We start from the raw sequence: 72089 nt of genomic DNA on the forward strand, positions 1-72089 counted from the left end.
ATCCTGGTAAAAGATAACTGCCATTCAAATAACCATGTGCAGTCAAACTATCAATTTATTAAGACAATACAGGTTTTTTGGCTTAAAAATTTTATCATGAAAGCTTTAAAGTTTTGGCTTAGAAGATTCATCATCTGTCTTGAGCTGTCTCAGTAAAGGTGTGCACAACTGTGTTTGCACTGGAAAGTAATTAAGTATATTAATATAATGTCCATGGAAATGTTTTCTTAACTATTCCTGAAATATGGATGTAGCTGCTGCAAAAGTGTGCTTGTTTTGCAGAACTGCAAACCATATTTTATGCAGAATAACACCTGGTGATAACCTAGTGGTTTTGACAACTGGGTTKTGATTACCTGAGGGCATTAACCATTGCAGCTGGTTGGAGGTGTCTTTTTCATGCTCCAGAAAGAAAGACCTACACCTGTAGGTCTGTAGCTTGAGCTTTGAGTAAGTGACCTGTCCACAGGCTCGAGACAAGTCAAGAGATAAAGCGAAATCCTTATCCCTACCYAAAATTTCCCTACTCTCTGGTAGTCCCTTAACATCTCTTGCCCTTACATTTATTTACATCCCTTTGTCAGAGATCAGGTTTCATTCCAGAAATGTTTGTGRGTTACACATTGAAACTAAACTGGAAGAGTCATAACATGAATTAGTTCTGCTTGAGTATGTCACCATCTGACTGTTAAGATTTAAGACTGCACGTTTTTCTCCAAGAGGGTCCTGCACTATGACAGAACTAATCAAACATGGAAGAGAAGAACTGAATGTATSAATGGCTTATTTCCTGGCTTTWTACAATTTCAATCAGTTRATATGCAATGAAGAACCTCAATATCAACCTATGTGAATGTTTGGAATATATAAAAGGCATTAATTCCAATGATTCGCTAGGAAAAAAAGTCAAACTCTGTGAAACATAAAGATTTGTTAACAGTAAAAGCTATATTAACATGGTATTTGGGGAAGTAAAGCAACAAGGTGCATGGGAATGAGAGAAAATAATATAATTTTTGCAAAAAAGTCAGTGATAATACATAGATCTAAGAAGCAGAAGCAGTACACTGTGCATATGTGTGTTACACATATTGCTGGTTAAAAAATAATTTTTTTACATTGAATGTAAAATGACTGTTTTACATAAAATAGTTTGGCAGTAAGGTATAAGAATGCMTGTGTCACACTGTGATAAAAGGAAATCTTGGCCATGTAGCAGCTAAACTATAAACAGAAAAATTAAGGGCATGGATTGGGACATTTTTTACCCAGATAAAGGAGTACTCTGGACCACCCTTGATGACTTGTCATAGAACTTCCTTCTAATACATGGAATCAGAAAATATCTAAACCTGCTGTGGTTTGTGTGTGTGTTTCTGACATTCCATTCATTATTGCAAATAAGTGTGACGCAGAGGACAGAGAAACTCAGTCAGATGAGACCTATTTGTCTTTTGTTTATAGTCAGTGGCCAATCATTTTCCTCAGATATTTGCTTAGGGTGGAGAGCAGCAAATTAAAAAATAGTTGTGAATGAAGTTAAGGGTTATGTAGATATTAAAACAGGTTTCTTGTGAAATGTAATGGAGCTGAGTTTTAGGTTAAAACATCTCCTTTTTTTGGCTGGAGATGAGTCATGATTTAGCAGCTCAGATAGTCAATATATTTTATTTAGCAAAAAAATTTCCCACTGTAATTTTTTGGGGGGAATCTTGGGAGGAAATGCTGCTCTCTGACTGTATTTTAATGAGGATTACATTCAACTGCTTCAGAACAKCCTCAGTATACAACAAGGATAAATGAACTGAAATTCAGTCATGAATTCCAGTCTTGAGTCCAGCACCTGCCTGACTTCAGGGGACTGAAAAATTCTCTGATGGTGCTGGGAAGAGGGTGAAAATACTAGTGAAGGACAGTCTTGTGAGTTGCCTGATGCTGCTGTTGAAGTCACTGCCRGCTAAACTGATGATTTCTGCTTGTTTTCCACAGGATTTGCAGATCTGGGATCTGTACAGGAATATGGGGCATATCAGGCCTCCTTCTTTGGGCCACCTCTTCCTGCTGAAGGGGCATGTCAGTCTGTTTCTGTGCAAACTGATGATAGACAACCATTTTTAAACTCAGGCATCAGCCAACCAGCTGTCATATCTTACAGAATCACAGAACCAGTTAGATTGGAAAAGACCTCTGAGATCATCGAGTCCAACCTTTGATCAGACACCACCTTGTCAAGTAGACCATGGCACTGAGTGCCACAGCCAATCTTCCCTTAAACAGCTCAGGGATGGTGACTTCACCTCCTCCCTGGGCACACTGACTCATATGACTTAGTTGTGTAAGTCTTTTTTGTTCATATCTTCTTGGCAGCATTTTTTAAATCCTGTTTGCTTTCCAGGATTGTGGGAACTGCCTTTTTTTGGTTAGTTTTTGGTGGGTTTTTTTTTAGTTTTTGTTTGTTTTTGCTTTTGTTTTTTTTTAGGTGTGCTTTTGTGGATACAGTAAGTACAGATTGACTCCACGTTTATTAACTACATAAAAGATCAGTAGTACACAAATGATMCTCTTAATATAAGTATTTTCAAGTGAAGTCCTGTAATGAAATTTYTTTCTTATACTCATGGAATGGTTCCACTTTTGTTAATGTTAGTGTAAAATCACAATCTTTTACCCCAATATATACAAACATATACGTAAATATAAATGAATAYACATTGAAAGAACTGCATTATCTTAAATCCAAAAGGTAGCTCATCATAAAATTATTATTTTTAACTAATGCTAATAAGTAGTACATTTTACTCACTCGAGTATGTTAATTGATAGGGTGAGACTGTAAGCTACCTGTATTTCCCTCAAGAAATACTGGACGTGTGCACAGACACTCCGTAGTGGTCAGCACAATAGGTATTAAGTGGAACAAGATTTGAACCTGATGTGTCAGCTGTACTGACAGAGCACAACAGATGTAAGGCCCAGTGCATGGAAGATGAGCAGGCTCACAGCATTTGCCACTTCTRTATTTGCAGAAGCCTGGGATGTCCCAAAGTCTGGTAGCCACAAAAAGCAGTTGCTGTGATTAGGCTGCCAGGAATCTGCAAAAGCCTGTACAAATATGAATTTTCTGTGAAGAAAAGATCTGTTGGTGAAGATGATGTGTGGATTACATGTGGTGATCCCCTACTAAGCATTACCTTCTTCTTTTTAAGACTTGATACTTTGAAATACACAGGAGAGTGGCAACTTGTATGTCTCATGGATTTGAAAAGCAGTTTTCTGTGTAAAAAGGGGGAAATAGCTGCTTTTTCTTAGGGGTGGGTAATTCATAGCTCCTAAAGGCTGCATTTTGTAAATGTCTTTTTGAATTTCATGGTAGTATCAGTTGTTTTCAGCTAAATTAATTGCAAAAAATTAAGCAATGTGAACCAATTTTCATCTGTTTGAAGCAGTTAATACCTAAGAATTTGGTTTGTGCATTATTTATTGCTAGATATGACATACTTCAGATATTGTAATAATATTTTTCAGTAAAAACCGTTACCACTTCTGCTACACTTTCCAGGGAAGGATTTTTTTTGTTCATAATTTGATAGGTTTTTCTGTATGGCACATTCATTAAAATAAATTACACTAGCAAAACAAGAGGAGAGTAATAGTAATCAGCACTYTCTTCAGTATTCTGTGCAAATAATGTGTGTTATAGATTAGGATGATGAAAACAAAACCTTGCACATCTGTCAAATTTTCTTCAACAAAGAAATCATGCATGTTTTGAAAACTTTGAGGATGTTGAAATGTTTGCTGCTAAGCATCTGACTGAGTTATTTACTTAGACTGACATGATTCTTTGATTTTATGACACAAAATATTCTTTATATGATGAACTGCTGACCCTTCATCTGATCTTCCCATATCATATGTATTATCTATGATCATAAATTAAGGTATATCAAAGTTTAGGGCAGGACCCTGCTCYTCACAGCAAATTGGAATTGTGTGTGATGGACTAGACACCTGACTAGTTTCAAGGAAACCCAGTAGCATACAAGCCCTTGTCACAGGAGCATCTAACTCTTCAGACTGCCTCTCAGGAGTCTGTCGGATATGTTTGTGTGTATAGTTTTTGTTTGTSTGTGTAGTTTTGACAGTAGGAAACACAGTTATTGGTTAAATAATACTTTAGTATTATTGTACTGAGTATAGTAAGATCTTTCTAACATAACAAAAATAGTACCTTTGTATGTAATTATGACACAATCTTTAGTGTATGTTTCCTCTTCCAAGGGTAGACATCTAAAATTAGTTACCTGCAGAACAACTTTAAAGATTGGCCTGATTTCCACAGCCAGTGAATGCAATCTGTGTAAGCACTGTACGTTTCACAGGGCTACCTGAATTGCACAAGCAGACGGAAGCACTGAGTTGATTTTGGAGTGGCCTGCAGTGACGTTGGCAGGTGCCTGTGGCAGTGTGACGGCTGGAGTGGAACAGGAGCACAGGGGCCCTGCAGGCAGCCCTAGGCAGGCCAGCGCAGGGCAAACTTCTTTCCTGCTCTGGGTCACTCAGTTATCCCAGCAAACTTTTCATCACAGTTGGTTATACGTCCTTTAGGGATATCTAGCTTTAAACTAGCTTGTTTAAGCACTGGGATTATATGCCAAGTATTGACTATTGAATTCTTCAGTTTCCTATATGTCTMCATGTAGCCATATGTATGGCATGACAGGTGGTTGCCAAGTGCAACAAAACATAAACAAACCTGACAGGATCCATATCCTGTAATTAAACTTTTGATGTCACTCCTGGCAGTTCCTATCTGACTTCTCTTTTATCACTTTCAAACACCAGTTCCTCTGCTTATATGTAGGTCTTGTATTAAATACAAATCTCCCTAACTTCTGTCCCTCACATTTTGTGAGGTAGAAATGACTCTAGTCATCTGCAGAATAGGAAGACAGATGGAAGTAGTTATGCAATGCATGGAGAGGGGAACTCTCCTTGTTATTAAAATAGTAAAAATGGCATTAGAGGCAGAGAATATGAAATAACTGATTTTGTCTCTGCTCTTCTTCAGATGGRATGAAAATATTTGGAAGAGGCAAAAAAGTATGCTTATTTAATTTTTTTCTTTTAATCAGAGACAAGGAAAAATGTTAAAGGAAACTGGCAATAAGAACAAAGTTTGAAATAATGTAAGAAGTATATGTAAGATAAAATTCAATTCAAGAGAAATGTTCTCTTTTGTATGCTGCTAGATTCAGGAAATAAAAACGTTGTAAAGTTTCCAGCACATTGCTGGTTCAAGCTTATGACAATAAATTTAAACAGGGATTTTCTTGTCTGGGTATATACTTGTCATGTGAAAACAGCTATAAAACCTACCACCTTGTCCTGTGTGACTCTTTTGGGACTAATGAAGTTTAAGTTGCAGTTTGTTACAGAATACAGGAGGTGTACAGGGAATAATTCTACTTAGTCCTCAACCATAATCTGTATTTTCGAGGCAGTTTGATCCTTATGRGGCTTGAGTTGCAAGTTCAGCTGCRAGTGAGATCTCTGGTGGCTCTGGCTGCACAGCAATAGCTTTAATGGTAAACCACTAGAGAAGCAAGTAAAGACTTGAAACCAAAGCAATGTCTTTGGCCTTCTCTTTTTATTATAGATACTCTGACCTCTGGCAAGTCACCTTTTCTTGAGCAAAAGTAAAATAATATAAGATGGCATTATTTCTCAGAAGATTTGTAAAGGGACTGTAGTTTTCAACTCCTCTTCACAAGTGACAGAYACAAGGCTAGTGGACTTCAGCACAAACTTCTGAATGATCAGGTACAAATTGTAATGCTGARAGGAAAATGTTCATCCTTACGTGACAGTTTGTCTTTATGAGAGACTTGTAAATTTGAAATACTTCAGACATTTGAAAAATCATGTGGGTCTATTTGAAAAGTAGAGGCTGTGGTTTCTCTACTGGCGATGTCACTGTGTTGGTTTGTAAGTCCTCAAATAACAGTTAGTCTTCCTGGTTCTAGTCCTTGGAAGCATGGATCTTTTGAATGATGTCCTATTTGGCAGAAGCTGGGGTCATCTGGATAAATCCCCTCTTTTAAGCAAATTTAATGTAGAGAAAGATGGAGACAATTTTTCCTTGTGTATCCCAGCAGGCTAAGATAGAAACTGGAGAAATATTTGTCTTGCTATGAACAATCAAAATGTTATATTATTAATCTGTAAAGATATTTCCATGACAATATCATTATACTTTGTTGCATGACTGCAACATTTTGAATTAAATTCCTGCAGAATTATGTAATTATTTTCTATGTAAATACTGAAAGCATTTCACTGTTTATAACAATAAAAGGTGCACTTTTCCTTCTTTTGACTTTTCTAAAGCAGGAAAAATTAAAAATTCATCAACATTACCAGTATTCTGCATTTAATATTTATTTATGAATTTYTAAACGTAAAGCTGACATCCTTTAAATGGTGTTATGGGTAGGTGTCTGTGCCCGTAGAACCTATGAAGGTATTCTAAAAGATATCTGGAACAATATTGGGTTAGCTTTTTTTTCTTGGTAGGTCTCAGTGCTGTTGGCCAGCTTTTTATTGGTCAGTCTGGAACACATGAACCTCAGTTTCTGTAGAGGTGTCAGATTAGATGCCATTAAAATACATTATCATAACTGCAGAAGACAAGTGAAGGCTTTCTATAAAAAATATCCTTCAGTCTTTGACTACACTGCAACATTTCCTGTCATATCATGAGGATTTAATTCAACTATGAAATTATTATTGCCATTAAATGCAGAATATATTTTAAAAGCCATTCACAGCTAACTTTAAAAATGCAGTCAGATTGTGTTACTCTTACAGGAATTTGCCTGTACTTCGGGATGTCATATTCATGTCATACTAATTCATACTGACTGCTCTTATTCACTACTATATGCTGTGCATTGCTTTTTCAAAATTTCAGCTCTCATGGATAGAAGTTTTTACAGCATTATGATGTAGTTATTTTAAGTAGTATATTTAATGCTACATAGTACAGAAACTCATGAAGAGTAGTTTTTTAAAATAAAATATTGTGTTCTATTGAAAGTTCACTTTTTAGAAARCTTTATCGTGAAAGTATGAACAATTATAAAAATCTATGCACTGCTATAATGGATCATTTAAAAATAGTTTGTTAAGGGCAAAACTTTCTGTTGCTGTGGATTGCCTGTGAATAGTTTATGTATTTTTCCTTTTTTTGTTTTWTCTCTCCCCCCAAATTCCTTCATCCAAAGTTATCCTTAACTTTAGTTTGAAAGTTATCGGTTCAAAATGATGATTAGAAATTAGAGCTGTCCTCACTTCTGCTGAATACAAAGTTATATGASATGATTTTCCTCCCTTATCAGGTGGGAGAACACAATGGCCTATTTGTGCTCAGAAAAACCCTGGGAGTCWGCAAAGCACATTCAACTGTCATGTAGCTATAAAGTGGTACAAAATATGATAGGGATATCCCACAGCTTTAGTCCTGCAGCATAGTCAGCTAAAGCACTTAGACCTCATCACAGCAAAAGCCTAATTCAATGTAGCTGAGTGTGCATTAACTCTTATTCTTGGGTTTCAGAAATCAGGTGCTTTAGGAGGGCCAGTCTGCCATCAAAAGCACTTATGTTGCAAACAGAGAATTAACCTTTTACAGGTGTTCTTGAGTATTTACTTGGAGGAGGTTTCCCTTGTAGAAAAATAACACATTGGATTATTTATTTTTGTAGTCTCCTCCAGTTGTGTAAATATTGAGGGAACTGTATATSAAGTCTATCAATGGATTTTGGCTCATAAGAACATATTATTTTTCTTTATGCTTTGGGGGCAGATGAGAGGCAACCCTTTTTTAGTAACCTTTCAGTAGAAGAAATGTTCAATAAAATTAATTTTCTTTTTTTCTCTATGATTTTATAGTGTRTTGCTGAGAAGAATTGGATTTTTTGCAGTTTGCACACTGAGAAAAGAAGATCCTTTAAATTGGTGGGACTCTGGCAAGTCTTTTTTAAAACTTATGACAAGATTTCACTACTCTTTGAGATTAGTAAGCCCAGTATTTTATTTTCCATTCCAGAAAAAATAGTGTGGTTTTATAACCTGTGATTCTTTTACGGTTTGTTAATCTCCTTTGGTTTAAATCCCCCATTAATTTCCTTTAATGCTATCCTATTTAGAAGATCCTTTCCAGATGCTTTACTACATCCCCATTTTTGTCCACCTCTCCAATATTTTATAGCAATATTTTTTGGTCATACATTGCAATAAGTAATTACCTACGATTTTTGAATGCATTTATTTCATATCTCTTATGACACAGAATTAACCCTGCACAGGTGAAGAAAAGTCAAATCAGTTCTGTTGACAATAATTCAGCATTTAAACTTGAACTTTTGTCAAAGTATGATAAATTCAGGAAGTAAACTCTAATAGGATTATAATTTCAAATRTTATTCTGACCTTTTTAAAATAAAAAGGTCTACACAGGTTATTTTCCTACCCTTGCAAATTAAAGACACCAGAACTGTTCTCTGGTGCTGAGGTCAGTGGACATGGCAGTGTCTACTTTTTTTTATTATTGAACTGGATTTACCTTCCAAAACAGAGTGGCCACATTGGATTTATAAATCCACAACTGGATTTATCCCATCTCCCAAAACAGTGTTCATTAAGGCAGAGAATCACAGGAGATGCTAGTTGTGCTGCAACCAATGCCAGGGATTGTTCTAAGCAATTGAACAGTGTAGGGGGTTGAGTTTCAGTGTTTTTGTCTGAGAACTGGCACTTACAGAGTCATTAGTTGCTGTCAAGGGGACTGAGAGAAACCTTCTGGTTTTGGCTGGGGCAGAGTTAATTTTCTTTATCGTGGCTGGTACAGGGCTGTGTTTTGGATTTGTGCTGAACACAGAGTTGATAACACAGAAAKTGTTATTGCTGAGCAGGGCTTACACAGGGCCAAGGCCTTCTCTGCTTTTTGTCCTGCCACACTGGGGAGGAAGTTGGAGGTRCCTGGGAACTTGGGAGGGCAAACAGACAGGACAGGTGACCCCAACTGACCAAAGACTTATTCCAGACCATCGGACATCATGCTCAGTATATAATGTGCAAGGAAGAAGAAGGGAYATTTTGAGTAAATGGCTTTTGTCTTCCCATGTGTGATGGGGCCCTGCTCTCCTGGAGATTGAACACCGACCTGCCCAAGAAAAGCAGTGAATTAATTCCTTGTTTTGATTTGCTTGTGTGTGTGGCTTCTGTTTTCCCTATTAAGCTATCTTGTCTCAACCCATGAGTTTTCTTATTTTTACCCTTCTTATTGTGTCCCTGATCCTGCTGGTGGAGAAAGTGAAAAAGTTGCGGTGTGGGGCTTGGCTGCTGGCTGGGGTTAAACCTTGTCACCATCCAAAACTACTTTGACATTGATCAGTGATGTTTTCCCCAGGAATGTTGTCCAGAASCCTGAAACTGTAGCAATGTCCAATGGCCCTGTGGGCACTTGGACAGCAGCTCAATAGCAAAAAAAAACTCTCTTGGGATCCCCAAGTGAGACATTCTTCCCTCACTCTTTAAAGCCCTGTCATGTTTACAGYACACAGAATTTAACTAACATGAACAGCAGAACGTTTCACAAAGTGAAACAGTGGCAGTCAGTTTTGCCCAGGATAAAGCAGGAAGAAGTACTGAATATGTATGTCTCTATTATGGAGCAACCTGAAGGTAAGAGCATTACACACAAGATTTGAAATGAATTCAGTCTTCCTCTCTGTCTGAACAGATTTAAGTAATTTTTGGTCCAGGTAAGCAATTACCTTTCAGACTACCTTGCAGCTGCTCAAGTGGTTGAATAGGTACCATTTAATCAGAATCTGTGAAAATAATGTAAGATTTTTTTTGACAGGACAGTGAGAAATGAAAGACGGATTGGTGATCCTCTGGCATATGGAAAATTGTCATCTAACATTTCACCAAAGGCTTCTTTTGTCTAGTTATAAGGCAGTGTAAAACACATGCTTGGAACAGTCTCTTTGAGCAGCTGTGTGCTTCTCAATCCAGTACCTTTGTGGTTYGGACACTTGCATGAGGAAAAAGAAAGGTAACCTTAATTTGCTTCAGGCAAAGGCASTGAATTAAACTTGATTCTTCTGTTTTTGTGGAAATGTTCCAACACATTGAACAAGAAAGGGAGATAGGAAGATGGTGAAAGAGTGACCATTGCGCTCGCAAGGAAGCCTGGACCTTGATGTATTTTGGAAGCAGCTTTGGCASCATTCTGCAGAAAAAGGTCAAAGCTAATCTAACTGGAAGGAGGCATGTCTGTTTGACCTAACACTATTTGTCTCTGTCCTGAAAAGGGCACTTTTATCCTCTCTCTTCAGCAGTGATCATTGTTAACAGGATTTGCACACAGAGAATTGCATTTTGAGATGTCCATTTCTTCAAGAACAAAGARGTTTCATCAATAAATGTGATTTGGTTTTGACTACTAGAACTGAAAAAAATATGCAGACTTCCAAAAACAAGGAAAGCTTCMTGTAAAAGATGAAATTCATAAGTATTTATTGCTAGCTGCTTATGTTATTCAAAAGCACTACAGATTTTGAGAAYTGGCAGTGTAATAACATCCCTTTAGAACAGTCTTTTTATGTTATTTTGGGGGCTGGAGTATTCGTTAGAGCAGCGTGAGGGTGACAGCTAACACAACTAAATTAGGCCTAGCAGTCATTATCACTCATTTCAGCATCTCCCTGGCTATTCGGTTGATTCAGACAAGCTTTTAAAAAGACTGCCAATGCTTAATAATTTCTACAAAAGCACCTTGCGTACTTTGATATTTCAATATCAACAGTCTCTTTCGTCTTTTGCARGTTAAAGATGCTTCAGATGTAATGTTTCTACCTCAGTCATGATCTGGAGTTTGTTTAAGGAAGGTCTTTCATAAATTCATTGTCTGAACTGCTAAATTTTTAGGAGAATAAAAATAATTAAATCTTTCTATCCTGAGATTTTTGGCTTTTAAATGTACCTCTTCTTAGACAAAGAACTTTTATTGTCACKTTTTTGTCTCATTTTTTCACAAAGTCAAAGCACAAAATTGTGCTCTTTCAAAATATTATTTTTTAATTTCCTGGACTAAGTTTCTTAAGACATAGATTATGCCTTTTCCCCTTAAGTCATCATAATTATGCAGTCTATCTGAGAAATACAATCTACATGATGTCTGCTACCAAATWACCCTTAGTTTTCAATTGCAGTGAGTAGGGGTGAGTCATACTTAATAGCACTAAAAATTATGTAGCAGGGAATGCGACCATGCAGCAGTGTTCTATGATCTGTCCAGATTTGGCATTTAATAAGTGCACCTATCTATATGTTTCACACAAAGTGCATGCCAGGATAGAATTGGGTAAACAGCTAGTTTAATACCATGAAAACATAGTTTAATGCATCAWAGCAAAGGAAAGGCCATCTGAGTAATAAAAAGTGCAAATGAAGACACTGTAAGAGAAAGGCAAAGAATGGAAATCAGCAGGAAGGAAAAACCACTGCCACAGCCCACCTGCTGGAGGCCTCCATTCTGCACATCACCCTTTCTCCTTGCCCTGCATGTGCTGGCACTTCCCAATGTCGGGGGTGATGAAGGAGTCATGGGCAGGTATAGATACAAAAGGAAGAGATACGGTGCCACACTGGGATTGTGATGCTTGGAGATGTAGAGTGGTTTGTAGAGAAGGTAAAATTTGCATCAGTGGGGAAAGAAATTGGAGTTTTATATGATTTGTTTTCATAGTGTTGTGGCCATAAGATACTTGTGTGTAATATGAATGGTTTTCAATATCACTGGTTGATTCTATTTTACTTATGCTCTACTTTCCAAGTAAATTGCATAGTTTGTGCTAAATTGCTTAAATTGTCCAAATGTAAAACAGAAAAGGGTGAATATAGTTATTGCAACTATAGAAGGATCCATTTTCTTTTTCAGTCTACTGTAATGCTGGGAAGTTTAGTTCATGTATACAGGAACTATCCAAAGGATATATTCCATCCTCAGTGGAAGCTCTGAATAGTATGCATGATATTGTAAATAATGCCCAGGGCTAAAAATAATAATGATGAAAAGTAAATCAGTGAATAATTGTTCCAATTTRTGTTCCATTTCCTAACTTTAAAATGTCTGATGTTCCAAGACAGAAATCTTCCTTTAATGTGTATGTAAGACTCCTAGGACAATACATAGAGAGGGATGGGAAGAGAGCTGCTATTTCAAGCATAAAATCTGCCTGGAACATGGCACTCCATCTTTTTTGGGCTTTCACAGACCACATATATTCAAATAGCATCCAGAGATTCTGCAGTTTATCCCACTGATCAGCTCAGCTCCTCTGCTCTTTTGCTTCCTGGACAATACATCTTGACGCCAGGTGTAGCCACACCTTCCTTTTTTTTGGTTTACCTGTCTCTTCTGATCTGCAACATTTAACCTCTGACTCTATAACAGTGTCAAAATCCACCTTTTTCTACTCAATACAATAGGACACTTCAATAGCGATACAATTAATCCTTTTTTGTTCACCTGTTGCCTTAGGTCTCTCCAAAATTCCTGAGCATGATTTAATTTTCTCTTCTGCCTCTTCAGTCAAATAGATGCTTGGCCTAGCTTGCGACTTTCATGGCACCCTGACACAAAACAAATGATGCACTGAAAAGTGCTTGCAGGGTACATCTGTATCTTCAGTATCTTATGTATGAATTTAAAACTTCTTTTATGAACTTAGAACTACTATGCCCCACAAAGAGTGCTTYGCATTTGCATATTTATTTAAGTTACAGCTGGATTTGAAGAGCGGGTTGTTCTAAGAACAGGGACATGGTTTCAGAGGAAAACACTGCTTTTCCATTTCCTGCTGGGAATCCTGGTCTCACCATTCATTCTTCAGTTCTAACAAACAAATTGTTTGTTATCTCTGTGCTGTTGTGCCAGAACTATTCAACTAAACCATGGCGTGCCAAGCAAGAATGGGCTGTGTGGTATCGTGCAACACTGCGTGATCTGTTTTGCAGAACATACCTATGGCATAGCAGAGCCAAATGATATGCTGTACTTCATGGTAACGCCTGAGATTTGTGTGACAAAACCTCTCTAACCGAGAAAAAAAAAAAAAAAAAAAAAGAAGCTGACAGAGACTGCATGCCCAAAGTCTATGCCTTATGCTCAGCAGCCCAGGGTAGTGACTACCACTACAGATACACACAAGAGTGCGTAAAAGAGTGGGTAGGATAAGGATAACTGACCAATRTCACCTCATGAATCTGCAGCCACAAAAGCAAATAAGGTGTGCAGAGTGATTTGAGTGGGAACTCCCTCTCTGGCTAGTCAGATACATTCAGCCCTGGATGAGGCTGTTCCTGTTTACCTCATGAGCTTGTCCACTCCGAAAATAAAATGTACAAGCAAGAAAACTTTGTCTCTTGATGGCTGAACAACATTTCATCAACCCCTTGAGGGCTTCATGACACACTTTAGGTATAAAAATTTCAATGATAGACAAGAGATCATGCAACAGAAAGAATACTTCTGTTAAATTAATTCAATTCTGTTTTACTAAAACACCAAGAAACTGATGACTCTTAGTAGGTTTGCAATTGTGTGGCAGAAATGTAATAAAAATGTATAAAATAATAAATTTAAGACTTTCAGTTAACTCATATTTTTAGGCTAAAGCTTRTATTCCAAATTAATTAATAGCTATTTTCCCTAAAGTGTGGAGAACATTTCACAAAACTTTTTATTGTCAAGAGGTACTTGTTGGCTGTCTGTTTAATCCTGATGAGTTAATAATCAGAAGCTGTAAAAAACKGATAATTTCCTTTGAGGGCATTCCATACCATTTAGGCAGAGGAATACCTTATAGTTTCCATTTACCGGATGCGATTTTTTTGAGGTCAGGGGGATTATTTGTGCTTTGCTGGATCACATATTYAGTCTTAAACTATGTTTTGGTGAATAAGGAATTGTTGTTTTGACAGTTGTATTATCTTTGTTACAACTGTGGTATAACACAATTTTTATCAGCAGACAGACATAAACAAAAGTACGTGCAGGGAAATAAATAAAAAATTTAAAATATCCGTTATARTTTAACTACCTCAAAAGAATTCTTGAGTCTTGAATCTGACTTCAACAAGGAAGTGAATTAGTGTCAAGAAAGACACTAATTCTTCACAGAGCAATGAAAATCTGTCTCCTTTGGTCTATTGACTTGAATGTTCCTTTTGCATTTTCAGTTTCAGACAGTATTTTAACAACCCACATTTTTAAGTCGTTGGGGTTGAGATATCAGTGAGCACAGACCCGCAGTGTGTAAAACCAAGACTGCTGGTGAAACTTTATGTCATCGTGCAGGTTCTTGGTCTTCCATGARCGTGAGGAGTACTTTTATCGTGTGGGATAAAAGATCAACAGATTTAACAGATTTAACAGCGTACAATGCCCGCGGACTACAGGAGTCACATCTGAGTACCGCTGGGAGGTGAGAGGTGTTTTTTACCCTAGGGTGCTGTATAGTTACCTGCGCCGTTTGCAGCATGCTGGCCCCGAGGGGAGCTCCGGGCCCCTGCAGCTCCGTGGGAAGCGGCAGCCCTGCAGCCCTGGCTCGGCACCGCCCTGCTCTGTGCCTGGGGCGCCGCCAGCCCGGCCCGGCACCTGCCCCGGCCAGGAGCCGCCACCTGCGTTCCGCCACCTGCGTTCCGCCTCCCGGCCGTGCCCGGCCCCGCGGGGCGCCGGGGCGGAGCAGGACCCGTCCCGCCCYGCTGAGCCGTAGGTCGGGCGGCCGTCCCCCCGATCCCATCCCATCCCGTCCCGTCCCGTCCGCGGTCGGAGTGTCTGCGCCCCGGCGCTGGCCGATGGATCCCGAGGCGGCGGGGGACGAGCTGTCCCGCTTGCGCGCCCTCTTCCTGGCGTGCGACGCCAACGGCTCGGGCCGCATCGAGCGGGAGGACTTCGCGGCTCTGTGCGCCGAGCTGCGGGTGCGGCCGGCCGAGGCCGAGGCCATCTTCCAGCGCCTCGACAGCGACCGCGACGGGACCATCACCTTCCCGGAGTTCGCCCGTGGCTTCCGCGGTGCCACACGGCGGCAGCCCGGAGGCGGCGAGCCGGGGGCCGACGACGGGGAGGAGGAGGCGGAGACGGCGACGGCGTGGGTCGCCGCGGGGCTGGAACAACCCTGGAAGGACTTCGAAGTGCGGCTCGGGGACGAGGCGAAGTACATTCCCAGGTAAGGTCCGGGCCTGCCCGACCCCGGCGATGGGAACGAGTGCACGGCCCCGGAGTTGGCGGGGCTGAGCCTGCCCTTGGGCACCCCGGGCTCGCCGCTGCCGAACCGGCCCTGCCGTCCTCGGGACGGGAACGGCCCTGGTGGCGGAGCTGCCGCCGGCGCTGATGCAATCCCAGCTGAGGAACGGCCGTGTAGCCTGATCCCTCGCCCGCTGCTAGCCTGATCCCTCACCCCCTGAGCCCGCAGGTGTAGAGGGCCCTCCACACACCTGCTTGGCGGCTGGGGCGGTTTCCAGCGCTGTTCTTCCTTCCAGCGTGCAGCCGCTCTCCTGGCTTCCCCTGCGCTGCTCTGCCAGCGACCCACGTGGGGAAAGTCAGGCCGGTAAAACGCACGGGATGCAAAGTTCTGCCGGCTTCGCGGCAACTTTCTCTCCGCGCTATTCTTGACCAGCCCCCAGCATCTTTCTTTCACCCCGTCAGCCTTTAACACGTTAACGATGTTGGTAAACACGGCCCTCGGTCTGATGAGCTCGTTGCAATTTGTGAGAGTCTGTCCTCGGTCTCCGTGAAATTAAGACAACTGATGGTAGCTTGGTTGGAAGTGAAACTCGTTTACCACGATCTGTGAGTAGGGGGCTGGTTCCAGAGTATAGAGGCAGATTTTTGTGACTTGCAATAATCTGCCTGAAAGCTGAGGGGCTCAAAATTAGTATGAAAATGTTGGCCATAAAAGGTACAGGGTGATTTTCCTTCATTTTTAAAGTTGTAATATACGATGGAAAACAAATAATATGAGTTTCAGGATTTTGCAGATAGTCAAGAGAGTTAAAAAAAAAATCATATACATGAATATATCTCTATRTTGTCTCTACACAGTGCTCCTTAAATTCCTACCTATACAAATATTTTGGTTCCAGCCACATTAAAAAATGTGTTTGGATTATGAGATGAAAAGTTTCTTCAAAGAAATTTTCAGTCACTTRACCTACTAGTGCAAATCTGGACTCAGTTGTTCTTTTTGGAGTAATAGTGGTTAGTTTTATTGGACTGTTCCATTTCAGACAGGTCAGTAACTTCATACCGGTCCGTCTTAATTTGTTCATGGTGCTTTTCTTGTTACATGCTTGCTTTCTACAGAAAGGAACAAGAACAAAAGACTGAAAACTTGCGGAAACAGTTTACCTGAAATCAGAAACTCAGTAGGAGCTGAAAAAAATCTGACAGGTGAACAGTGGTAACTTGTGGAAACATCTGTCTCCTCTTGGTAATAGTTCTGTGTCAGTATCTTGGCTACTGTTTGCAGWAGCAGTTTCAGTATAGTCTTACTGATTGTGTTAAATGATAATAGTAAGGAAGGGGTGTAGCTTTAATTGGCTCCACTATGCAGATACATCTGGTAGTTTTGCTACATTTATCATGACACAATGTAATTAGTATTACAATTATTTTAGATGAAAACTGCAAACAACTAAATTTTGATGGTTAAATACTATCAGGTGGGCAGTRATTTGATGTAAATGTTTCCTATTCAGGTTCAACTTTGAACATTCTTCATAGCTGGCTGTATTTATTAGATGTGTGTCAGTGTCAGCTGAAGAACAGTGTGCCCTTTGTTTTTTCTCTCTTCTGTCCTGAAGTGCTAGAAGCAGCTCTGTTTTACAGCTCATTTTTTTCCATTTGTAGCCCACATATATTTTTTGTTGAAACCTATGTGAAAGTTTTTTTTTTTTTTTTTTTTTTTTTTTTTAATGTGAGTAGTCCACTAAAATTAGGACCATTTGTGTGAGTAATGAATAATGAGTGAAATTGTTTGAGGAATCTTTGGCAGTAGAATATAACAAAAGCAAGTGAAGTACAAGATGGACTTCAAAAAAGTTATTTATATTTTTCTTTAAATTATTTAGTTTGTTTTAGTTTTTTGTCACTTCAACTTTTTATTCAGGGGAAGGCAGTACTTTCAAAACTAGATCTGTCTTGAAACACACCTGGATCATCAGTACTGTAAAAAAGTTGGTTTTCCTGATATTGTGTTTTACTACTCTTCATGCATTTGTTGTAACATTGACATTGAAATCTATGAGAATTATAATTGCGAAGGAGAAAGTCTTCAAAACAAGATGAGTGCAATTGGTAGTCCCTATTTTTTAATATTTAATTTTTAATATCTCAGTTTATTCTCTTGATCATTTTGGGGTTCAGTTCCTCAAATGCTCTGTCTTGTGGCCACAAACTAGCAAGACACTGGCCCATGTGCTTTGATGCTATTGGGGTTTATACAGAGAGAAACAAGGCATAGCAAATGGAAGTAATTAGATAAAACCACGATTGAAATTGGGAGAAAATCCCACAGTAAACACCTGTGGTCTCTGTCACTCTTCACCTTGACTGAATACCTGTGGAAATCAAAGGGAAGATTGTCACATGATATGCATGTGATAGAGGTTCTGCCTCTGTTTCAGAAACTGGTTCACTTTCTGTGACTGAACTTTTAAAAGCATAAATAATCCTCCATAATGAGGTGTGAAATGCAGTAACAGATGTATAYACTGACCCAGCCCTTAGCTCAGTAGCAGGCATTTGATGCAAGATTATTTACTGCCAAGTACTAAAATAAGYGTATATTACAATAAGCATATTTTGAATTTAATTACTTTTTTAAAAAGTTAATTTTTTTATGGGGTGGATCATACCTCTTTGCAATTTAGTATATCAGTTGCACAGAGCTTTTAGATTATACTTTAAAACATTCAAGTTTGTGCTGAAGCTGTGATTGTATTGTTTGCAGTTAAACAGGCAGAGTCACATTAAAGTTTCTTTACAGCCTTGCTCCTTTCCTCCTCACCTGAACAAATTGTTTGAACTAATTTAGTTAGATTTCTTGGTAAGTCATATATTGTTTGCCATAGCCTTTACTTGTGCTTGGTAGGCAATTTGCCTCTAGGAAAAAAAAGTGGAAAGTGTTTCCAGATTGATAACCTAACATGTGAAGTCAGACTTTACTGAATTGTACAGAGGGTTGTTGTTTTGGTTTTATTTTGTTTTGTCGTTGCATTCATTTAATTTAAAATGCATCTGTCATTCTGCGTTTTTATGTTCAATTAGGAAAATGAGTAATTAAACATAAAATCACACAATGCATTTAGTTTATATGTATATATGGTGAATTAACAGCTGGAGATCTGTTTTATTGAAAAAAAAAAGCTCAGCCGTATGTGTTAGTTTGTTCCTTTATGAAGTGTTAGCCATAGTATAGGAATGGACAAAAAAACCCTTTGGTGCTTGAGGCAGTGAGTGCTTCAGTGCACTGCCCACACTRAACGGGTTTAGCCCTTGACTGTGTTACTGAAAGTTGCTTTCACAACAATTCTTGGTCACAACAATTCTTTGTTGTGACCAATCTCAGTTTAAATTTCAATGGCACAATTGAAAGTTTCCTTTCATACTCCTAATAGATAAACAGTTCCTTTTAAGCATGTGGAAATATCTCCTAGTGGCAGGGTTTTTCCCTTCCTCAGCTTGAGCAAAAATAATCTAACATCCTCTGACTCTTCKAGAGAAAATCTGTACTTACGAATGCTACGATACTTATTTCTCTCTCTAAATTAGAAGCAAAAAACTTCCAGGAAAACAGTAATATCAAAGCCTTCAGTGAGAAAGAACAAAGACTTGGGACTATCAAAAAAAGATTAAGCCCTAYCAGGCAACTTTTGTGTGGTATTTGGCAAACTGGATAATCATATTGGAAACTGAACTAAATTAGTTAAGAGCATGAATGGGGGATGAATCTGAAGCAGAAAGTTTGTATCCCTATTTCCAGTTAAATTCTGCTGCCTCTAAGAGTTGTCATACTCCATTGCTTTGTTTTTTAGTCTTGCAGTCTGTTTTGTTCATGTGCCTTGTACTTTCAGCCAAGCTGACTTTTCATCAGACTCTGATTTCAGCACTGCCTGACTGTGAGATTTTATGCATCATACAATTCCAAAGTCTCCTAATGTGATTATGATATCAGTGTGCCCCCAGTCATATCATCTGGAGCTATATAGAAAATGTGGATCTGGGGAATGTGATAAAATGAGAAAAACATTCTGCTGTTAACATGAGCTACTTAAACTGTGAAGACAGGCGATGCTCATGCGGATATATTGCTGTACTGCAGCAAAGAAGAGGAGCTCTGCTACACAAAAAGCCTGTCCAAAACCTGTCATGCTCTTGCTGTCATGAACCAGGATGGATTTTTGCCAAAGTCAATACAGGGCTCACTATTACCTTTTGTCAGCAATTTGTGTTTACTTCCATGGCATGATGAGCCATGATGTCAGAACTGGAGAGGTTTCCTTGGAAGTTGAAGCATKTTTCCTGGGGAGGAAATAAAGGCAAATCCCGAGGAAAAACAAATGCCGGGTCCTTTTTTGTTACAGGACTGGAGAGGGAATCTCTTCTGTAAGAATATTGTCTTTTAATACATCTCATTGCAGGGGTTTGAGAGATTTGCTCTGCTGAAAATGTGATGAATGCCTTTCTGTGCACTAGAAGACTTTTTGAGCTACTTTTAGTTTTTCTGCTCATCTGATTTTTGCTTTAGTCAAAACAGCATCTGTGCTAACTAACTTAAGCACTGTAGCATTCATTTTCGTCATATTTTATCATCATGTGATCCTTTGCCATAATGCCTTTGAGGCATTCTTGTTTTCCACAGATTTCATCTTTTCCTGCCTGTCCCACAGTCTTTTCCACTGCTGCTCCACTGTCTCTAAATTGCACCTCTAAGAGAGCAGCATTCATGCTTTGGAAACATTAAAAGCTTTTCTCTGGGGATCAGACCTTGGCTGGGCTGTCTCATCTTGGGAGTTACAGATTTGATCATCTTCTTTTAATGCAGCCTGTTTTTAAAGGGGGTAAAGAAAAGTTAGTATTGAAAAAAATCCATAGTGCTTCAAGATGACAAATACTTTGAATATTACAATGTCTTAAAATTTGTGTTATCTGTTTTTCCTCGAGGCACTCAATCTAGGAGAAAATGTTAGGCACTCAGCTGTGACAAAATTAGATACTTTCCCCTGGGTATTGGATTTGATTGTTCTTTTCTGCTGACTGATACAGTGGCATATCCAATGTGTGTYTTTCAGAAAAAGGTCCTTCTCGATCTCTTGGTGACACATGTAGGTTGTTGGTTTTCAGTGTAAGGACAAGAGTCCTTGAGAGCTTTGTTTTGCTCTGACCACCCAGCTTAAAACTTCTTGGCTCAGATCACCTTATGCTTCATCTCTTCATGTCCATACTAGAACAGAAGTGCTGCAAGTAATTAGAGCAATTTTACAAGTTGACCTACAGTGGAAAGAGGTCATTAAAAGAGTGTTCTAAAACCAGATATCACCCTTARGTCAGACTGAGGGGCCTGTGTAGCATACATATATTCTTTCTGGTGACTACATGGGAACGCATGTAAGGTATTGAGCAACTCTGGAGTTGTTATTTGTTGAAAAATTCCATCATCATCCTCTAAACTGCATTGAGAATGTGGATTATTAGGCAAACGGTCACTGCACAATCAGCAAACCAGAAATAAAACTATGAATTGGTAATGATTAATACAGCTGTGTGGATTAAAAGACGTTATGGTACAATATAATCTAAATATCTGATATCTCCAGGACCAGTGTTGTGGGGTTTTTTTTGTGTGGGTTCCCCCCCACCTCCCCAACTCCCCCTTCTGCTATTCCTGTATTCTACCATGGTATTTAAAATCTGTTGTATTAGAAACTGTATTATAATCAGAGCAGTTTTATTTTCTTTGTGTAGTTATCTCAGGAACTGTCTGAAACCAAGTGAATACTGTAACTTTGCTTAAGTTAACTCATGTGAAGCTGTGCAAATATTGACTAATTACTCTTACTAAGTACTAATTTTACAGATGGTTTATGCTGTAAAACCTTTGAGATGAGGTAAGGTAAAGCCAAAGCAGTACGTGGTATTCCATAGTACAATGGAATACTTTTTGCGGGTACTAGTGTTCTGTGTCTGTACCTTGCAGAAGCAACAGAAATAAATGTGTGCAGGATGGGTAGTGTAACCACTATCAGTGGTTAGTCACTGACGAACACAGTGACAGTCTTTCATGCCATATATTAAAAAATGCATTCTGTTCTTTAGCATTTATGAATTTCTGCAGTTGTGTTAGTGTGAAACWTAAAGGTGTGCATCTAAATGCACAAACTCACATTGAAATGTGAGTTTAGGATTTCATGGAAGAAAATTTGCTTTAAAGAGCAAATCTGGGAATTTGCGATGAATTTTGCTAAGACTTTTTGTCCACTCAAAAGATATACTGTTTCGGGTTCAAGTCAGCTTGGTGAAATCCATTTGACAATTCAATTTGAATAACTAATGATATTGCAGAAAAAAATAGCATGTGTTCAGAGGTAACTGAGAACAAMCGAACAGATTGGGCAATATTCATTGCAGCTAATTGACCTGCTGCAGCAGTGTCACAGGTATTCATCAGAGCATGTGAAAGCAGAGGAATGATTAAAAATATGAAAATGGAACTTTGGAACAAATATTCGTCCAATACTTACTGCATGTTGATRCAGAGTGCACATAACTGCTGCTAATTTATCATGGATTCTTGGTGTAACTAAATCAATAACAGTCTTTCCAATTCATGAAAGTGTGTTACTTCTTCCTGAAAACATAAGTTATTAAGTAGTCCTGTCAATTTTGTTGCATGACTTTGATTTCTCCTCTGTTGTGTTTTTTGTTGGTGGCTTGTTGGTTTGATTTTTTGTCCTCATAAGAGAGGTTTTCCCAGCCCCAAATCATCTTTGATCTGCTGCTGTACCCTCTCCATGAGGTCCTTGTCTCTACTGTGCTGAGGAGCCCAGAACTGGGCACAGCTCTCCAGATGTGCCTCACCAGGGCYGAGCAGAGGGGCAGGATCACCCATCTTGACCTGCTGGCCACGCTCTTCCCGATGCAGCCCAGGATGCCATGGGCCCTCCTGGCCACTCGGGCACTGACACTCACGGACAGTTTGTGACCCATGGAGCTTCCCAGCTCCTTCTGCACAGATCTGCTCTGCAGGAGCTCAGCCCCAGCCCGTGCTGGCCTTGGGGCTGTTCCTGCCCAGCTGCAGGACCCCACACCTGCCCTTGTTGAACTCACTGGGTTTCTCTCTGCCCAGCTCTCTGGYCTGTCAARGTCCCATGGAATGGCAGCASAGCCTGCAGGGGGATCAGCCACACCCCCAGTTCAGTGTCACCAGCAGAGTTGCTGAGGGTTCATTCTGTCCCTCTGGGCCATTGATAACCAAGCTGAACRAGACTGRTCCCAGTATTGATCCSTGGGAATGCCACTGCCTGCAGGCCTCCAGCTGGATTCTGCTCTGCTGATCCCTCTGAGCTCTGCCCTTCGGMCAGTTCTCGATCCACCCCACTGTCCATTCATCTGACCCACATTTACTGAGCTCACCTGTGAGGCTGTTRCAGGAGACAGWGACAAAMGAGACAACATCCMCTGTTCTCCCCTCACTGACCCATCCTGCCATGCAATCATAAAAGTATCGGATTGATCAGGCAGGATTTCCCCTAGGTGAATCCTGTGTTTGGAATGTCCTCCAAAATGATCAGTTTCATCACCTTTCCAGGTATGGAGGTGATACTGACTGTCTGGCATCTTCTCTACTTCTTGTCCTTTTTGAAGATGGCAGTGACACCAGCTTTCCTCCAGTCATTGAGCTCCTTCGCTGCTCTCCATGATTTTACACAGATAATGGAGGTTGGCTAAGCAACATCTCCCRTCAGARCCCATGGATTTTTATGGGTGTTAAGTCTGTCTAGCTGATCTCTAACCCACCCTCTGTTACCAGGGAGAAGCCTTTCTCTCTTACRTCCAAGGTCTGGGACTCCTGATAACTGGCTTTGGAGACTAATAAACTGTCCATCTCTCCTATTTTTTTTTGTACATTCAAATAATTTAAAGGACTCTGTGTATTTACACTATTTGAAGAAGTGACATTCTTTGGCATATATTTCTGGACATGAAGAGTGTCTGCTTCTGTCTAAAATTTGAAATGATTCTAAAATAGTTCATTGTCTGTTTTGGTGTGCARTTTGCAGCTCTGAAGGACAATTGCTGAAGTGCTAGGAATTTTTGAAATGTAACATGTGGTAGCAACTCTTCAACTATCAAAAATAAATGGAAATTCAAACTGAGAAACTACAGAGAGATTGCATTTTGTAATGTTTACAATGAGCTTCAAGCTTACTCTGTAAATGATAATAACTTGATACATTGAACTATTTGTCCAGTTGCATGTACTTGTGTCTAAATACTATAAATGTTCTGTGCATTTGACAGTTAATTGAGGTATGATGAACCCAAACCTCAGATATGCTTTGTGATACACAGCATCATCAGAACWGTTCCAAAATTCTCTTGTGCAGGAAACCCATCAGCACAGAAATCTCACTTSTGTCTGTATATTGCTATAGTACAGAGTAAAAGTAAGGCAGATTTTAAGGCTTCAATTTTGTTTTATTTTATCTTATCTTTCCTAGTTTTAATATTTCTGATGGTGCTGTTAATGTCAGTGCTGTTTTGGCACAAAAACTTGCTGGCAAGGGAAATGGTCATAACAGTTTTTCAAATTAAAATCATTAATTGAATAAATGTACATTTGAGGAGTTCTTCAATGTTGCATTATTTACACATAGTTTGTAGCATCTGATCAACAGATAAATCTATTTGTTATTGTTACTGTTTGTGAACCTCAACATTCCTGTTTAAAATACGTTTTGAAAAATGAATTGTAGGCATACATTGGAAGATACTTCACTTACTAAATGCAGGTAAGCATTAGACTTTGTAAAGGCAATCCTTATCAAGAAAAAAAATATGTATGTATAAAGACATTTCTCTGGCATCAGTAAATCTTTATCTCTTGTGCTGGTCCTAGTTTCTGTATCTCAAAATAAATGTCAGCATTTCAGCTGGAAAAAGGTTTTGCAGTGTCTTGAAGGAGTTAAGTTACTTAAAATGGGAATTTGAGCTATAGTAACAGTTATGGTACTGTTTGAATAAAGTAAGTTAGACCTTTGGTAGGGAAATGACAGAAAAGAAGCAGAGTGCTGCAGTGTTGATAATCAAAACTCTGGAATTGCCTCAAGTGGGAAAACATGAAGACAATATACTCTTATTGTTGATATCATGTGTATGGTGATGGTATTAAATAGCCCTGCCTCCTCTGAAGACAGGGAGACATCACCTGTCTGACAAGGAGGATCATTTARTCAGAGTTCAGGCTTTAATTAGCAACAAAAAGACGGCATATATTCCTGGTGTTCAATATGGTGTTAAACTTGACTTGCAAATCATTATTTTTGATTGCATTTCTGCCTCTGATAGTCTATTTCTTCATTATTGTTGTGCTTCCTCCACATTTCTAGACTTGGTCTTCTCTGGTCCTTTTTTGACATTCAGTTTTTCAGTTCTTGAATAACTTTCCATGTTCTAGCATGTGGTCTATGTGAGTCACATTCTGYTTTCCTTGGGACTGCTAAATTCTGTTACAGAAGATTTTCTGGTATATTGCCTAATGTAATCTAGGAGTTGGAATCTAGATGGCATGTAGAAAAAGGGTTTACATGACTTACTAGTAGTATGAACAGAAATCAGTGCTATTTATGTAGTGGTCTGTGTAATAATGGTTTGGCTCTTATGCTGTTCTTTTTTTTTATCCAGTAAAGATTCTCTGCTTTGACAATTAAAATGGTATGCAATCTATGTAAATGAGTCCAGATCAAATAGAAGTCAGAACTATTCCTGCATTGAGGCGGCTTTTAAGTATGAATTTCAGGAAAGCCACTAACATCTGTAGTATCTACAGAAATGTTTCCTTTCATCTCTATGAGATGTGTCTATCATTTTTCACGTGAGAATCATATACAGAATTAACTTCTTATAATGATGGATTTATTTGGTTGTAGACAAGAATAACTTGTCTGAAATGGAAGATCTGTGTTTTCATTTTGCCTACAGTCCACCTCCCTCTGCCCCTTTTCWATTTTAACTTAGGTAGTTTGCTTTCATACCGGTTTCCAATTCTTATGCAACCTCCTGAAATCCTAGGCTTCTTAATGGGTTATAATTAATGTTTGAGCTTCCAAGGAACTTGATATACCTTSTGGGTTACTCCAGTAGAATTCTCTTTACTAGACTGTGAATAGAAATAAAAAAATATTTAATTAGATTAATTTTTTTTTTTTGGAAGTAGCTATATTAAAGCAAGAAGTGGAAATGGTAAACATAATTWAAAATAATTTAAACTGTACTTAATGTTCAAGGCCTGTATCTAGCTTACTGAATTTTAAAAATTGATGGAGAATATCTTAATTTGTAGTAAATTTTCCAAACCTTTAATAGAACATTGTTCCGAGTAATTGCATTAAAATGTGCATATCTCTCTTTTTCAGGCAAGAGCAGGTCAGTGTTCTGTATCAGAATATACATATAGCAGAACCAAGATTAATCCAGCCATATGAGCATGTCATTAAGAACTTCATCCAAGAGATCAAACTTCAAAGCACTGAGATGGAAACTTTGGCTATAGCAGTAARAAGGTATAGTGAATTGTGTTTCTCRTTTTGTCCTGCAATACATTTGAATAAACTACTGAAAATTAATAGCAGAACATGTTAGGCATGCAAAGTATTTCCATTAACTGAGTTCAAAACATAGTTTGTATRCACACACTTGTGCATAAGCATGTATAACAGCATGGAAATGATTACCTGTTTAACTTTGAATAAGTTTGGACCACATTTTTGCAGACTCTATTATTATGTTAAATGCCTTCAAATATTTTGACTCCTCTTTCTTGACTGCAACTTTGAGTTTTGTCATACGTGTTCATGATACTTTCATTTTAGAAACCGTATTTTTTCTTCGTGAGCTTCAAGGAGTGTATTTACATGTTTTAATTACTTGGCACTGAAGTCTCTTGTGATTACTGCCAWAACCAAACAGATTAGCTCAGGACAGAGAGATGTATGTGTTGGTGATGCAAGTTGCTTTTGAAGTCTCTTCACAGAGTAACGAGAGGTGTCTTTTATCTTTGTAACTTAATTTAAAAAATACAGATGTGATGTATTTCATGTGAATCATCAGCTTGCAGCTATTATTTAMAATCTGATTTGCCAGTATCCTCAAAATAATTTGGGATTTAGGTTCCCAGCCACCTCAGTGTCAAGGTCTGGGCAATGTTAAACTCTTTCCATGTCTGTCTGTCTAATTTGTTTCAGTTGAGGTAAGCAGATGTGTTTCACATAGTGTTTCTGTCAAGCTGGAGGGCAATTCCTAAGAGAATATGTTCTTTTAAATTTTAGAGCTCAGGACAAAGCAGCAGTTCAACTCAGTGAGCTAGAGGAAGAGATGGAGCTACGGATACAGGCTGCAGAGCATAAAGTTAAAAAGGAAGTGAGTATTTTAAATTTACAGAATTTCATAATTACCAAGCTCTCAGTGGTCTTAAGCGGGATTCGTGGCCATGTGTGGTTTTGATCCTGATGGGCTGACTCAAAACTTCTTGAGACATGGCTCGGATGTAAAGGCCATGAGTGAAACAGTGAATGATCTTAATGCTTTCCTAAAGAGGCATATCTGCTTAGGTGTAATAAACCGAGAAAAAAAAGTCTTTCCCTTCTGTGGGAACATACTGACCAAGAAGAGTTTCCTGAGACCATTTTGGAAACAGATTTGGATAAAATTATATTTCAAAACAAAATATGGAATCTAATTCTCCTAGTAAATGAATTTATGTAGAATTTGATGCTTAGGTTATTTAGTTCKCCTTTGTATATCTGCCTGGAATAATGATCTTTCTTTCATCCATTCTCTTKCAACTACATTTTAGAGAGTTACAGACTTAAGAGAGGGAAATTTTAGYAAGAGTGGTGTCAGCATCTGGGTCTCCCAAACTTGATGGGAAATTCAATCTGCTCAGGTTTTAGCAGTTTTTTCAACCTAGTTGTAGTCTATATTAAAAAGTATAAAAATCCTCTTCTTCTTACCCAGGGAAAGATAAATTAGAACCACATGGCACTGCATAATTCAAAGGAGCAAGACCAGCTGTCTGCTCTTAATTTTGAATTGCTGCTTCATTTATTTACAATAAGCCAAACTTCATAATGGGCATAAGAATCACAGTTTGTGAAAGTGTTCTAATGTGGACATAAGAAATRCATTGATTAAAACATATACTAAGGGCACAATTATTGCTCTCTAGGACACACAGTATACTGAACATCTATATGTTTGCTATGGGTTCTTTCACCAGAGTATTTGCAGAAGCAGATGCAACAAAGTGCTCTCTGCCAACTTGCTGATTATAAGTAGGGCTCACACTAAATGATATGTGAAGGTAAATGGTGTTCTGATAGATTTGCTTCAGATATTGTTTTTTTCTATACAAGAGAAAACAGCTCTCCCACACCATAAATGACTGTTGTTTTCTTAGGAACAAAATAAAATGGCATAAAAAGGTTAAAGGTATCACTCCTGAATAAAAGTTGTGGTTTAATATATTTAACTAGTGGCAGTGCAGCTCTCAGTAGAGGTACATTTTCATTTCCAGAAAAACTAAGTAGTTAATGTTTAGAAAACAATTTTTTCTCTGAAAAAAATTTTTATTCTCAAAAAATGATAAATCACTGAAAAAGCCTTGAATACTCTTTTCCACTATTTTAAAAAGATGATTGGGATGTGTGTGCTTGCTCACTCTGAGAACATCTACAGTTATGTACCAGCATTATGCAAAAGTACATCTTCCATGTATTATCAGCATCTAGTCTGTGTTCTCATACACTGCATCTAGCTATAGGTATGAAAGATGGGATGCTAAGTTGTTTCTCACAAGGCTTTTTTAATATTCACTCTCCAGTGTTCCTTGTAGCTCCTAGCTCTACATACCGCACCTACTAAAACGCCCTGAGAGTAAATGTTAAGTTATTTACTTTGTGGGAATGTACTAAGCCATTAATCTTAATGCCTGTAATCAAGGCTATTGTTTGTCAGAGTGATCTCACTCATGCCACCGGGACACCYGCCTCTGCATGAGCCACCTATCCTGTATTTTGTTTCTTCAAGGGAAGCAAATAGTTACCAAACAATACTKAGGAGTCCTATGTAGTTGGCAGCAGAAGGGGAATCAAGCTTAAATTGATTACTTTGATTATTGTTTTAACACATGAATGTCAGCATCACCTGCAGGGAAGCACTGAATTCTAAGCAAAGTCCATACCTGCTTGGTCCGTGTGTAAACTCAGCCTGTTTTGTTAGCACCACTTGTCACTGCTGCATTCTGATTTCTTGTGTCATGAARCTGAAGTCCCTGGGGAGTCACTGGAGTGTGTTAAATGCAAACTAATCTATAGCACACCACACACTATTCTTCTCATTGTGGTTGATGTAGCATCTTTCCAGAATCTGTTTTGATAAAAATAAATTTCAGAACACTGTACTTGGTTTGATACTCACACCRAGTATCATATTCGGATATTGATATTCAGACTGAATACCTGTGCTGGTTTAAAACAGTGAGAAGATTAAACTGACTCCCGTTGCCACCTTTTACACACTCTACCCATTCCAGTRATAGAGGAAACTAAGAGAGATTGTAAGTTTGAATTGCAGTTTACTGAAAAACTGCAGTTATCACAATATTAATAATAAAGAGCATACAAGGGAAAGAGAGAGAGAATTTTACTCACAAAAAGGCATTCACCACTGAACGTCCCCATGGGCAGTACTTGGCACAGTCTCTAAACACAGGCAAAATGGTGACCATTCTGATGTTGCTTGCATGTAACACCCCACCGAGGAAAACAAAGGCAGCATGGCCTGGAGGCTCCCGCAGCTCAACCTCCTCCCCTGGACCTGAAGTTATGGAAAGCAGGGACAGMCCAAAACCTGGGAAGCTAGTTTGAATAAGGAGTTGTGCTGCCAAAATGCTGACTCCAGTGGTGGTGGCAGTATTTCTGCAGTCTCTCTTGCACTCTCTCTCTCTCTCTGGGGCCACGATTGTTGCAGCAGTGCAGGTGCAGGGGTGTTCTCTCTCTGATGATTGCAGCAGTGCAGGTGCTCTCCCCGCGGCTGTGGCAGCAGCTGCAGGACAGCGGCTCTGACAGCTCCAGCAGCAGCAACAATGTCTCTATCCCATTGCCCAACAGCTGTGCAGTCCTGACTCCAGTCCAGCATACACCCTGACGTGTGCCCCAGTAAAAAATGGCACTGCYTGCTTTTCCACTCCTGGCGTTTTTCCTGCTGTGACCACACCATTGGTGTTGTGGGTGTTATTGAACAGACAGTGAATCCACCCCCTTGTCTCTGTACCTGGGACACTACCACTTGAAACTAGAGGAGCTGTTTTCTACTTTCTTTTTTGCTGACATTGGCCTGTAATGTTCCAACGCTTGCACACAAAAAAAAATTAAAACAGAAGTGAAAAAGTAACTGACATTGAGAATGTTTAGCACAGGAATTRTGAGTAAAAAACACTGAATGGACCTATGTCTTTGCCTCCACACCACCATTTCTATGACTGTTTTATAAGTGGACTGCAACCACAGAATCAGAAATCTGTGGAACTTAAGGAAGKGACAGGTTGGCAGAATGGAAAGATACATTTGTCTAAGGGAAAAGTGTGTGCTTTCCAAACTGATGGATGTATTTTTAATAAAGATTTGAAACCTGTCTCAGCTTCTAATGAGATTGAAAATATTGCAGGAGAAGCAAAAAGCTGAAGAAGCACTGAATGAGCTGAAGCGCCAGTATGATACTGAAGTTGGGGATCTTCAGGTGACGATAAAAAAACTTAAAAAGGTAAGTGAATTGAAGTCTGGTAAGTTTTTGACATGTTTTAAGAGATTTTGACCTTATGCAATACCTCCCTCAAGATGAATAATCATCATTGTAGGTTTCTAATTTAATGTGTATTAATAAATAGCATTGCAGATAATTTTTAGGTTGTTGTCATTCTGTGCTTTTGTGTTCATGCTGTGTAATTTGTTGAAGTACTTAGAAAAGGGAGCAACTGTTACCTGAATTCTGTGGCCTAACAATTTTCTAGCTCTCRGGTTGTTAATGTTGCAATTACCTAGTCTTGCATTTGGTCCATTGGAATACTCCAAGACAGTGCCGTTARGTATTTGTAGTTTATAGGTAGGGATGCAGTTGGCAACCCAGAKATAGTAATATATTTTTATATGTATTATAAATGTAGTATAATGCTTTCTAGAACCCAACTGCAATCTGATCTTTTAATTTGATACCTAGTAGTAAGGTAAACTGAAATCTCAGCTATGAATGATATTTTGGGATATTTTGTAATTTGAGTTTATTTTGACATTAGTTTTTGCTGTAAGTTTTACCAGAATTGTATCAAGCAGTGTGAATATATTTTTTAATKTTTGTATTTAAATTGCACGTAAAAGAACATTTACAGAAATGGAAATTTCTCCCAAGAATCATGAGAGCTTCTGGTACAAATACTACGTAGCTGAGTTAGTAATAATTTTTTATAAACTTTTATTTAAGTTACTGGGATACACCTGTTTATATCTTAACAGCTGGCTTCTGCGTCACTAGTTATGAATAATTTATACCTAAAGGGTGCAACATGCTCATTAATTTTTTAGAAARCCAGTAATCTTTGAAATAATGTCTACTGATACGTTTGGGGATGCTCTTAAGTTTTCAAAGCTTTGATAACTGTACAATCTTTTAAGGCTTATTTATTGTGATTTCCATAAGTYTTTTATTTTGGATCAGAGCAATCAAATAAATTAATTGTGCATTTTTTTAAAATCCTTCAAGCTGGAGGAGCAATCCAAATATGTAAATCACAAGGAAGATGTAGTTGAACTGAAAAAAAGAATACATGATATGTTACTGGTAAGAGATTATGATCATTAACATATTAGTTTACCCTCAGTGTTACTTGCTGCAATACAGATTGTTATAGTTGTGGGGATTTGCAGTGGTTTTTTTGGTTTGGGGTTTTGGGTTTTTTTTACATGTAATAGTAATAAGCTACAAAGTAAACTTCTAAAGTTATTGGTTGGTGTATGAGGTTCTTTTAAGATGGAAAAGTACCTCTTAAAATGTATACACATTCTATGCACGACATTTAGAAATGGCTTGTGATGACATTGTCCCCTTTTTGTGTAATCCAATGAAAAAAAATTGAGAAGTTCTTGCATGTTAATTTTCTGACTTCTTTGTTGATTTAGTGTTCTTTCATTCTCTTTTCCCCTCAATGCCTAATGTTATAGTGTTTCATGTTTATTTAACTTYGGTGTTTTTTATTCTACTATTATAATATATCACCATTTTGTGGAGATGACTATGACAGTTAACATCTAATAACTTTCTTTTTTGAAGGAAAACCAGAGACTTAAGAAAGATCTTTTAGAAGCACAGACAAATATAGCTTTTCTACAGAGTGAATTAGATAGYTTGAAAAGCGAGTATGCAGATCAATCTTTGAACACTGAGAGGTAAGGTGCTTTTACATGATAATATTTTCACCAAAGAAAAAAATCTGTTTTCTGATGTAGTTATTATGTAKGCAGTTGGGAACTGTTATTTTCTAAATTATGCCTTATAGGACAGGTACATGTTTGACACCATGCCATCACTACTGTTCACATTCCTTGTGAGGTTTCTGAAAGAGAAAGTTCTGGATATGATGCAAACTCCCACAATCTTGCAAGAATGTCCATTGACTTTAGTGGAACTTTATTAGGAATAAAATACTGGTACAGCATTAGGCATTTTTTTTTCCATGGCTTGCATTAACATTCTCTCATTGGGAGAATAGTTTTAGAAGACTTTTATGTCAATCTCAGCCATTTTTTTCCTAAAGTGAATGAAGGCTAGTTCTAGTTACTCATTTAAAGGAGCATAAAAGACAGTTTCATTGTGTGGTTAATTTCAGGTAATACTAATTGTATTTAAAGGAAAAAGGAGGTAGTCCCTATGGTTATTTTGTACATCTTTTATTTTTCATTCACAGTYATTGTTGAGTTGTAAGGGCAGAGATTAATGAAATTACTAAGTGATCTTAACTTTGCATAAAACTGCTGTCARCATATTTCAGCATAAATATAAACCCCAACAAAAGCAATATTGTAAAAATACAAGAAAAATATCCTGTTAAGTATAAGTTCACTTAAGTTTGGTGTTTTTTTGGTTTTTTTTTTCCAGAGACCTAGAAATTATTCGAGAGTATACTGAAGACAGRGATAATCTGGAAAGACAAATTGAAATACTTCAGTAAGTTTTTAGTCATTCATTTTTTTTATTATCAAACTTTGATCCAACATATTTGGGATAACTGTTTTTATATGAAAAAGACTGAGTTGAAATTTGGGAAAAAGTACCAAGTGAAAACACTGAAATGGCCACAATTATCATAGAAGGGTCTGTTCTCAATTTTCATAAATGTTACTGTTATATTAACTTTACTATGGTACTGACCCACTGACATTTCAGTTGGTTTCTTTTCATTTCTTCTCAGCCCCACTAACTTCCATTTCTTTCTGATAAGCTAAATATGATTTGAGTCCATCCATGCTATCATAAAAATTACCACCTGGCTCCTTTTTTTATTAGCTTTGCTTCTCCATTAAATCCATATCTTATTGTTGTCTGTAAGGTACTGTGTGCAGTGTGATACAATAGGTGCACAAATTTTTTCTTTCAGGGAGGGTCACAACAGAATAGACTATTTTGTATCTTTAGTTTATTTCCTTATCCTAAACAAATTCTTTCTTTCAAGCAGATGAATCATATTTGTCYTTAAAATCACTTCAGCAATATTTAAAGGGTAGTCATTTTGTACAGAAATGGCTGGACTAGTTCTGTTGTGGGGTTTTTATTTTGTGACCATTCCTACAGTGTCTTTTTTCCACTCAGCTGACCAGAGACAATGCTGCAGAAGTGAAAACAGGCTTCCCGGCTGCCACTGAAGGCTAAAATTCCGTGTTTTCTTCAGATAATTTGTTTGAGTATCTGTCAGTGTGTTTCTAGTTTCATGTTACTCTTTAGTGTTTACATAAAGAAAAAGAGGTGTTTTAGAAGTATTTTAAATTTTTTTTTCTTTATGAGAAGTTACATAGTTTTTTGTGTTTTCTTTAATCCTGTAAATTAAACTGTGTTTCCTTGTTAGATCAGCTAATAGAAAGTTACATGACAGCAACGATGGTTTAAGAAGTGCACTTGAAAACAGTTTCAGCAAGTACAACAGATCATTGGTATGTATTTSTGGTTTTGTTATGTTGCCTTAGAAAATGTAAGAAATTTAAATTAGTACTTCAGTATGTACTCAGAAAAAGTTTTATTTAGTGGACTCACTGTAGGAATACTCTGGTGTAGTTGAATTTTATTAGATTTTGCTTATCTTTTATGAAATAATGGAAGCTTTGTTAGAGCACAAGTGCTTTCTGAGGTGCTTTGGAAAGTAATAATTTTTTTAATATGCTGTTATATTTAATGAGGTGAATAAATCATCAGTTTCTCTTGTACTAAGAAAATGTGTTTGTACTGTGTATGTGGGAGTGCCCTACCGTTGATAACACACTGAGAAAACTACCCTTTTTTAGTGGCAAGGTCTTAGCCTAACTTTTGTCCCGRCAAGTCACTGGGAAAATGAATAGCAGGGATTAGTGGTAGAGACCTTTTTCAGACCCTTTTGGGCTTTCAGAACTCCATGGGAGTCTCTTGTAACAAATGTCACCTGACATCCTCCAGTCTAGAGAAAGGAAGGCTTAAAAGTAATGAAAAATCTACACTACACTGACATTTTGCTATCATGTGATACCTGTTGAATTCTTAAAACTAATGATTGGGTGGCATGGGGAAAGCAGATAGATTTTTTAGAAGGATGGGACCAGAATAATGGGTCCACAAGGACAATACTGGTCAGGAAGGAGTAAACTAGGGCTCAGGTCRCTGCCTATATCTGGTATTCCATGCCAATAAACATGCATGCTTTTTACTGATACAAGTTAGCAGAGGTTCACTACAGATGCAACAATAGATACCCTTTCCTACTGTCATGCCTGGAAATATGAATGAGCATATTACAGAGAAGACAGAGGGAGCTGTTCTCCGTGAATAAATGCATGGAAGCACAGCAGAATGTACAAAACACTTTATCACATGCTATCAGTTGGGATCTTTCTTTATATATCTCAAGAGCTAGGAGGCAGCTTTACTGAAAGTGGCTCAGCCAGTGACACTTCTGTTTCCTTTTAAGTAGTCATCATGTCATGTTCTGAATACTATTTTTCAAAGCTTAGCATTTCAGAGTCTTCAGRCATAGTCAATGAAATCATWCACTTGGAATTTCTGYTGTCTTTTGTGGTTGAATGTGTCTAGTAGGTTCAGTATAAAGGCAGTGGTGAAGCCTAAATGCTATAGATAGGCCTTTAGATGCTATAATAGGCCTTTAGACCCGTGTTCATATCTGAAGAATGAAGTTTAACTAAATGTAAGTAACTAAATACGTATATCTATAATGTATAAAAATATACATTAAATACATGCAACTTGTTTTTTTCTCAGCAAGTCTCAATACTTGCACTGTGTTTGACGAAGTTAATATGCATTTGTTACGTATCTCTTGCAGCGGCTAGCAAACACCTCACCAGGAAGTACCATTTCCAGAAGCAGTCCTAAATTTAATGGTGAACATTCTCCTTTAAACCCACGTTATGACAGGTAAGCAAGGCTTGATTTTGTTACTTTGAAAATGACTTGTCTTAGAAGAGCATATTACTGTTAAGTAAGAGAGAATAGTTCTGTTTGATTTAGAAGTAATGTGTGACTATTGTCATCCAAAGTATAGTGAAATCMATAGGAATCTTTTCAACGACTTCATAAAGCTCAGGAAAACCCTTTCCAATGTAAGCCATAAACTTATGGAGAGTTCAGACAGCCTCTTGTTTGGTCTTGGACTGTTTTGATTCTAGTTTGATTCTCATTCTCTTTGTGTTCAAGAAACTATAAAACTCTTTTGAGGGCTTCTGTTAGCCTTACTGTGTACTTGAGAAAGAAAATGTTTTTGTTTTTATGTTCAGCTTGTCTGCCTTTTGTCCCTTKTTTCCCTTTTCTTGACACACACTGACTTGCAAGAGTAGTGAATGCACTTGGATATTGTACTCTTACTTGGGTAAGAGTACAAAACCAGTAAGTTATCTATGTGCAAATATTAAATGGTCACAGGAATTTGTTTTTCTACTTACTGGATACAGGTCATTGATCAGAACTTCCTCATATCATTACAGAGACTCACTGAAGACCCTGGGCATTGAAGTCAACCCGGAGTGCTAGCAATCATGCTATGCTTTCTCACATAGCTTTTTAAACACTTAGATATCTGTCAGTAAAAATGTGTGTCCTTACTCAATGGATAGATTATTTTGTCTTTTTCTTTCAATGATACTCCAAACCATAAAGAGATCTCTGATGGAGGTCTTAGTGGTCTGTGTTTTATATTTTGATGAGAGAACAATATCTTGGATAGGGATTAAACTGGTTTCTGCTTCACACTTGTAATRTCCCCTTTTGTTCAGTAGTGTTGCTCTTATTTTGAGATTATGTCACTCTCCATGTGACATGTGTTTGCTGGCTGTAAAGTTTTGCTTGTCACAAGCTGTTTCCTTCTTCTGAATGCACATAAACCCAAATCTCTGCTGTTGGACCCTCTGCACATTTTTAGAGGCACTCACTCTAAGTTGTATATTACATTGTGTAATTTTCTGAGAGAACTAAAACCTCTCTGGAGACTTAGTGATGTCATTTTCTATGAATATTTATTAGTGCCTGCCACATGGTGCAATCCTTGCATTTCCACAAAAGTGAGAAATACAAGCTACTGTAGAAAAAAGTTTGTGTGGTAGGAAAAAAGCTTACTCCTAATAGGTGTGACTTGATTTTGATACTTGATAGTATCCAAAGACAGAAAGAGATGTGAATGTCCCAAAACCTGTTTGTTTCCAGTGCTTTGTCTCCTGACATCAGGTCAGCATTAAGATGTACTGGTTTGCATACTAACATGTTTTAAGCAATTTGTCCTAAAAGGTATGATTTTTCTTTTTTTTTTTTTTTTTTTATCTGTAAGGTTCAAATAGCTTTAAGCATATATGAAATTCCCAGCATTGAGTTCATGGTTCAGTGGAGCTGAAAATTGGCTACTAAAGAGCTTTATTTCAGGGAATGTCTGACAAGCTTAACTTTGTTATAGCATGCACTCTTCCTCAGTATTTTAGTGATTTAGTATAGGCTAGTAGATGCATGAATACAAAGARCATGTGTGCTTTGATATTCTACTGCAATGATCCCATGCATTTATGTGATTATTCATTAGCCTGAAAGGGTGTAAATTAGATGGTTCTAAGTGTTGTGAATGGGACAAAGATGCGTCTGTCACCCCCATTTGGCCAGTTGTAGGGAGGAATTAGACTTGGTAAGAACTTTAAAATTTGGTGATTTTCTCCAGTGTACTCTCCTTTGTTGTGCCATCACTCAGGGAGCCCCTCTGGGAGCAAGCTGTTATTAAAAGGATTGATGATGACCTTGTCTATTTCAGCAGCTCAGTTCATCACATCCATTCCCAACAGGGCTAAGCCAGACTTGCTCTCTRCTGCGACTCGGAGACCTTCTCTGCCTCGCTTTAGTTGGTGCCTGTCCCTGTCTTACTGCYGGAGCACAATAATTATTGTAGCCATTGTAAACCTTTTTATCAGATCATTTATTTTAAGATTCACTGAATTAACCTTTCTTTTCTGTATTTTTGTTTACAYAAATAAGCCCTATTTTTTTTGCTGTAAGCCATACTGGCATTGCTGCATTCATTAAAGTATTTTTATTTATTACCACATCCAGGAGGAAAGAAAAAGACTTTTGAAGAAAGTTTGAGGGAAAAGAGAGGAMTTATGTGTAAAACTTTAGCTTTTGCATAGCCTACCAAACTGTAARAAAATTTTTCAGTGACTTTTCCACAGAACTGATCTCCTGAACTTGGCTACTCCCTTTTTATATTTATGGCTGCTCCTTGTTGGCATGTGTGCCTCTGTGAGCAAATGCATTCATTTAAATGAGATACAGTATGTCAAGGTCATTTTGTGTCTTAGAATAGGCCAAAATTTGCTAACCCATCATACATCATTTTCTGCTTTTGATGTCTTCATAGTGCATCACCTTCCTGAATGATTTTTAAATGGGCTTTTTTAAATTAAAGAATAGGCGTAATTACTGAGAGTTAGAAAGTCATMATCAGTAGCATAGATTAAATAATTAAATAATGGAATCTGAGCATCCCAAGGCATATGATTCAGAAAGACATATGATTGAGACAGAAATCCTTTATAAAGCCTTTACATGTGTCTTAATATTAGCATTTCTAAGAACTGACTATTCCAAATGGGCTCAGATTTTATTGGAAAGGACAATTGTGAAATAATTTTTTTTTTCCCCTCCAATATTTTCCTACTAGGTCGTCTCATTCATCTTGTGTCGATGAAGATTACGATTCTTTAGCCCTTTGTGATCCTATGCAAAGGATAAACTGTGAAGTTGACAGCTTACCTGAGAGCTGTTTTGACAGTGGTTTGTCTACCCTGAGAGATTCAAATGARTATGATTCAGAAGTGGAATACAGGCATCAAAGGATTTATCAAAGGTCAAACTGTATGCAAGAAGGCTTTGGTGGTGATGCTTCTGATACAGATGTAAGTGCCAGATTTACTCGTTCTCTGAGAAAGATCTTTAACTGGAGAGAAAATTAGCTTCCTGTTTTTAAAAYAAAATGGATCTTTGTCTGCCAGCCAGTTAAAACTAAGTATTTGGGCCATATGCATTTAAATGAAATTAGTGAAWTTTTTTTTGAGAATGTGTAAATAGTTAGTTCTCTTTTTTTTACATTTTTGGATACTTTTTGACGTAATAACTTCATGTTTTAAGTTTATATGATATTTGAAGGTTGTTAAACAATATACAGAAAGTGGCTCCTTTTCTAATGACAAAAATCAGATAGATGTCAAATAGGTTCCCATTCACTTCCTTTTACTATGCTGTGGCAGTGGAGAAAAAAGAATGTATGAGTAAGAATACTGTCAATGTGCACATTGACTTCCACGCAGTCTCGGAGAATTAAAAAATCTAAGAAGGTGTTACTGTGTCCATTTCTATTGTTGGTATTGTTCCTATTGAAAGAGTTACTGATAGCAAGGCTAGTATCAAGCACAGCAGCACGTTTTATAAGGCAAATAATTTGCTATGCATTTAGTAGACATTAATGTCTGTGGAGACTTTGCTCTGAGTAGTGTTGATTACAGCTGCGCTGTACTTAATTTAGTTTGAGTAGTAATAGCATAGAGAGTGATGCGTCTGGGGAAGTTCTTAATGTTTGCAAAATACGATTTGAAATAAAGTGTATATTATAGCTATGTTTTAAGCTGAAATTTTTGTATAGACATTAATTTACTTTATCAGAAAGAGTACTGAAAGAATGTATGCCCAACAGTAAACATGTTAAAAGACAAAATGTAGATTATAATAAACAGCAAAAATGAATAAGAGCAGAATAATCACAGATTATTCTGATCAGAATTGCACAGCTATATCTAGTCATTTATCTCTATTTAATCCAAACTGTTAAAATGTTTTGATCAGTATTAGCTGTGCCTTTGCAAAAAAACATACTTTTCTCACCAGAGAACTAACTTACACTTCCAGGTTCCAGAAATCAGGGATGAAGAAGAGTACAGTCCTGCTAACAGCACTGTAGTTTTAGACTGGAAACCCTCACGACCAGTTAGTCGAAGCAGCTCCGTTGCTTCAACAAGGAAATACATATCTGCTCTCACCCCTCAGGTAACCAGTTTTCAGGGGAAAATGGAAAACAGTGATGCAGAGATTTTTTTAAATGAGTTGTTATAGAGGGATTCTTTTTATTTTCAGTCAGATGCAACTGAATGTGCTCCAAAATACCCCAGTTCAGAGAAGGCTTATAAGATTGTTCTTGCTGGAGATGCAGCAGTGGGAAAATCCAGTTTCCTAATGAGACTTTGCAAGAATGAATTTCGAGGCAACACCAGTGCAACTCTGGGTATAGTTGGTGTTCTTCTTAAAATACTGGAATGAATTCCATTGTTATTTTGCAGTAAAGTGGACGAAAAGCTTCCCTTTGTGACTGCTTGCTAGGGTTTCCATACAGCAAGTWTCTTAGGCTGTGATATCTAATGGAGTGTTAAAGCTTAGTTGTAACAGCTGTTTGTAGTGGGCAATAGGGTACTGGTCTAATTCAGTTTTTCTTTACAAGCCTCTTTCTGAACAACACAAAGTGACAGAAAAAGAATTTCAGTGTGTGGAATATTTCAGTGTGTGATGAACCTTTGCATTTTTCATTTCTTATTTTTTCAAYTCTTCCTTCTTTCCTTAGTATTTCCTACTATCCTTGATGTCTTTCATACTATTTTTTGTCACGATTTCTTCAAAGGGTTATTGAACCTTTGGTTTAAATACAGCTGGAAAGATTTCTRACTGATTTCTTGTGTATATTAGTATAGCTGTCAGCTAACAAACTTGTCCTAATGATTCTAAAAACTGAATTTTGCCTTCTAACCAAATTGTAGTTATATATTTGTTTTATTACCTCTGAGTCAGGAGTTTTGTTCTAATTCATCTCTTTCTTCCTTGGTGTCTGAAACAATGTTTTGAAAACATTTTCACTTCTTTCACAGGTAAAACTGTTTAGCAAAATAAAGCAGAGAGAGACCTTAGTTGTTTTTCAGAATGCAAATTTTATCAATGCTTCTGGGAAAAGACAAATTAAATACATTAATGTGATTTTTGCAGTTCAAAAATATGTGCATGACTGATTGAAATCTCATAGCCTATTAAAAGAGATTAATTTTGGAAAAAACGGTTGTATATAGCCCATATATTTTAATTTTCTGTGGTTTTTTTAAGATTATTGATGGTTTTCATTAGATTGTACACATGATTCTTTTCAGGTGTGGATTTTCAAATGAAAAGGCTAATTGTGGATGGAGAACCTACAGTGTTACAACTCTGGGACACAGCTGGGCAGGAGAGGTTAGTGAGCCTCTGCACTTACCTAATTTGAATCCTTTTTTTTGTAAAAGTTKTTTGACTCTTTTCATCTAGGTGAAAAATCCATTAATTGTATGATCCTTATGTAAATATCTATAAACATACCCAGTTTTTCTCCATTGATACCCCAAGACAGGTGGAGTGTTTATATGTTAGTATTGGTAATGCTTGCGGTGATCTTTTCTCTGTATAGAGAGAAATTGTTGAGGTTCACCACAGAATGAATTTATAAAGTTCAAGTGTCCCTCTTTGGCGATACAGAAAGATGGAGTAGGTGCACATAGTTTCTTGTAATTTTAATCTCTAGCTTTCTTTGTGCTTATACATCTCTATTTTTAAGCAGGCTTTTTCTTAGAGATTCCCTTCCTCCCCTTCTATTCTTTTCCTTGAAAATCATGGTCCTGATTTGCATYGTATTTATTTTGTATATAGAAATGTCTTGCCAAAGACTTTAGAATTCTGCCAAAAGTATCTTTGCAGATTGGTGGATATGTATCTAAGAGCCTTCAAATTCTTGTGTAAATTTCACTGAAACTCCTATGACATCTTTTCTTGAAGGCCATTACTTCTTTACTGCCAGCCTTTGASGTTTATTAAGAGGTCAGTCCAGCACCGTCGAAGTTTAATATGTTAATTGATCAAGGTTTGTGTTGGGCTGTATGTGTTTACTTTTATCTGAGTGCATGATTGTATGAAGTAACTAGGTAGGGGTCCAATCATATGCCTCCCACAGAATACATTTRTGAAGAATATTTTAATATCCAATGTAAATACCTAGCTACTGTACCTTGGTAAGCAGATTGCRTAAAGTTTGGGACAAAAATGACTGTAATTGATAATGAAGTCCTGGAAGAGTTCTACTGGTTTCCTGTCTTTTTCAAAGGAAATCAAGTAAGCCAATCTGTTTAGGAAGTTACATGTGGGTGAATTGTRGAATGATAGAACCATTGAAGCTGGAATAGACCTCTAAGCTCATGGAGTCCAGCTTTTAACCCAGGACTGCTGAGTTTAYGACTAAAACACGTCCCACATGCCCCATCCACACATGCCTATTGAACRCTTCAGGAATCGAGATTGTGCCACTTCCCTGGATTGCTCATTCCAATGCCTGACCACTCTTTCAGAGAAGAAATTTTTCCTATTACCTAATGCAAACCTCGAGTGGTGCAATTTGAGACAAGATTATCTCTAAAAGAAACACGGTAGATTGTTTTGATACACAAAGTACTGATTGTGGTTTAGGACAAAATTCTGTTAATCCTTAAGGRGCATTGGTAGGCCTGCATCAGCAGTTTTCAAGAACTCATCATGTTGGAAAGAATTGTACTCACTAGTGAAATTAAATAATGCTGTGTTCTTAATGATGTTGAACTGAAATATTTATTGGTAATATGGTATTATACAAATCTTTTTTTCTTTTTCTGGAAGATTTCGAAGTATTGCTAAATCATACTTCAGAAGAGCAGATGGTGTCTTACTACTGTATGATGTAACATGTGAAAAAAGCTTTATTAATGTGAGAGAATGGGTGGATATGATTGAGGTAAGACCCTTAAATATATACACCGTATAAGCTATGTTTCACTGCATTGTTAGCCTTATTATTTATTAAATTTTATCAATTGTAAATTGTAATTATCCAGACTACAGGCTTTCACAGAAATAAAAGGTACACGGAAATCCTAAATTGTATCCTGACATACTCGGTTAGAATTCAATGATAGATCTTTTTGTGTTAGAGGATGTTGTGTAGTCATACTCTTCCCATTCACTTCCTTTTGAAATGACCATGCCGCATATTTCAAATAACCTTCTCGTTGATGGCTTGAGTATTCCTTGGGAGTCTATATTCCAATATATTAGATTGTGTAGATTAGCTGTAGATCAAGTGAATTTTCTGGTATTTCTTTCTTCTTGTACTTCTTGTTTGTTTAYTTGAATATGAATTTGCATTTAGTGCAAGGGGTTTTTCTCTTATGCTGGCAGTGCTTAGTAGGAGGGAAAGTGGCAAGCAAAATATTTATTTCATCTTCTGTGAAAACATTTTGTTTTAATCATGGTATAGGAGTTGGTTACTTTTCCCATAGTAATTTTATCATGCAGCATTTGGATGCAGTAACCATTAGATTAACTTAACACTTTAAATTCCTTGCTGGGAAACAGGGCTAATGGGAATGGAAGCACATCTTTGCAGGCTGATAGTTCAACTGACTGCTTACATTTTGAGTGGTTTATAAAAAGCTCTAACCACAGCTTCCATAATTTGTCAGTTTTTTTGTATTAGTGAGCAAGACTCTGTGGCAAGGAAATTGGTATGGCATCATGATGTTAGCCACTTCTTTATATTCTGAGTTTTCTAGCAATAAGGAAATAAAATTCTCTTTATAGGATGCAACTCATGAGAATATTCCAATTATGATGGTGGGAAACAAGGCAGATCTTCGTCAAGCTTTTACAGARCAAGGGCAAAAATGTGTGCCTATAAACTATGGAGAAAAGCTGGCCATGGTAAGGTCTAGTAGTACTTCATTGATATAAAATGGTCTTAGGAATTTTAATCTGAAAACCATGTAGGAAATTAGTAAACAAAAGTAATTTTCTGGTCATTTTTCCAAGTTGAGTCCTGAGGATTCATGGCTACTTTTCATTAAACTATTGTGTTTTGATGGTGTTTGCTGGGTTGAATCACATCTCAGTGTCTGCTGAGCTGAAATTCATTATTGGCTGTGAAAGACTTCTCAAGTCTTTTTCGTAAAAAAGTGGATGCACAGAAGACTGAGTTTTTCTGCTGCCGAATAGAAGTTGCTAGTTCAAATATGAAGCACACTGTTCTGTCCAGCTTCTAAATGGARTATTTTAATCTTCAAGAGACTACTTCGTATTCTTGCCACATGTGCAGAAGGAAAAATGGAATTCTCTGCCGTAAATAGAAATGTGGACAAGTTTTTTGCATGTATTTTTGTGGTGGATAAGAGATGCACAAATCCTGTATTTTGTAGAATAATAGAGAGAATATTAAGGGTTTGAGTGGCTGAATGCTTGCACAATTGATTGGTTAAACTGGGGCAGATGCCATGTCTGTTACTTACAGAATGATTTTGGTTAACCTAGAATAACCAGCTGCTGTAGTTTGAGTAACTAACAAGTTAGAATAAGTAACCTGTCCTGGCAACTGTCCTGCTATTCTGCAGTTATGTGGATAAGAAGAGCGAGTTTGGACATTAAGCTTGTAATGTTTTTTAATCAGTTTATAAATTTGGAATATACTGAATATAAACCAGACATAATTAAAAAACAATTACTGTTTTATTTCACAGTACYAAAGTGAATATGTTGAACAATGAAGAGCACTAGAAGAAATCCTGTTCATTTAAATATGTCATGATTCTTTGTGTTATTCAGGAAACGACCTGTAATTAAATAATACTTGTTCACAAGGGAACMATCTCAGATCAGTTAGCTTAACACTTTATTTTTACTCACAGACTTATAATGCATTATTCTGTGAAACAAGTGCTAAAGATGGAGCTAATATTGTAGAAGCAGTTCTTCATCTTGCTCGGTAAGTAACTTTGTTTCTATTTTCGCAGAAACACATGTGAGTACATTTTATAAAAAGAACATCGTATGTGAATATACATACAAAGATACACACAGTTTTGAAATTGTGTCAACATTATAAAAAATTGAAAAAGAATACTCTGTTAAATCATGATAGATAAATGCAAGATGGGATTTATTCTCAGTTTAATGAAGTAGCGTTTCTGCTTGAAAATGTTACAAAGCTGTCTCAGTAATTAATATTTAAATTAGGACTCTGTTATGGAGGTCACAATTTTAAAACCTGTTTGCTATATGAATTTTAATTGTACATGGATTTTCTTTCTTAAGTATTTCATAATTTATTTTGAAATGTAATAATTCCATGTATAATTATTTTTTAATTCTTTCACACATATTCTATTCATTTTTTTAATGACCCATTCTGATTATTCATATTTTCTTTGATGTCCCCATGTCTAAATTATTTAGATAAAAATTCTGTCTATGTTMATTTAGCACCCTAGTATTTCTGTGATAATGTGTGAGCCAAATACTACAATTGTACTAACATTTTTGGTTAAAATATAATTTTGAAAGACTRGTGATCTGTAATCCATAATCAGTCATATGTGCACAGCTTTTAAATTTGCATTTATAAAAAACATCCAACTATGTGCATTTTTTCTGTGAAAGTGAATTTATGATTGAAACTGATGTTATTTAATTTTGTATTTTGAGCTGTGGACATGCTCTTTTTCTATGGCAAAATACTGAAGCAAATAAATATTCTCAAAAAAAGGTAAGTCAGAATATTAGGGAGTTACTAGATATTAGAAAAAATTATATTTTTATCACTATGATTTGTGCAGAAATATCAGTGACTCCCAAATTGGAAACTTGTGAGACCTGTTGATTCTGTGCTAAATTCCATGGTATTAGCCATGCCATAGATGGTGACAAACTCTGCAACATATAGTGGGAGAAATGGAAGAGTGAGCATGAGCAGAATTATGTTAATTGAGTCAATTTACTGTTTGGTTATGGTTTTTTTACAGCGAAGTGCGAAAACGAAGTGATAATCAAGATGATACAAGATCAGTAACCAATCTGGCTGGGACACCTGTCAAAAAGTCAACACTCACAAAAAACTGTTGCAATGTTTAAATGACAATTAAGTTTTCTCACCTAAATAACTTGTCTATTTGAAAAAGCCCAAGCCTACAACCAAACCAAAATAGTTCAGTWATGTTTTCTTTTTATCATGGATTTATAAATTTGTATATTTAGAAATTACACATAATGTTCAAAATCCAGACTCTACTCTCTGTTCATTCATACTTGTGAACTTACTTCACCCCATAGACTCTGGTTTCACTTTTCTAAAGTAACATAATTCAATTAAATGAGTTCAGAATCAAGGCTACAGTAGTTGCTACATACAATATTGTAATATATATTATTGTTTCTACCTTCATGTTTCTTTTATTTTCAGTATTTCATGTATACAGAACTGTGTAATATCCAGTCAATATCACACAGATAAAGAAAATATCACAATATRCCAGTGTAATATCACACAGGTAAAGAAAAAATTATGGCTTCAATTAATTTAATCTCTTTTTGATCATATCTGCTTATCTAGTTTTTGAGTGCCTTAAGTATAAGTTGATGAAACATTTATTAAAATTTCAAACCATTAAATGGTTGCCTAGGTCCAAGTAATCCCTGAGTTTACAGGAACCAGAGTTGTCTTTGTTGGGAGAAGACCGTGGCAGGTGCATGGTGTTCTGTTGTAGTTTCTCAAGAGCTGGCTAGTTAGAATGTATTTAATTTTGTGTGTTGAGGTTTGRTTAACAACTGAGAACTAAACTTTACATCTGATCCTGCACAGCTCAGAGGTAAAAGAAACATTTGTYTGGACTATTTCAGTTCAAAATTCCAGACAGAATGAAACACCTGTGATATGTATGATGGCTGAAATGAGTAAATGATCCAATATCTGCCTGTTTTACCAATCCAATATGAGATTGGTATTACTGAGTGATAGGAGTTGTAATTTTTCTCTTGTTTTTCAAATACCTTATATTCAGTGAGTAAATGAAAGATTGTAATAATACACAGTAGTCTGATTTAATGGATATTTTTAAATGCATTAAGTTTTGAATCTGCAGGTGAAAAGAATTGCTGCACATGCACAAACATTTGTACAAACTGTTCATTAAAAGAGAAACCTGKGATGAACAGCAACCGCTTACAGTAATGAGAGCACCTTCACCTGATTTTACAAAAGTTGTGAGAAACTCAGCAGGAGGTGGTAGCTTTAGGTGTCCGCATCTCTAAATAAACAGAGTTGTTATTGCTTAAAATAGTTCCCAAGAGTTCCATAGTGTAGTAAAAAATTATGGGCATTAATACAACTAGCAGTCATAATCCAGTCAAAATGGGGTAGGACCTTTTCAGAGCCAGCAAACTTGTCTCCTGTTTCCATTAGTAAAACATTTCCAGGCTGAAGCCTAGTTCAGTAAATCAAAYTTGGATAAAGTTTTATCAGCTGATGGAAAACCCATACAACTAACAGCTGTTGCTGCTGCACTGTTTGAACTCTATATTGCTTGTACTGTGTTATCTCTTACATAAAATATGGAGTTCAGAGAAACAGGATATTCATAATTTTTAAAAAAAGGTTTAAACTAGGAAAAGTAATGTTTTAAGGTATCCTTTCAAACCTCTAATCAGAGCAACTATATATACTTCTATATATATTCTATACTTATCAGAAAAGTTTTTAAYAAGAGGGAGAAGTCTAATGCCAGAATGAGTAAGACATTTTATTTCACTGTGTAGTAGGTCAGCCTTAGAAGACAAAATATGTTTGGTGGGKTTTTTTTTAAGTACTAAGAGAATCTTCATATGCTACCTAATTCTTTGCAGTAGACTTCAGGGTCATAGCATCTTATTACAAGCTGTGCAGGAGGCCTCACTGTAGTTCTGAGGCTTATTTGGTGCAGAGAATTAAAGACACTCAGATGTATCAGGAATATGCCTAATCACATACATATTATTTGATGTTAACCCTATATTATTAAAAAAAAAACCCAAACAAATTAACTCTTCAATTAGCTTATTTGAGGAGAAAAGCCACATTAGCTGATGGTATTGATGAGGGCCTCTTCTCTGTTCTTTGTGTGCAAGCCCTTCCCTCTGCCCATATTGAAAGAAATGGAAGAAAAATTAATTTGGGATGTGTTTGCAGATAATTCTTCCTACATTGTAGGAGAAGAGAGGAAGATGATCCAATGCCTGGTTTCTGAAGTGTGAGCCTTCAACATTGTAGGCATTTACATTTTCTCAGGATAGGAAGGTCATGATTATAAGCTGTTACTTACATTCCAAAATATTTCTCCTTCAATGTTGTTAACTTGGACTGGGGGTCAATGTTCTATATGTGTGTCCTGAGCTACTGTGTTTGACCAGCTCTGTGGTCTTGGTCTGCAGTGAAGGAGGTGAAATATTTGCCTAAACCTTGACACACCTGCATGAGCAAAGTGGCTGGGTACAGAGAATCACTTGAAGTTCCTTGCAGGAAGTATTTCTGGCAGTGGTTTTGTCCAACCTCCCAAGGACCCAAGCAGAGATGGACTTTTGCCAGCCCTAGATTGGGTTATCTGTGGGTTTGGCTACCCAGCCTGTGAAAATGCTCCAAGACRGAAGTTCTGCAACCATTCTGGTTCCCACACTTGTCCTCGTTTTCTGGATAAACATTTCTCTTCATGCCCAGCCTCAGTTTCCCAAGTGCCTAGAAATTTATAATGGTTCTCCCTCATTATCTCATCTCTTGCTGTTAACTAGAACTTGATGACAGAGTGGAGCTTGGTGACTCCACTATCCACTAGTGTAACAACGTCAGGAATATTTCTTGCAAATGTGGCTTCCACGTCCTGGAATTGGCGGCACTTGTGCATGTGTAGTAATTGCTTTCATATCTAATATTTTTATCATACAGAGGGTGCCATGTGAATATCCATGCTTGTAGAGAGTCTGATTGAAGGATGTGAGTTCAGGGACCTGCTTTCACACCTGTTTTTCTCTCTSTACAGGCCACTGATATTTTGAGTAYTTTTTCATATATTTTAATGACTGAAATCTATTTTACAATATTTAGCCAAATGATATAACCTGAATCAATTTATTAAGCTCTGTATCATGTAAAGCAACTTTAATTTGAATCAGTGTTGTTTTTTKAAATAAGGTTCAGGGTTGAAGATTGTTAACTGTTAACAAAATTTCACCTTGGAGTAATGTTATGATCAATGTTTAGGTGACTTTAAAAGCACAACTTAATGGGGATATAGCTATAGCTCAGTTGGAACTTGTTTTAGAAGTCCTGTGATGGTTATCTCYATCATGTCTTGAATGTTCACATAACACCATGTTGAATTCRTTTTAAAGCAAAAGAACTTGGAAAAATATTTAAATCTAGAAATTAAAGCATGTATTTATTTATACATGGAAATAATGCATATTTTTTTCTGTTGTTTTGCTTTAAAAGGTTTCCTACCTTCCCTTCAACCTAAAAGGTAAAATGTCAWACATCAGCTTTATGCTTTGACATGGTTGCACTATTGTCCTTTGAATGTTTTTATGGTTTTAGRTAGTACATAAGAACTATTAATTTAATCGCACAAGTTTATTTTTTTAGTTAGTGGAAGTGTTCCCTTAATACATGTATTTATTTGAAAAGGAAAGGTTTTTATGGTTTTCCTCAGGATTTGTAAATAAATTATTTTTATTCAGTTGACATGGAAGCATTATTTTTTCCTGTATTTTTAACCCTTTTTAATTATAATGTATTACATATTTCTGAGGCAATAATTTCTGAGACATGCTCCAAAACTATTTTGATGACGGAAGTTCTTGTAACCACTTTATGCCTGTTTAGCATATACTAGTGGCTTAATGAGACAAGCTGCTGCTTCCAAGTTCTGTTGTGGCCTTACATGGCTGAAGTATTTTTCTGTGTAACTCCTTTTGTATTGACTAGAAAATCCTCCATTAGAAAAAAAAAAAATCACAGTTATAAATCTGTAGAGAATGTTTAAATGTACTTTAAGGAAAATATCTATAGGCCACTCCTACAAGGAAATCGTGCAGTACCTGTGCCTACATGCAGATCTCCAAATAAAGTAATGGGCTCTKTGCTAGTGCAGGAAATCCATATATAGATCGTTTTAAAGAGGTTTTCTCTTTTTTCCCCTATCTGCTGCTATACAGCAATGCTAGGTAGCATTTTASGTAAAAATACTGCAGTTAAAGTTCCCCAAATCATAAACCAAAGGAAGAAATATATTCATATAGTCATGGTACTACATTATATTATAAATAAACATATTTCCAAATGTTTCTAGCTGTATCAAATAATTATGAAAATGGACCAATATCTCATGTACAATTCCAATGGCCTTTTCCACTACCTCTGCCATACTTGGTACATGAAATCTTCTCAGTAACCCTGRCTGGGCTACTTACGAATTAGATAAGTTTTTAGAGCATGAATTATTTTATTATTTCTCTTCCACTCTATTACTACGAGTCCRTGTCTTTTCTTATTGGTATCCTTAGGACTGGTAATATCAATATTCATCATTACTAATTTTCTAAAACCAGTTTTTTTGAGAAAACTTGCTGTAAAAGAAAATTTGACTCAATATGTGAAGTGTTACTGAGTTTGTACAAAGAAGTCCTTTTTCTACAATTCTGCTCCTTAAGTTATGGCACCAGATAGCTGGACTGATAGAAAGTTAGTCACTGAGTGGCTGAGTAACAAATAAAAGCTGTGGCGGTTTCCCAAAGAATATAAAAGGAAGTATGTAAAACAAAAGTGTATTTTCATACTAGTATGCGGAAGAAATTGTGTCCATTGTGTGTTCATTTAATAAAAGTCTGTATATTCTCTAAATAAGGTTCTAAATTTTGAGAAGTTTTTAAAAAATTTTATATTGTTTACAAGCAAAACTAGTGTTTATGCAGCTTTTTCCTCTTTAAACAACAGATCATTTACTGTAATTTTGTATATAAATGTCTAAAACTTACACCTTTCCTGTATTACAGATTGCTGTATAATAAAAGGTACTTCAGTAGCCATTTTTCTTTGCTGTGTTTTCTTTTTGTCAATGCTTATGAGCAGCAGTCCAGCATAGCATCTGTGACCTGTCAGCTTAATCTTGTTATGGTTCACCAACTTCTGCAGCCAGTTGCATGCAAGAGTGGTGCACCAGCCACTGGTATCTGGCTGCCTCCAAATTTTTAGCCTCAATGAGCAGTCATCAGCTTTGAGCTGAGAGATGTCCCTCGCCGTGATTCCTGAATAAATCTTGCACTGCCTTTTTACTGAGATGCTTTAGCCACTCTGTCTCTAACCACTAATATGTGATATTAGTGGAGTAAGAAGGAAAAGTAGCCAAAACTAACCMGCCTATAGTAAATATGCTTCATATAGGACACTAGGCATCAAATAAAAAATACTTAGGGGTACATACGTCAAAGACCAAAAATGCCCCAAAATGCCAATCAAAAGCTGCATCAGGTAAAATTGGCTAATTTAAGTGTTACCATGAAATCACAATAGAATCGTATTAAGAATTAAAGAATCGTATTAAGAATTTAAGAAAAGACTTCCAAGATTGAGTCTGTTGGGAGTAGTGTGAGACCAAGCCTGTTCTTCTAAGCTCACATGTAATTTCACTAGTGATTTGATCTGTAGCTAAAGCATCAGTGTATGCTGCTTTCTCAAGCAGAGCAATAAGCCCTGGAAGGATGGGATGGGGATGAGCAGTGTGTCACTACGGAAGTGCCCTTTTCAAAACCCGATTTAAATTTTTTTAGAATACAAAGATGCTAAGACATGGAATTTAATTTTCATGTTAGTTTTCCTCTTTAGGTATTTTCTRTTTTTCTAACCTATTCTTTACAGACCACCAAGGCASTAAAAATTAAAATATKGTTTTACTTCCTTTATTATCTGCACAAGTTAAAAATTATTGTTGAAACTGAAACATTGAGTCATATTTAAGACCTGATGTTATCAGCATGTAATCAGAAACAATTTAGATAATCGTACATTAGGGGGCTATATCTTCTTATTGATACTATAGTCAGCAGGGAATTCTTGTTCATAAAGTAGTGTGCAGCCACAGAAGTTTGTCTTACTGCAACAAAAAATACATTCCTGGTAGTTTTCTGTTCACACTTTTATGTTACTTTCAGCTAATTACARATTTCCTAAAAACTTGCTATTTCAATTTGAAAAATATATATWAAAAAAATCTTACTTGAAAATAAGAAACAAAGACAGAATCAAGGATGTGGTCCTTAATGGAGAAAWTACTCTATGCATTACTTGTTTTTCCTGCTCTCCAGCACTAAATGAGAACTTTGACGAGGACRAAAATTTGACGTCTTTGCACCAGAATAAAAGATAAATGAAAAAATGTGAGCTCCAGAAAGAAAAGACCAGAACTGTATTGCGTACACAGCACTGACTGGCTCATGTTTGTTTTTCCTGAAAGTAGCTTTTCACTTCGGGCTGTATCCATCCCTATGGAATGTTTTCTTTTTGTAGTTTTTMGGGAATTGTTCTTTTCATGCCACAAACATGTTTTTAGAGCAATAACTGTAATTGGAGTGGTTGCAGAAAATAKTCAGGCATTTTGCAGTAAATTTAACTAAGTTCTCTTTATCAACTCACTAATCAAAGTGCTTGAGATTTGCAAACTCACYTAACCTCTATATACTGAATAGATACACATTCTAAAATAAAATAATTAAGTAAATTAACTCGGTAAAAGATGTCAAACTAAGATTAGGTTTGTGAGAGCYGATGGTACTGTATTTAACTATGTGTATATATGATGGAAATAAAAATAGAAGTCATTGAGTGAAGTGTTTTAGGTTAATCTAAATCCCAAACTGAATTGTAATAACAGAGTGTGTAGCAGTTCATATTTTTAAAATATTTCTGGTAGTTTTTATGTCAAAGTGAAGACATTGTTCTGGGACTGTCAGAGCTGTAACATTAAACTTGCCTGTAGACRAATTCTGGGCCACAAGGATCGTAAACTCAACCATACACAGGTTGAGTGGTACAGAGCCTCAGGCCCTGTAACTTTTCTGTTCTTATTCATTATACTTGATCAAACTGGTGGAAATTGTACCAAAGCTCTATAGATGAAATAAATTCTACTAAGAGATTTCTGCAAATGCACAAGAATGGATACACTTTTTCCACATTTATATTCAGGCCRTCTGAAGTGACCAAACACTAATGATCTTAAGGCTAAGCAGTGACTAGTAAATAAGCTTTGTACAGAAATGTTCCAGTTCTGGAAAATGAGGTCTAAGGAGTTACATACTCATACTTAGCTGTATGCACTTTCCATAAGAGTATATATTCTTTATTTTTTTCATTTATATATGAACATGCACATACATATATGTATGAATACTGTGTGCACACATGCATGTGAAACAATGACTACTGTCTTTCTGTTAAAAAATATTAAAATCCTAGATCCCAGGAGCCTTCCTGTAGTGGTTTTTGTAAAAGGTAATGGTGACATCAGTCTTCTTGTCATCTTTCTCTCTCATCTTGCTCTATATCCAAGTTTGTGTCTTGCTAAGCATGTACTGGTGGTTACTTTTGCATTTGAAACCCAAAGAATTTTTAGTGTTTCATTGCAGAATGCTTGGGGCTGCTTTGCACATAGAATCACAGAATCATTTAGGTTGGGAAAGACYCTAAAGATCATCAGTCCAACATTAACCCAGCAATGCGGTCACTAAATCGTGTCCCTAGGTGCCACATCCATGTATCTTTTAAATCCTTCCAAGGCCATCGACACAACCTGGGCAAAGCTACTGTAATTATTTTTGTATCGAACTCTGTATTTATCGGGGAATGTGTATCAACATTTTAGTATACAAGTGCCTCATGATGAATCTCTGTCAAGATTTACATGAATAATTTACATTGCAARGTGGTCCTAAGGAACAAATAGTGTCTTTTCTAAAGATTTTATRGACTATTTGAGCACTACAGTTCTCACAAAATAGCTGTGCTTTTGGAAGAACATGAATGATTGTAGCCTCAAAGTGCTGTGATGGACATAAAATCTGTCCTTCTTAAGTGGGGAAGATAATTTTGTGTGCACAATGGAGAGAKAGTTTTTTCTGCCTGCTAAAGAATGACTTCTGTCTTTTTATGTCTTTTTTTCTCCCCCACTCTGAAGTACTATGGTGGATAGGAGTCATGAGCCTGTGTGCAGTTGATTTCCCAGAGAGCATGATGACAAAGTTTTAAGTGAATTCAAAATAAATATTACACTTTCAGTGAAACAAATAGTGCTGTATGGTATGAAATATCTTTGGTGATTAGTTACTGATAGGATTTTATTGAATAAAAGCAGTAAAATTGTACTTCCAAAGAATACATTTGAAGCTAGATAGGGAGCCTTAGAGCTCAACCAGTGGACATGCCAACTGAAGTGAGGACATGCCAACTTTGAATGAAAGATGTATAAGCAGGTTTAACCTCAGTCTTTTTCTTTAAAAGAGAGTYCTGTAAACATTTTGTTAAGTCATAATATTTACAGAAATTCCATATTTTCCTTCTTTTCATCTTAAATTTGAGATTTAGGATTTAGGCAAATGAGAACTTCATATATCAAGAATTTAAATATTGTCTTTTTGAAGAAAAGTTTTTTATTAAARAAGTAAGCAAGTATTTGAAGAACAAAAGTCAATCTGAATAGCACAATGAAAAATATTTACTGTTCTGCTCCCATGTCTGGAATTTTCTACTTCTTATTTTCATGTGTTTAGCTTTGTCCTGTCTCTCTACCTGCCTATATATCCTGTACTCTTTCCATGCATTTCCACACTTTTCCATTAATGTACATGTAATTATTAATCTTTTCTGATTTTCTTTCATTCATAGCTATCTCTTTGCAAACTTCCATCTCTTCTGTTTCACAATGCAAGGACTTTGTCTCCTGACTCTCCCAGACCTATGTCTGCTCTGCCTCAGGGAAAACTTCCTCAGATAAACACGTGGTAGYTTCTTTACCATGTTACTAAAAAGGAATTTGAGCAGTAGACACTTTCTCAGAAATATTTCAGATGGGAAATGTGTTTTTTTCAGGACTTCTTTTCAGATCAGAACTTATTGCAGCACAGAAACTTAGAAGAGTCCATGTGTGTGTCCCAGAAACTGATTAGATAGCTGTTTAATATTTAGCACACTCTGTTCTCCCAGGTTCATTGCAGAACTACAAAGTTTGCTGATGACAGAAGAAATAGTTTGCTCCATTCATCTGGAGCATTGTAGTCCTGGGTTAACCAAAAAGAGGAATGTGTTCTGCTTGCCAGAGCACAAGTGCATGAGAATCCAAAAGTCATTGCCAAACTGAAAGACTGAAAGTGCATGAATAAATTGTTTTGGTTTTTTTATTACCATTAATCTTATTCAAAAGAGAATTTTACTGAAGCTAGGTAGAGAAGTCAAGTTTGCAAAATCAAAAAAATGTTGTTTCCTCAGGACTGACTGATCTGTGAGGCCTGGGAATGTGCTCTGAGCATGTTCCCTGTAAAGAACACACTTGTTTTCTAGCGAAACAGATGGGTTTAAGATTTTGCATCAAGAAACTGCATCAAAGGGTATGATTTTCATAATTTTTGCAATATGGGCAAGTTCTCACAAGAATGCAAATACATAAACTAAACAAAAAGAAATTAAGTCACAAAATATTGGGAATTTTAAACTACAATATTAACGACTATCAAACAACTTGTCCACCATGTAATGCATTTTTTGKAAAAAAAATTTAACTTTAATTTTTGACAAACATTAGAACAGTCTTTTGCTTCCACTGAAATTTTTGGCAGTTCAGCACATGTGCAGTATATAGAATGAAGRCACATTTGTGATTCACACTGCTTTTTGTTGAAATGTCTGACATTGTTTATTGCAAAAGTCACCAGTAGTGTAAACACTGTCACATGCATAAGAAGTTTTCATAACTAAATTAGATCAATTTGTTCCTTTAACTAATTGTCATGTAATGTGGTTTTGTTTTCAGCTTTTCTGAAATYCTTTTCATGTTCTATTGTATTGCAACAGAAGCATATTGCTGATTATAATTTCGTTGCTCTACACATTTAGTTTGCAGAAATATGTGTTTATTTATATTCAAATACTTTGTTTACTGAAATGATATTGCAGTTCTAAGGTTAAKTAAGATCTCAGTCTTGTAAAATTCTGTCATGGTTCAATGATACCCCGCTGGTCACGTACCTTAGTAAGCAAAGAAACCTTTTGCAGTGAGCGCACTCTTCCCCAGGTGCGTGTCCTGTGCTGTCGCTAGAGGGCAGCAATGTCCAACACAAAACTATTTTATCCCTCAGATTTGGCTCCTGTTACAAAAAACACACAAATCCCCCCACATTAGAAGCACATATAGTCCAAACGTGGGTTTGTATAGCAGAACATTCGCACTATGTTAGTTAAATTCAGTTCTGTTTTCAGTAAAACAGCCTTTCTGAGCAGTTTATTACTTGCTTGTGAAAACTCCCCAAGGCTAAAACTTCACTTTCAAGAAACTTACACCATCCTCCCACCCTTCTTTCCCACCCTTACACCATCCTCCCACCCCAACACGTTGGGTTTTTGCTATAGATCGGTTTGGCTGTTCTCTTGTTGGAGTCTGTGGTGCAGCATATACTTCTGTGACTGTGGGTGCCAGCTGCTGCCTTGCAAAAATGCTTGGATGAGTTTAATTTTTGATGTCTTTCATTTRTTTTTTAGGTTACTATTATGATGAAAAAAGCATTGCTTAGGGCAATTTTCTGTAATGACAAGCATTTCTTTATAGCCTCTGAATGGAGGGGAAAAAACCCCATTCTACCTCTTCTGACTGACATTTGACAGAACGAGGAATGTGTGCTGCATTTTGTGTCCTAGAGTATSTTCTGGGCTGAAGAGATTACTTCTTTTAAAGTCTCTTTATGTRTGTGTCTTGCTAGCCTGACTTCGCTAAATTTGAGTAAGCAAATAATACCAATGTAAGAAGTAGAAGATTTTTACTTTGAGATCATCTTGATCAGAGTTTTTGGTAGTGCAGAGGCATGCATTAATTGACAATTAATTTAACTAAAACAACTGTAAATGTTAAGACTGGCTAGTTCCGAGGTATTTATTTATTCATTGCTCCATTTCATCGATGCAGAAATGTTTGTTCTTTACCCTGCTGATCAGCCTAGGGTAATGTACAAATGTTTGCAGTTGGAAACAAATAAGCTCCATGCTAGCCTTACTGTGTGCAATGAAAAACACTTGCAAACATAGAAAAAATGACTCRTTAAGTGGTGAACCTCTGACCCTGAAACAAAGACACTGACCTGATGYTACAGGATCCTCCTTTAGGGTGGAGCTGTGTGAAGTGTGAACGCAGCCCCTGCCCATGAGGCCTAGGCTGACTGCCTGTGGCTGTGGAGAGCTTCATGTCCCCGTGGGGTGATGGGATCTTTGAACTAAAAATTTCCAGGTGCTGTATAAACAGAAAAGGATCTGCCCCAATCAGGGCCACCTATGAGGTCCCAACTCCACATGGAACTGGCCAGCACTGGTGGGGGATTGCTGAGGACATGGTGGGAGCTGGAGAGTGAGGGTGAAGCAGGAGCCGGGGTGTCCCCTCAGGAGAGGGAGTGGAGCCACAGGAAGCACCTGTGCTGTGGGTACAGGTACACTGTACCTGCTGTGTGGGACAAGAGAGAGGAAACATTGCTCTGCTGCAGGCTAGCAAAGCTGTGGTGAGGAAATTAATGTAAAAAATGAAATAATTTCATAATTAATGAAAGGGAATAGACACAGAGGTCTGGAGAGAGATGGGAACAGAAATCACAAGGCCTTGAGAGAGTGCTGTTTATATGGGCAACCTGCAACAGCACCTGTTTTTGTGGGGATGCCAGGACTGTAGACTCCAAGCATGATCTTTTGCATTGCTAGGAAAATGGCATAAAGAGGAATAGTATTTTGTGCTCAGCCAGCCTTCTGTGGCATGTGGCCTTGCTGCACGCTCGGTGTTGGTGCTGCCTTGAGCTCCCATATGCCGTGTGGGGAATAGGGCACAGCCCCCTTTGGAGCTCTGCTGTACAGTTTTATATATACTCACATTAGTTTACAGAAATTTGGTGGGTTTTTTTTTTTTTTTATAAAAGAGTATTTGAAGATCATTTCATGTCCATTATCTGGAAGAGCCTCAGATCTGGTATCATCTACCTCTCTAAAGGACTTGTTGGTGGCTGCAGCTGCTGCAGACTGAGAGCTGGGGCATCCAGCCTTAAGTACCCTATAGACCTCCCCATTCACCATGGGGAGCAAATGCCAACATGCCACACAARCTTGGGCATAAGCTTGACTATCTGAAGGTAGGGTCTAATCCCAAATTAGACAGTTAATTGTGGAGAAGTTGCATTAGAGACCCCTTGGACCCCATGAGGAGTTTGTAAGATGGCTGAAGCTACTGTGAAGTGATGGCATGTGAGTTACTTTGCCTTTGCCTAAACTTTAAGCATGAGAAAAAAAGATTTTTTTTTTTGATTTTTTTTTTTTAACTCTTATAGAAAGCATTAATTTCTGGCTTGTTTTCTGTGTTTTTTTGGGAGGAGTTGAGTGAGATAAAATTATTTTAAAGTGAATTCACATGTATCTSTTGTGGACATTTCATGTCAAATGGCATATATATATATGTGTATGTGTATGTGCCTATTAATATATGTGTATATATACCCACACTTATTTACAAAATGAGTTGCTTATGAGATTTCAAAAGCTGTGTTTCTATGATTGTTTTTGTGTTGCTTCAGTAACTCTGGAGCATTTATCCATGTAATAGCATGGTCTTCTGCTTCACTGGTTATATAGAACTCATGCCTCAATAACTTTGTTTGATAGAATTCAGATGAAATGCTGCTTAGTATATTTTGTGTTTAAAAGCTTACTTTTAGCAAATAAGAGATGCAGATATTTAACAAGACATAATCACGTTGACTTAATGGGCTAATTAGGTTTCAAGATAAATACTAAAATAAATGGCTGAACCACTTGTTTTTAATTGATGAAAATGTTGCTTTTTATTGTGATACAATTGAAATGTGAATTATTGGCAAACACAGATTTTATAAATTAAGAGATCTTAATTCCTGTATAAATAAAAAAAATYCTAATTGTAGGTGTATTTTAGGAATTGATTATGAAAGTTGATTTAAGAAGGCAAAAATCCATGTGACTTTTACAGATTCTTCACAAGATGATAACAGAACAGTTACTACAGGGCATTGTGATGCTAATTTAAATTAGCCTACAAGAGTAGGCTTAACCCTTATGTTACCAGTACTCCAAAAAAAATAAACTCACAGAGCTGAATTGGCTGTCTTAGTGGATGAGTGAACCTCCTTTACATAAAAATGAATCAAGGAGTGAGAAATAATAAGGTTAGTTCCCACATCTGAACTAACTCAGTGGTCATATGCATCTCCAGTCACTTTCTTGCAGCTCAGCAGTTATTTTCAATGAGTGCCAAGGACAGATAAAGATTGTTCTGGAACAAGTAAGAAAGTAGTTTCTTGACTCTGAGAGTCTCACCAGCTGTGCCTTCTCATATGTTATTGAAATTTCAGCTCAAACTCTGGTGTTAGTAAKTCCTCAAGTATAGAAAAGCAGAAGGGTTGTCTTTCAAGTGAACTCCATACATAGGAAGTCTAATAGCTTAAACTCCAAACCTATAATTCAATCCTGACTTGAAACAACTGATTGCACCTAGCAAAAGAGGGATGTGGCAGGTATTTGGAGAACCACTTTTGGCTCTTGGACTCAGTAGGATCTATCAGATGATGTCTAAAGGATTGTTAAATTCACTTGGCTTATCCCCTAAAAATTTAGTAAATAGGAGGCTAAGAATGCCTGGGAGGACTATCAGTTACAGAAGTTATCAGGAGAAACATGATAAACTGTGGTTATTACACTATCTCCAGACTACTCTCTAGAGTCTATAAGATGTASCTATCAGCCAAAAATGGCCAGAAATCTACTCTGATCATTTGCTTTGCTCCTTTTTAACTAGCAGAAAATGTACTACTGAGTGGATAAGAAATTGCCTGGATGGCCACACTCAAGTCCAAGTGGAGACCAGTGACAAATGATGTCCTCAGTGATCTGTACAGGGRCAGACACTGTTTAACATCTTTGTCAGTGACATGGACAGTGGGATGGAGGGCACCCCACATGTGAATGAAGTGCTGGAGGGAAGGGAGGACATCCCTGCTGTGCTTGAGAARTGGGCTCCTGTGAACATCATGAAGTTCAACAAAGCCAAGTGCAAGGTCCTGCACTGGAGTCGGGGAAATCCCAACAAATAYATGCTGGGAAGAAAATTAATTTAGAGCAGTCCTGATGAAAATGTCTTGTGGGTTCTGGTGGATGAGAGGCTGGATATGAGCTGGCATCCTAGAAAATCAGTCATGTCCCAGGCTGTATCCAAAGCAGTGTGGCCAACAGGGCAAGGGAGGGGATTCTGTACCTCTGCTCTGCTCTGCTCTGCTCTGTGTGAGACCTCATCTGCAGTGCTGCATCCAGCTCTGGAGTCCCCAGCACAAGAAGGACATTGGAGAAAGTCCATGGAGGAGGGCTGTGATGATGACCAGACATCTGGAGCAGGTCTCCTAAAGACGGGCTGAAAGAATTGTGACTGTTCAGGCAGGAGAACAAAAGGAAGATCTTACAGCAACCTTTTGATATCCAAAGCTGGGCTACAAGACAGCTGGAGATGGACCTTTTTACAAGGACATGTAAAGATAGGGCATGGGKKAATGGCTTCAAACTGAAAGTGGGTTGACTTCTATCAGATAAAGGAATTTTTTACAATGTAATGTTGAGACACTAGTTCAGGTTGTGAAAAGACTTTGTGGGCAACCTGGAAGTGTTCAAGGACAGGTTGGATTGAATTTTGGGTCACGTGGTCTAGTGGAAGGTGTCCCCATGGAAGAGGGGTTGGAAGTAGATAAATTTTAAGGTGCTTCCAACTCAAACCAGTCTATGATTTTATGAAATACTGACATCAGATGTTTGCTWTTTTTTTAGTAGTAACCTTTGAACCACAGTTTCAAGGATTTTTCCATTCGCAATTTGGGAACATTTTCACAGGACATGTATGTGTATTTGATCCATGTGTATGGATATGAATATTTTGCCTGTGTACTATGAGTAGGTAAACTTTAAATACTTGAAAATAGAACTTATTTGATCACTTAACTCTGCAAACAAATGATTCTTCCTTATTTGGTCTTGTGGATTTTTTTTTTTTTTTGAGTGTGCAAAAGGTAAAGCAATTCTAGCACTCTGAAAGTTGTTGCAAGATAGCTTTGCCTGGAATGCTGAAGTCTAAACTTCAGCCATAACTTGTTTTTATCTARTATTTTTTTTCAGTGTGTGTCCCCTATGTCCCTACCCACCCTCACTATTTACCATTTCAGTATGAAATGACACTGGAAAGTGGAGTGTAGAGCATGAACCACTGTATGTATTGCAAAAGTCTATTTTATTTTGAGAGGGCCCTAGGCTGTGTGCTTCCGTCCAAGTTGGTGTCTGGGTAAATCAAGTATTGGTCAGGCTGGGTCCATATCAGTCAAGCTTACCAAACAGCTGCCTAAGTTAATAGTTTCTTAATTAAAGTGTGATTACCTTCCATGAGAGTGATGAATTTCCAGCAGWGAGGAGGAAGAAGCATGTGGATTGTGGAACTTGTCTGTACTATCTATTGGAAACATGTAAAATRTATAATGGAGGAGCATAAGATCTAAAATAAATTGCCTGAAATAATTTTTTCTGARTAGGAAGCTCTCCTCAATGGTGAATACTATGTGTCTAGAAGAAAAAAAAAATATTTTTAAACCTTGTTAAAGTGCAAGTATATGTTGTGAGCCATTTAGACTGCTGGAGCAGTGTTCTGGATGTSGTAGTTTGTTTGATTTGGCTAATAATTTCTCCTCCTTTGTTTCAGGGGAACTTAACAGGGACAATTGACAAAATTACAAATTACCCTGTAATAATCATTGTTCACATTTCAGCCTTGGATTCACCTTACACAAGAAGAAATTCTTATAAGTTAATGGTTATATTGTTGATATAAGTAACTGGAGATATGGTGTTGCTTGAATCACTAGAGTGTGTTAGCTGGAAACCACAGGCACATTGATGTCTGAAGTTCCTGYAGCTGACCCCTGACTCAGGGATAAGAATAAAACATTTCTTTAAAAGCTCTTTCAGAAGATAGAACAACCAAGACTTAATCTTTTCATCCTAGACGTTACAGCTCTGGGTGGTAGAAGACTTAGTTCTCTTTTGGTTTTACAGGAATATATTGCAAGATGAATAATATTATCTCTGATAAATAAGTATTTTTTTCATAAGAGTCCCATATCAATAAGTACAGAATGCCAAGTTGCTGGTTGAAGGGACTTGGGAATGTCATGAAAACTAAAGCTTTCAAAGAATTAAAATACAAATCTTAGTCTAAGCTTGGGCAAAAGAAGATTTCCAGGTTTCCAACTATATATTTTTTCAAATCTGTATACTTGTATCAAAATAGAAAATGTAAATTTATGGTAGTTTTCTCATCTTCTGCAGAATGGATGTTGTAAAGTGGCTAGTATCCTTAAACAAACCACCTGATATTAATAAGTAGTTTCACTAATTTTTTTTTTTGACAGTTCTTCCAGGAAAATGGTTGAGTCATATCTGATGATTTATAGAAATAAATTTCATATAACCTTAAGCAGAGAGAAGCATGAAAAGTTCACTCTTAACTAGTAAAATTTGCTGAAATTATAAGTAAGGCATAGAATTATAATAAGCATAAAGCAATCTTCCTTTTTTCTTGCCACACAAACAAAAGTAGAACTGAAGTGGAATTTCTTATAGAGGGAGAGAAGTAGGATATGTATCAGAGTCATTACTTCTTAAAGTGGTAAATAATATGTAAAGTCATACTTGTGTGTGATCTGGAATATGCAAAATGACTTTAATAAAATTATTTGGTAGTTTTCTGAGCTTGTTTTTCCACTTGAATTGCTATGGATGCAGATCTTAAAATGTGGTAGGGAGGACTGATCTGTGTACTTATTTTTTGATAGGTACCTGAAGTCATGTAGTCCTTTCACCCTAGCCTTGCCTTTTTCCTTCTGCTTCTCTGTGTAATTTCCCAGAAGGAATCCTTCCAGTAGAGATAAAGCATGGACCTCTTGGAGCAAGTACAGAGGATCGCCATGAAGATGATCAGATGACTGATCTCGTAAATGCTGGGAGGGTTGGCTCCAGGGAGACTTCATTGGCACCTGTAGGTACTGGAAGGGGGCCTATAGGAAAGATGAGACAAACTTTTTATCAGGGCCTATTGCAGTAGGAAAAGGGGCAATGGTATAAAATTAAGAGGAGGTTGACTTAGAAYAGATACAAGGAAGAAGGTTCTTATGGATGGTGAAACATAGGCACAGGTTGTTCAGAAAAGTGATGAGTACTCCATCCCTGGAAATATTCAAAGTCTGGTTGGATGACACTCTAAGCAACCTGATCTAATTGAAGATGTCCTTGCTCATGGCAGGGAAGTTGGATTAGGTGTTCTTTAAGGATCCTTCCAACCCTAATCATTCTATGATTTCATTATATGATGACTGTTTACATACAGAATCAGTATTACATACAGTCAGTATCTGTTTTCAAAAGATAGTAAAAGACTTTAGGTTGGTGAATTTTCTAAATTCTAAGTAAACATGTAGTAACACCACAAGGTATCCCATCAAATGCTTAATGCCATAATCTSAGGAAGTCCCTAAACTGTAGACTACTGAAATTTAAAGAAATTCACCAGACAAGTATAATGTTTCATTTCTACTGTAGTATGTCTATTTGAGATAGCGGGGTTTTTGTTTGTTTGTTTTTGGGTATGGGTTGGKTTTTTTTAACTTGTTTTTGATTTGTAGCTGAAACATGGTTGCCAACACACACGTTTTCACTATTGCTGAGCATTCCTYGCTCAGCATCAAGGTTTTCCCTTTTTCTCACTCTCCTCCCCCATCTTCCCCGCTTTAGGGCTAGGCTGGACCTGGATAAGAAGCTGGCAGGAGAGTAGACTTTAAAAGACTAAAGGGATAATTTATGCCATATAGAATCATAGTCAACAATGAAAGCAATAAAAAGATAAGAGGAGGGATTAGGAACATTTGTGGTTATGGTTTGTGTCTTCCCAARTAACCACTGTCTATACTAAAGCTCYGCTTTGCAGGAGATGGCTAAACATCTTGCCCATAGGWAATAGGGAAACTTCTGTTTCCACATGCAATTTTTCCTTCCCTGTTAAACCATCTATTTTAATCCATAAATATTCTTGTCTCTGTTCTGTTTTTCTCCTCTTTCCAAGTGATAAGGGAGTGACTGGCTGGATGTTTAGGTATTTGCCCTACCCACCACAGGATTTTTTTGTTGCACAACATGGGGTTTAAGAGGTTCAAGATAACATCAGATTTGATCCTAGTTTGAATTTATAGCTGTTACAACTGCTTAGCTGTTAATTGGCAGGCTCTCATGCTTGCCACGAGGCTCATTTACTTTMCTGTATATTGGAGCCTGTGGCTAGCTCATTACTGGTTTTGGGTTTTGCTGTTTGATGTGCCGCTTATCAGTGTACTTTGCTATGCCTGGCAACAGTTTGATGACAATATGTTCCCATGTGCCTGGGCTGGTATATGACCCTGGCAGTGCTTCCATTCCTGTACTGCTCTACCAGGCATGAATGGAGTCAACTACGAACTAGAGCAAAAAGCCCTGAAGGGACTATGGCTCATGAATAAGCCCATGCTGGAGCAGGCACACCCTCAGAGGAACTGCAACCCATGAAGGGTTCATGCTGGCACAAGTGCAATACGTGGATGTTGTTGCAATGGTGACTCCTATTTCCAGAGGGAAAAGGGGTGTAGATTGTAATGGATATATGACGAACCTTAAAATTTATACATGCTGTAACCCATGGCTGGAGTTACATGTTGTAGGAAGGGATAGAGCAGGAGCAGCCCAAGTAAATGGAGGACCAAAATCAGAAGGAACTGGGCAAATGAGGTGATGATAGCCTGAACTATCTTTGCTTCTCAACAGCAAGCCTTGTATTCTATTCTGATCTCCTATAACAGAAGGAACCCAAGCTATGGGCTGAACAAACTCAGYAGTCTTCTTTCATCCTCCTTCTATTTTCTCTCCATCCTACAGGAAAGATGAGTGAGCAAGCAGCTGTCTGCATGTTTGTCTRTTGGCTGGGATTAAACCACCACACCTACTTGTCTGTTACATTTAAATAAAATCAAAACCSTCCCCCCAAAAGTGGGTGTCATGTGATCCAGTAGAGTTTCTTCTGTTATTGAGAGGAAATAGCCCTTTTTGATCTCCCTAATGTTTTAATTGTTTATGTTACTTGGTTTGGGTATCTTTTCAGCAGAAAGACATATTGAGTTAAACTTAAGATTTGTAATATGTGAGGATTCTCTCAAATTTTTAAGTGAATAGTGAATTGGTTATTTATGCAGAGACTTCAATTTTGGCTTGAGATGCATCAGTTTGCAATTAMTCAAAGGGTAAAAACACCATCAAAGAGAAATTGCTGATGTTTGCAAATGAGSTTTATGATGATTGTAGAATGAGAATTTGAAAAAAAAAATCRAGGGCCCTCCACTAAGAACTGTATAATTTTATAGAACATACGATTAAAACTAGACCTCCTTTTCTGTCCTRCACCTAGATTAAAAAGGACCAATACTGAACAACATGACTAACACTTTTAAAATCAAGCCAGCTGTAGTACTAAGGACCATCCAGAAATGGATGGGAAGTCAGTGAAACTTAAATCAGCTTATCTTTCTTTTCCACTTGTTTTTTTTTTTTTTTTTCTGAGTATGAGAGTCAGGGATCTGAGTTGGTTTTTTTTTTGTTTATATATATTATTGTTTTTAAAAGGAGGTTGCTAAGTAACAGAGATTTTAAGAAGTTTTGTTCTACTACATCGGGTAAAAGATTAAGCTTTACCTACTCTTGCCAAGATAATCCTCCTTTGTGGCTTTCTTGCTCAAGTCTCTTGAGTCTCTTGGTTGAAGAGAGAGTGATTTAACCTTTTGGATCAAGTATAAGCATGTCTGTTGACCTGGATTTAGAAATACCTGATAACTAAGACATAGAGTATCATACCTTAAGCTCACTCAAACAATGGTGTCAGTATTCAACGCTTCAGAATTGTCTTGAAAGGTAAAACCCAATAAATAAATAAATAAATAAATAAGTGAACAAAAGAGGGAAGGACCTGCTGGGCATGAAGTAAATTTTCTGATTATGTTTTAGCAAATAAGGCAGTGTTGCTATCAGTTACAGCAGAGCACATTGGAGCAGAAATTCCATGTTGGTGCGTTTTCTCTTTCAAATGTGAAAGAAAAAATTAAATAGTGTTTGAAAATAGTAATTTTTTCTAGTTGAAAAACTGATTGCATGTGAAAGCATTGATTTACTTTCAAATATGAATTATATCTTTAGTGTGGTAAATAAGCCTAGACTTCCTTGCATAGATACACATTTAATCGAGATCAGCTCATGGCTGCTTCTCTCATTRCTCTAATTTTTCTGAGTACAGAGAAGAGTAACTTTTCAGAAAATGTGTAATGCAGTGATAACTGATGACAGCTACAGGAGAATGAATAACAAGTCAGGCCTTAACAGATCAACAGAAAGTATCTGTGATCACAACTTTGAAGCATGGATTCACCATGAACACCACCCCATGGACAGATTCTACATTGAAGGTACAAACACTTACATGGTCAAAACTTCACTGCTCTCCCTCTCTAGCCTCTATGTTTTTTCATGTTTAACATGACAGCTCTTACTTKCTTTACTTATATATGATCCATTAATATATTTGACTTGTACTGATATACTTGAAGTCTCTTTTTTTATAAGATTTTTATGTGCACAAAATCACTGATTGCTCAGCAAGACTGCCTTGTTCATATTGGCTTTGCTGTGGCTTTCTTGTGATTGAACATAACAGCCTTTGCAGAGCTTCTGCATTTGAATTGCATGTCCCTARTAGTCAGTAAGTTAACGAGCCCTTCAGCTCAAAAAAATGCTGGAAGTAGTACATCCTTCTGCAACAGGTAGAGGAATCTTTCATTATAACAATGCATTTGAAAAAGAGCCAACTCAAATTGATTAATGATGTTACTTACTAATTATAAAGTAGTTTTCCTCTTCAAGATACTTCAGTCATGAATTAATTTTCAACACCTTGCTACTCTCCTCATTTGCTCCACCATTTGCCCCTTCACACATTACTCCTATTTTCTACCATCTAATTTTCCATTGTAGGTAATGCAAACTCATAGCATTTTTTTTACATCCATTTGGTAGTTGTGTGTAAGCACGATGTGATTTTTTACAGATGTTTTAATGCACACTCATCACTGACCATAAACCATAAACCTATAGAACATTTAATTTGCTGTATTTGACTGTGCATCAGATTCTAGCAAACTGACCATAAATGAATATAAAATATTTTCAATGGTTCAGGGTTCTAGCTGATTCATTGAGAGGTGGTCATATATAAAAACTGGTACTTTATAAACAAGTAGATGGTAATAGCTTCAGCAGAGTAAATAAATAGTTACAATTARTTCCCCCTTCAACATTACAACTTCAGAGTGTGTTAATATTAATGAAAGTATTATGAAACTATCAGTTTGCATCATAAATATGAATTTTAATTCCCTAGAAAATTAGAGAGAAATAGCCAAAATTTGTTTTAACATTCAGTAAGTAAAGCATCATGTATCTATTGCAGAGCCAAAAGATGGGACACAGGAAGATAATACTTTCATTTGGGATTTTGTAACTGTCTCCCAAGAAAGGCATTGCTTGSACCACCTCTCCTGAAAAAGGGATGGAACTGAAATGCAGATACATGTGACCTCAATAGGGATTTAGAATCACAGGGGGCAGGAGAAAGAGCACATCCCACTAGACTAGGCTGCCCAAATCCCCATCCAATCTGCCCTGAACACTTTCAGGGATGGGGTATCCACAGCTTCTCTGGGMAACCTGTTCCAGTGCCTTACCAGCCTTACAATAATTTATTCTATATATCAAATCTAAATTCCCCTCTTTATGGTTAAAGCTATTTCCTCTTGTCCTGTCAGTTCCTGATGAAGAGTAACTCTCTGGCTTCTCCRTAGATCCTTCAGGTACTAGGTGGTCACTGTGAGATCATCATGTAACCTTCTCTCCTCCAAGCTGAACAGCCTCACCTTCTTCAGTTTGTTTTCAGCAGARAAGTGCTACAGTTCCCTCTGGGAATCCACTAAGTATAGCAATGGGCTTTCTTCTCTTTTATGGAGGGAATGTTAGATGCCCTTAGGATAAGAAACCACTTCATATAACTGACATCTSTGACAGCTAGTTTTTATTTGTATTTCTATCTACTTGAGAATCACTKTCTCTGGTCATTTATAATGTTAGGAATATTGTCAAAAGTAAGCAGGGTTTTTTTCCATTCTCCATTGATTTTACTTACAGAAAATAGTATTTTGAAGATTTTAAGTAGTCTGGTTGCTGTTTGTCTTCATTCCAATTAGCTTATAATAGATACATAAAACTGTGCATGGTCTTCTATGTACCTGGTATTCTCCCCATTCCCAACACGTACACAGTTGTTTTGCTTAAGRAAACAAATTACGAGTCAATGACACTTAACTCGTGGCTTTGAAATGGGAAAACTAATGGTTGTACTGGATGTTTGCATAAACATCTCATTTTTGTAGGCACATTGGTTATACACTKCATATGTGTTGCTTTAGGTTTTCTGAGGCTGTTCCACATGGGTTTATTGGCACTGAGTTCTCAAAAACTGCAAGTTGATTTCTTAACTTTGGTCTTGAATTCAAAGAGTTTTGCAATCTGTGTCTAACTGTATTTACCTAACCTGATTAGGTTAGATCCAATGTCTTTCACGTACTTTGCAACATGTTGATCTATAAAGCATTATTTATTATTGATGGCGAGGAAGGATAGTTGATTGGTCATCTTTATATTTTTTCTTTCTTGCCAGTAGAGCTGGAAGAGTTTTGTGGGTTTGATTTTGGTTTTTTTTTTTTTTTTTTTTTTTTTTTTTTTTTTTTTTATTTTGTTTTGTTTTTAATCACATGTTATTTTTAGCAACTGGATTGCTTTAATGAATCTGTTGACTTAAAGTCTGTAAAGATAAATGCTCAGCTCTTCTGCATGTTTGAAAAATATAGGAACTTTTGTTTATTGGTTATATACAACTGAAAGGGATTTTTAAAACTGTAAATGTATTTTATAGCTCTATCACAACATCAGAACTACAACAAGTCTTACTCCTGTGAAGATTTCTGTAATAGATTTTAATTATTCCATCAAACAACTGAATACCCATTAAGACTTTCTTTAGAATGCAATGGGAAGCTAGCAGAAATCTAAGCAATTAAAAGCTTGTGCATCTTTTATTTCAGCTATAAAACTGTCAGTTATTAAAGTTCTTTTGCAGTATTGATAAKGACAATTCCCTGAATGGTTTACCTACTGAGCTGAATGAAAATCTTTCTTTTACCTAAGGTTTCCATACTAAGGACCAATAGTTCTKTGTCATCAATTAGATGTTGTCTTAAAAGCTTGCTTCTACTTAATTTTGTGCTTTGTATTGCCTTTTCTATAAAAATAAATATTCCTGGTCCAAAAATCTGCTACTTCTTGACAACATGTTCATCTTTATTTTTAGACAAAAACTAGTTCTGAATTTATGTACTCAGAAATTCTTGGCCTATCAGAAACCTTACAGTTGGTAGGCATGCAGGAGGAGAATTCTTGGCATGGTTTCGATAGGTTCATTTTTTAAAAACAAATATGAGGAATAAAAATATTCCTTGTATAATCCTAGTGTGAGGGATCAAGGCCATTCAACTTTTCAAAAAAACAACCAGAAATGTGTTGTTCTACCATTTTGTTTCCTGGGCCTGAAATGCTGTCCAATGGTAATCACAATTGTTCTTAAAAAAAAAAAAAAAAAGCTACAATTAAGATCTCCTAGTTAATAAAACTTTCTGGAAAGATTATGCAAGACTGAATAATGCTGATCTAAAGTGATGATTGAGATGCACGTGATGGACATGGAAACTAGTAAAGATTATTGTAGCAGAATCATTTTCCTAGAATTGATGGGGTAAAACATAGATTATATTAGATTTTTGTTTTAACCMTTTTTAACTGGGGAAAGCAGATATAATTGATGGATGTTATTTTAGTAAACCAATAAGGTAATTACCCACAGGGCTGTGCTGTTATGATAGGCTTGCTGATAAGCAATATTCATATTAAATTAAGTGTAAGAAAAGACTGGTTTGGGCTTCATGTTTATAAAGAAACTGCTAATTAACATGAAACATTCTTCTTTTACTATACAAGTTTAGAATTTAATAACTTGGAGACTAATTAGCCTATATATATTGTGTGGTGATTTTAAGAAAGATGTGCCATGCCTAAATTCTGGCTTATACTGTGTAATTAAATGTAGTTGCTGTTTGGGAGAGTAACTATAAACTCCTCAGTGTCATAATTCCACCTGTTTGTAGCTCTATCAAGCCCATGGGTAATTTAGTACCTAAATGGGCAGGTTTCCCTGAGTCCTTTCTAGCAAATTGACTTAAATGAAGGTAAAAAATGGGTTCAGCAAAATAGTTAGGTAGTGGGGTAGAGTTCTTGAAAATTTTGACAATTTTTAGAACAATTTGTGAAGGAGAGAGGGATGAAGTAATCTCTTTATCAAGGAAGAAGCATTTGTTTAGTYGTGGGACTACTTCAATTTCAGAGTTAACTAGCCTATAGCAAAAGAGGAGTGGGAAGAAAAGGTTCCTATTTTCAGAAGGAATCCAAGAAGAGCTCTATTGTCTTTAAGCTTTTTGACTTTCCAAAAGGGAGTGATAACAGGTACCATCTGAAGGCAATAAATACTGTCGTATGTGTTGTCGCTAGTCAATTCTTGTTTAAATCAGATGATAGTTGTTCATTGATTTAGTAAAAGTATGTAATTATCAAGTAATTTGACACATTCAAGGTCAGTATTAGCAATATGAGAGAACCCTATCTCTAGATACTTATAAATTTCTACAATTTTTTCAACATAATAATTTTCAAAATAGTAATTTTTTGAAGTCCCAATGCCATTGTCGTAGGATCTGTGGATCACTAGCTCACTCATGTTCCTGAACTGGCAGGTACCTCTGTTTGACCTCTCCCTTCTGGGAGAGCTGTAGGTGCTGCTGCTCCATCTGCATCCATGTGACTCTACACAGCCTGCTGACCACACAATGTGAGGTCCCCCTCTGCAAGGTCACAAGGGTCTACTTGAGGTGGGAGGCCCTATCAACCCACTGAGTAGTGCAGGCTACACCTCTTACAGTAAAGCTGCTTCATCAGATCTAGKCAAAGGTCACAATAATGGTGAGATGATTTCTAGCTGGGTCAAACCCACTCTGACTGGCTTCTCTGTTACCAGGTMTTTCCCTCATTTGTTGTAGAAACCTCATCCTTCTCTTCAAGATAATTGCTCTTTCTTAAAAGTCTTCTTATATTCCCTTGGTTAGAGTGTTTAATCTTGATTGATGGTAGTCTCATGCAAACTTTTTTAAATGCCTCACACTCAGGCTTTTGGCAAATGCTTTGTGAAAATTTTGTATGGGCCATTCATTTATATATGCTCTTCACGATCACATATCATATCAACTGTTATTATCCAGATGATATCACCGAGAGGGACCTTGTGAATTCCCCATATTTAGATTCCAAAGTCTTGCATGAAACTAGATGATGACCTAATTTATGCAAATATACCTAATTTGTCCTATTTATTGGCAGGAGACTGAAGTGAGAAGTAATATGTCAGACCAAATAATGCATCCAGAAAAATTAGATGTTTTGGAAATGTTATTTTTCTTGGGTATTCCAGATTTCTTAGTTTAATACTGTTGTGCTTCCTGAAATACTCTCTGACTTGTATGCAAGGCTCACAGAYAAAAGGCATCTTTTGGAGAGTGATTTTTCCAAGTTCAGGACAGGTGTGGGATTCATCCAGAACTGATGCCTATTCTGCATGGCTGAAAGGCTTCATCTTCACAAAGATGGCCTGTTTGGCCTCAGAAACTAAAGGAAAAGCAATGCTGCAATATAGTTAAACTGAAGCAGACTTAGAAGTAGATAGGTTAACAAAATTGAGAATTCACTTTTGTACATATGARGTCATTGTATACAAAGAGGTCTAATTTTAAGTCTTTACATGTGGTACCAGGTTCTTGCAGTGTAACCTTCCCTTAATTAATGCGTACTTATTCCAKAAGAAATTACCTCTAACAACTGAAGTGCACATGAGGAACCAAGGAATATAATCTTAAATCTTTTGTGCTGCTGGGCTTTTTAAAATGGATATCACTAAGACCAGTAAAGCAAATAAATTTTCAGATAAGGATAGACGTGTGGATGTCACAGGTTTTTGTGGTTTATGTTGTTCTTGAAAATGGTGATTCTGATTTCTTAGGTGATAAACATTCAATGTTTCAGTATTTCTAAATGAATTTCAGGCTTGGTGATACGATTAGCTATGACTATGATGAAGGCAATAATAATAAGGTCAGTTGGTCTCTGATTCAACATCAATGATGCACACTCTGTGGAGGGGCAAATCTAGGATGAATTTGATTAAGGTTCAGGTGRTGCTATTTGTTCATTCTTTTCCACTGTCATGAGCAAAGATGGTGATTTATATTGACTCACCTTGCACCTATCTGAATAATGGCTGTGTTCTCAGACCTCTATGCAACAACAAATTGTTATAGTCCAAAAAATATGAATTGCAGCTGCTCCAGAATC

The 72089-nt window shown here is 37.0% G+C and overlaps 1 protein-coding gene across 1 annotated transcript; it reads left to right on the plus strand.

Annotated features, from left to right (window-relative positions):
• The first annotated feature begins 14859 nt into the window (after window positions 1–14859).
• Window positions 14860–50111, plus strand: RASEF (RAS and EF-hand domain containing). Its single transcript, XM_057370036.1, has 17 exons — window positions 14860–15302; window positions 25771–25917; window positions 26683–26773; window positions 30080–30175; window positions 31169–31246; window positions 31736–31851; window positions 32561–32629; window positions 33525–33609; window positions 34986–35077; window positions 37854–38088; window positions 39095–39232; window positions 39320–39467; window positions 40375–40456; window positions 41903–42017; window positions 42863–42982; window positions 43960–44036; window positions 45073–50111. The coding sequence occupies exons 1-17, from the start codon at window positions 14932–14934 to the stop codon at window positions 45179–45181; spliced, it is 2169 nt and encodes a 722-aa protein (XP_057226019.1). The 5' UTR covers window positions 14860–14931; the 3' UTR covers window positions 45182–50111.
• The last annotated feature ends 21978 nt before the right edge of the window (window positions 50112–72089 follow it).

This window comes from Malurus melanocephalus, unplaced genomic scaffold (assembly GCF_030028575.1).
Source record: "Malurus melanocephalus ecotype Western Australia unplaced genomic scaffold, MMel_1.1 scaffold_117, whole genome shotgun sequence".
Taxonomy (NCBI): Eukaryota; Metazoa; Chordata; class Aves; order Passeriformes; family Maluridae; genus Malurus; species Malurus melanocephalus.